Raw genomic sequence first — 72,089 nt, forward strand, 5'->3', positions numbered from 1 at the left:
CTACCAACCGATACCTTGTTCTAGTCAAATTGTGCCACAAAATCCTCTGCTTCCCAATTCTGATGAGTACCTCCTAATCAGTTACGTTATCTATACATCTAATCTTTAGCATTCTTCTGTAGCACCACATTTCGAAAGCTTCTATTCTCTTCTCGTCCAAACTATTTATCGTCCATGTTTCACTTCCATAGTTGGCTACACTCCATACAAATACCTTCAGAAAAGACTTCCTGACACTTTTAAATCTATACTCGACGTTAACAAATTTTTCTTCTTCAGAAACGCTTTCCTTGCCGTTGCCAGTATACCTTTTATATCCTCTCTGCTTCGACCATCATTAGCTATTTTGATCCCCAAATAGCAAAAGTCACCTACTACTTCAACTGTCTCATTTCCTAATCTAATTCCCTCAGCGTCACCTGATTTATTTCGACTACATTCCATTATCCTCGTCCTGCTTATATTGATGTTCATCTTATATCCTCCTTTCAAGAAACTGCCCATCCCGTTCAGCTGCTGTTCCAAGTCATTTGCCGTCTCTAACAGAATTACAGTGTCATTGGCAAACCTCAAAGTTTTTATTGCTTCTCCATGGATTTCAATTCCTACTCCAAATTTTTCTTTTATTTCCTTTGCTGCTTGCTCAATATACAGATTGAATAACATCGGGGACAGGCTACAACTCTGTCTCACTCCCTTCCCAACCACTGCTTCCCTTCCATGCCCCTCAACTCTTACAACTGTCGTCTGGTTTCTGTACAAATTGTAAATAGCCTTTCGCTCCTTGTATTTGACCCCTGCCACCTTCAAGTCTACAAATGCTAGAAACGTAAGTTTGCCTTTCCTTAATCTTTCTTCTAAGATAAGTCGAAGGGTCAGTATTGCCTCACGTATTACATTTCTACGGAATCCAAACTGATCTTTCAGAAGACCGGCTTCTACCAGTTTTTCCATTCGTCTGTAAAGAATTCGCGTAAGTATTTTGCAGCCGTTCTCTTATTGATGTCAATAATTTCGTTCTGCTCTCATTGCAATATCCTAAACATAGCATTTAATGATGCATGCTTATCATTAATCTCTAAGAGCAACCTTTGTCACTTTAAATTAATTATGAAGCCAGTAGCCACCAGCGCTCACTTTCTGTGCAATCAGGTGCTATATATATGCGTAGCCAATATGTATATGTTGTTGTTAATTCATTACGCAACCATATTTAGCATTCTGTTGACTTGATAATTGGAGCACATTCCTCTATTCACCCCGGATACCGGTGTTACTGTAAAGTACGAGATAAAAAGTGCATACCTATTAGAGGAAACATACACATTCAACTAGTTACAAGATAACGTGTCACAGCAATGGTCACAACACACAGACTGCCTTTCATGCTTCGAGTCACGCTTATAAAGCAAGATAAACAATATGAGCACCATGTAGAGAAGCATGATCGACTTACAAATGTTAGCAGAACCGGATAAATATAAAATAAGGATGTGGAAATAAAGTGAAAATAGAACTTATTATGTAACAGCTATGAAGGATTATGAACCGCGTGTGACTTTACACCGTCGTTTTATTTCCACGTCTCTGTTTTACATTTATCAGATTCTTCTAACTTATGAAATCGATCATGCTTGTGTCCCCTCTACTTACATAGTTTCTCTTGCTTTGTAAGCTAGACGCAAGAACCCGCATGGTAGTTTGTATTTTGTGACCATTACTGTGACACGTTGTTCAGTAACAAACTGAATGAGTAAGATTCCTTTAATATGCATGTGCTTTTTATATCGTATTTTACAGCAGCTATTTGAATTCTGTCTTTCATGTTCTACTATAGTTCTGATGATGACTGCTTAGAAATTGAAGCAATCAATCTTGTTAGTAATTTCTGCTATTAAGCCATTTACAGCGAAAATCTTAAAGTTTTTAAACATGGCTGCTTAGTTCAATGACAATTAAAGATAAATCAATTACAGCCCTCGGTCACAAAATGTAAGTCTTTTGACCAGGTTTCAACTCTTCTATGAGTGCCTTCATCAGAAATTAAATATTCAAATTTATGGGAAAATCTTTTTATATAAAAGTGTAAGTACCGACTAACAGTACAAGACAGAAACAGTGCTTACATGTCACGTATAATATTAATATCAAGGGAGAAATGCTTTAGTCACAAAAATTTAAAAAAAATTACACGGAAGGCGATCCACTGTAGTCCGCTTATACCTATAAACCCACAGGTAGCAACAGACTGAGGAGCCTGCGTTAGCAAGTGCGGGCAGGTGATCATTACACCAAGAGAGCCATGTAGTAGCCGTAAATATAAGTAGGCTACTTAACATTTAAAATGTAGACACCTGAATGTTAAGATGAACAGTACATGAACTAACAGGCAAAGTTTTATTTGACAACAGCAGACATGATAACATTTTGTTTATGTGAAAGCTTAGAAATACAGTTTGAAAACTGATTAACAGCACAAAAAGTAGACGTACTTACACGTCACGTATAAAATAAATATGTTGTAGATATTAGATCGTAGGCTCCTCAGACAAAGTCTAGTTTCATAAACTCGCTAGTTAAACTAGTTGTGTATGTATTACGTCTCGTAAGATTTTTAAGTGTCAACTGATGAACGAAAACATTATGGCCATCTGCTTAATACATGTTGATTCACATTTGGAATGAAATTCAACAGCAGTTTGGCTTGGCATGAACCTAACAAGATCTTGGTACGTTCCCAAAGTTATGGACACCGGATGTCTACCCACAGCACGCCGAATTAGGAGCCGGTAGGTTGTGGGTTGGTGCGGAACTGGCGCCAGATAGCGTCTCAGATGTATTCCATCGGGTTTAGATCAGACGAAATTGATTTCCAAGATAGCAACATGAGTTCACTGTCATGCTCCTCAACATATGTTAGCACGGTTCTGGCCTAGTGACACTTATCCTATTGGAAGATACCATTGCTGTCGGAGAAAACATCAAGCACGAAAGAATGCTGGTGGTCCGCATAGATGTTCAAGTAGTCCACGCCTGCTTCGTTTACTTCAACAGGGCCCACGGAAGCCCAGGTGGATGTCAGTCATCGCATACTACTGCCTCCAACCGACGTGCATCCGTGTAACACGAAATGTGATTCATCCTATCTGGTACACTGTTCCATTAATCCATAATCCAATCTTTATGATCCCGTGCGCACTGAAATTGTAACTGATGATTCACTTGGGACAACACGTAGAGATCGCCTGCTGCAGAGTACATGTCCCATGTTCAACAATGTGCGTTAAACGATGTGCCGCTAATACAAAGGAGTAACTTTAGAGTTGGAGTGAATTATTAAGTACTGATAAGCATATTAACGCATTATTTGTGAACTGAATTCATTCTGTCTAGTGTTCAATTCTTCCGTGCTAAGTTTGATGATAAAAAGAAGGTCAGTTGAGATTTCAGATTGCACTTCTAACGGTGTAAGCTAGTTTTGTAAAACTGAATATGTATAGTTAAATGTGATATGTAAACTCATAATTTGCGTTTATGTTGCTTGAAGTTCAATATATTCGTTTTTAACTGTACGTGCTGAACAGTCTTTCTTAGCCCTAACCCATGTTTGCTAAAATTCGCTGCACATAGAACGCAGCTACCTTGTTGAGCTAGGGTCAAGCGAGTGGTGCCGTAACAGGAAGTAGTTCTGTTCACGTAAGTGAAGTCTTTGATCTTTATTGAATAATTCTCCTTTAGATGCTCAACCTTTTACAGCTTTACACTATGTCGTCATACCCGCCATAGGTCGCCACGTGTCCTGCTTTACGTTCTCTGATGCGGCGTGGGTGTTGAAAGGTACCTTCAGGTAACATGCCAGAAAAGCATGAACTACTCTCAGAGGCAACAATGTGCAAGCCATGATATTTGCAGTGATACGCAAGAATAAAATATCTACTGCCCATGCAATGATCACTAACACTGTCTGATCCGAAATAATACCTCAAAAGTCATCACACACCACACACGTTCAAATAGCACAGCACATCGCATAATAAAGCGCCGTATATTTCGGTATACAGGAGATTATGCGAGTAAGCAACTCCATGAAAGTAACAGGCGTGGTTAATTTGCGTTAAGTTCACGTTTGTAATGGTCGGCAATGCTACGGCTGTGTTTCCCCAAGTACGCACAGATCTGTACACGATGAATGCAAAAACTAGGCATCTGAAGGAGAATTAATCAATAGAAACCAAAGAGCAGCATTCCACTCGTTCACCATTCGTTTGACCCTGGCTCAAAAAGGTAGCAGCGTTCTAAGTGCAGAGTGTTTGAGCTAAAAATGACTTTTCAACACGTGAACTTACAAATGAATGTATTGAACTTCAGGTAACATAAACATAAATTACAAGTTTACATATTACTTTTAAATATACATATTCAGATTTACGAAACTAGCATACACCGTCAGATGTGCTATCTGATGTCCCAATTGACCTTCTTTTTGCCATAAAACTTAGAACGTAAGAAATGAACTCTGGGCAGAATGAATTAAATTCACAACTGATGCGCTAGTCAACTTTTCAATACTTAATAATTCGCTCCAACTCTACGCTTCCTCCATTGCCTATGAACTCCACAAAATACGAGGTTATCCAATATTATCTAGACGCTTTCTAGTGACTGTAAAAATGTTTGCATTGAGGTAAGTTATTATATGACTCAAAAAATGAGATCGACAGGAAGTGCAAAATGGCTAAGCAGGGATGGCTAGAGGACAAATGTAACGATGTAGAGGCTTATCTCATTAGGGGTAAGATAGATACTGCCTACAGGAAAATTAAAGAGACCTTTGGAGAAAGAAGAACCACTTGTATGAATATCAAGAGCTCAGATGGAAACCCAGTTCTAAGCAAAGAAGGGAAAGCAGAAAGATGGAAGGAGTATATAGAGGGTCTATACAAGGGCGACGTACTTGAGGACAATATTCTGGAAATGGAAGAGAATGTATATGAAGATGAAATGGGAGATACAATACTGCGTGAAGAGTTCGACAGAACACTGAAAGACCTGAGTCGAAACAAGGCCCCGGGAGTAGACAACATTCCATTAGAACTACTGACGGCTTTGGGAGAGCCAGTCCTGACAAAACTCTACCATCTGGTGAGCAAGATGTATGAGACAGGCGAAATACCCTCAGACTTCAAGAAGAATATAATAATTCCAATCCCAAAGAAAGCAGGTGTTGACAGATGTGAAAATTACCGAACAATCAGTTTAATAAGCCACAGCTGCAAAATACTAACGCGAATTGTTTACAGACGAATGGAAAAACTAGTAGAAGCCAACCTTGGGGAAGATCAGTTTGGATTCCGTAGAAATATTGCAACACGTGAGGGAATACTGACCCTACGACTTATCTTAGAAGGAAGATCAAGGGAAGGCAAACCTACGTTTCTAGCATTTGTAGACTTAGAGAAAGCTTTTGACAATGTAGACTGGAATACTCTCTTTCAAATTCTGAAGGTGGCATTGGTAAAATACAGGGAGCGAAAGACTATTTACAATTTGTACAGAAACCAGATGGCAGTTATAAGAGTCGAGGGACATGAAAGGGAAGCAGCGGTTGGGAAGGGAGTGAGACAGGGTTGTAGCCTCTCCCCGATGTTATTCAATCTGTATATTGAGCAAGCAGTAAAGGAAACAAAAGAAAAATTCGGAGTAGGTATTAAAATCCATGGAGAAGAAACAAAAACTTTGAGCTTCACCGATGACATTGAAATTCTGTCAGAGACAGCAAAGGACTTGGAAGAGCAGTTGAATGGATTGGACAGTGTGTTGAAAGGAGGATATAATATGAACATCAACAAAAGCAAAACGAGGATAATGGAATGTAGTCGAATTAAGTCGGGTGATGCTGAGGGAATTAGACTAGGAAATGAGACACTTAAAGTATTAAAGGAGTTTTGCTATTTGGGGAGCAAAATAACTGATGATGGTCGAAGTAGAGAGGATATAAAATGTAGACTGGCAATGGCAAGAAAAGCGTTTCTGAAGAAGAGAAATTTGTTAACATCGAGTATAGATTTATGTGTCAGGAAGTCGTTTCTGAAAGTATTTGTATTGAGAGTAGCCATGTATGGAAGTGAAAGATGGATGATAAATAGTTTGGACAAGAAGAGAATAGAAGCTTTCAGAAATGTGGTGCTACAGAAGAATGCTGAAGATTAGATGGTAGATCACATAACTAATGAGGAGGTATTGAATAGAAATGGGGAGAAGAGGAGTTTGTGGCACAACCTGACAAGAAGAATGGACCGGTTGGTAGGACATGTTCTGAGGCATCAAGGGATCACAAATTTAGCATTGGAGGGCAGTGTGGAGGGTAAAAATCATAGAGAGAGACCAAGAGATGAATACACTAAGCAGATTCAGAAGGACGTAGGTTGCAGTAAGTACTGGGAGATGAAGAAGCTTGCACAGGATAGAGTAGCATGGAGAGCTGCAACAATCCAGTCTCAGGACTGAAGACCACAACAACAACAACAACAATTATATGACTTGTGACTGTATGTATGAAAATAGTAGCTGAAAGAGTTTTTTTTTCAACATGGCTGCCAGAACAGCGTTCAGCGTAGTTCATGCTGCAAATACAAGAGGAAAGTGATAATGTCATTTTTCTAAAGCATGGTACTCCACTGCACTCCCACAATGGTGTTAGTGAGTTTTTGGATGCTACTACGATCGGTCGTGTATCAGCTGGCAATCTCCAGTTGCTGGCATGGCCATCATTTTCTCCAGACCTCACACTGTGTGATTTTTACTTGTGGAATTACATCAAAGAGACCGTTTCCACATCTCCACTTCTCCACAAAACCGCTGATTTTCGAGGATTGCATGAGGGCAGCTGTGACTGGCATCAGTGCGAACAATTTAGCTCGAGTGTGGGCGGCATTAAACTGTATACTGAGTGTGTACCGCGTGACTGACTTTTCACACAGTGGACATTTGTGAACATGGCACACAGAAGTTCATGACTTGGTGTCTCCGTACTTATAATCATATAGTACCTAACCTCAATATAAACTTTTTTACAAACACTTGAAACTGTATGGATCATTTGTATATAGGCGTGTGGACGAGAACAAATCGCGACTTAACTCACCACAAGCGGTTGCACAGAATTTAGCGCCACAAGGTAGTTTCGAATAGTCTTTTCGATAATCTTGTGCAGAACACAAGTAATTCAAAATCATGGTTCTCCATCGAACAAAAACAATTCATCAGAACTGCCCGTTCCAACCAGTGTGGCTCTGGTACAAATCATATCTTATCACTGCAAGCACTGTCCTCTCCCGTCCTTTCGATGATCTAATGACTGACTTCCTCTTTAAACAAGAAGAATATGGTAAACTCTGCCGTCAAGGCCTGTAAGTGGCCGAGAGCTCACGGCCCGTCAAAGACAACGGTTTCAGACGCAGTGGGTATGCAATGGGTTTTAAAACGTACCAGAGACGATACGCAATGAAGCTGGCTAGTTAAATATCTCAGAGATAGGTATAAAACTAATCAGTATGGGTCTCTGAAAAGCAAAATAGATGGCGAGAAAATGGAAGAATCAAAAGCTGTCACCTTTCAACGTCAAATGCTTGTCGGCTACTAACGGTTCCACGATCCTTCAAACACTTTCCAAAGACTCTGATGTCAGTAACAAGGGAATTGCTTAGCACACTGGACTTGCATTCGGGAGTCCGACGCTTCATATTCGTGTCAGGCCATCCAGATTTAGGATCTCCGTGATTTTCTTAAATCGTTCCAGGCATATGCCGGGCAGGTTTCTTTCGATGGGGTACAGCCGATTTCCTGCCCCATAGTTTCGTAATCCAAGCTTGTGTTTCGTCTCTAACGACCGCGCTGTAGACGGAATGTGAAACTCTAAATCTTCCTTTTTTCCTTGACGAGAACAGCCGACCATCTTCACCGTTTCCCAGATGTCCGTTCCCAGCAGTCGGGCCGTAACAATTTGTCCTTTGTCGCGGTCTCATATGCCAATGGATTTCCCCATTCGCCCCTGTTCCGCTTGTACACATTCCCTACTGAGTCACGGCACATTCAGTTCAAATGGTTGAAATGCCTCTGAGCACTATGGGACTTAACGTCTGAGGTCATCAGTCCCCTAGAACTTACAGCTACTTAAACGTAACTAACCTAAGGACATCACACACATCCATGTCCGAGGCAGAATTCGAACCTGCGGCCGTTGCGGTCGCGCGGTTCCAGAGTAAAGCGCCTAGAGCCGCTCGGCCACAACGGACGGCACGCATTCAGTCTCGGGGTGGCAGTGGCCACAATGTTTTGGTTCATCGGCGGATGACTTGCATCATTTTACGACTAGATGGACGCTACTGGTGGCTGTGACTGACCACTGTTGTACTGACGAAGGCGCTGACGCTGACGGTGATGACGTCAGCGAGGAACTCTCCTAGCAGTATGGGACCCACCAGGGCGCTCAGCCGCTCGATTAACCTGCAATCAACAACATTCTGATGATGATGGTGTGGGCAATGACACGCCCATCCACTGTACACACAAAGATAATCAGTTATGCCAGTTATAACATTCTATTAAGCACTGCGCATGACCTGTCCGTCCAAAAAGTTTCGAAACAGGACTAGCAAAAGATAGAGAAAAGTGAAAATTCTGGTTTCAATCATTCAGATGTCGTACATAGACTTTCCACACTTGATTCAATGCACAGAACATTCATACAAGCATGCGAAACTGTCAGAAAAGTTCTTCTTTGGAACGTTTTCAAGTCGCGTGTTACGTTGTCTTGAATGTCGCTTATGTCGTCAAAGCGTTGACCATTCACTTGAATTTTTGCACTTAGTCGTTCTGTGGTAGGTTCGTATTTGTATTACCGACTCCAGACATCTGTGATGATTTTTCAGAGACACGAATTATCAAAGTTTTGCATTTCAATCAAGTCGCGGCAAGTGTCTCCACATCTATGTCTTTGTTCTGGAGTTACGGTGTGCGAAACAAATTTTGCACACACTTTTCTCTCATTCAGAAGATTCTGGAGAATGTCTAAAACACTTGGTCTAAAGTTGTTGCCCCATTGTGATTTGTGCCACAGCTACTCTGACACACTACGGCCGCTCACCACTAGTTAACACCGCCTGCACCCAACTGACTGGTAGAATGTAAATCTGTTGTATACAGTCGTTAGTTCAAACTACCACCATAGTCATTACGTAACGTCGCTTTGCGCCAGGAATAAAATCAGTCTCATAATTTTTTTGATAGATGGTGTAGATAAATAATACTACTCACTTTTATTACAAACTGACCATAACCAGTTATTTCAGAATTCTTCCGTGGACACATGGAGGGTGAAGTCACAAAAAATACTGTAAGTGGTACTGCAGGCATCTGCAGGACACACAAAGAATGGGGGATGTGTTTCTCACCAGTTATTGGTCATGAGACAGGACAGGACAGCATAAAGAAAGAAATCATGATGCACTGAGACCTAGAATCATCAGGATTCAAGAATCCTGTCTAGAAGAACGAGTTTCTGGATGAACATATAGCAACAGTGAATTTATTCGTCTCTATTAAGTGAAAGTGGCAATCAGTTACCAGCAGGAACTCACAGGAAAGTCCGGAGACTATACTGAAGCATTTAACATCGTGTCCTGTGAAGAGTATTCACCCAAAAAATGCGAAGTAACTACGACGGACTTCTGTGAACATCAGAACAGGAATAATGAGAGAAGGATTAATAATAATATAAATGGATTGTTTAAATGGCAGCAGACCGTTGTGGCCGAGCGGTTCTAGGCGCTTCAGTCTGGAACCGCGCGACCGCTACGGTAGCAGGTTCGAATCCTGCCTCGGGCGTGGATGTGTGTGATGTCCTTAGCTTAGTAGGTTTAAGTAGTTCTAAGTTCTAGGGGACTGATGACCTCAGATGTTAAGTTCCATAGTGCTCAAAGCCATTTGAAACATTTTTAAAGGACATGGTTATGGGCGACAACATGCAGAGGTTCATCTCCAGATAGACGGAATAATTGGAACAACTTTCAAGTAGAAATAGCAAACGACATTTCTAAAGAAACTGCAAAGAGCCAGACAGGAAATCTTAGTTGTGGAGGTGCAGCCTCTGAATCCAGCAGCCAAATATGGTAATGGACACCCAGTCACTGATTAACAGAAGGAGAAGATAGAGATTCGAATTAGGTTAGGAACGTTTTCATTAAATTTAGTCTGTAATATAAGAAACTAATATAGTATGTGGATACTTCCACTAGTAGTTTGTGTCATCCAAGATTGCGATGATTATTGTAGTGTCGTTTAGCTCACAAGAATTGGACTTGGTGCATATCTTCATCCTTGCTCGATTTACAATCACTACATTGAGAAGGAAGGCGAGAGAATGTGCTCCATATTCAGACGGACAAATTTTGCAAAATATCATTAGTAACATGACTATGCAGAGGGGAATCAGGAATTTTACCATCCTACTCGCGCTCTGGAGTATTTGAGTTGTTGTCTTTCCTAAACTTGGTCATTTATTCACTTGTTGTTAGCCTTACTGACGTTCATTTGTGATGCTGTAATTGGAACACCAGAGCTGCATGTTTGCCAGAGTTTTAGCTGGAATTCGTATACTGTCCACAGAATGGATGGATGTTGGACACAGTCTAAGCTGTTGAGCTTGGTAGCCTAGGGACCCCTTGTTGAGTGTTTCTTACGAACATCGCTTGTCACAGTGAACGTGGGAGGTATCAGTTTCTTTTTGAGGGGGCTTCATTGACAGCATGGACAGTGTGAGTTATTTGTAGAGGCGACGGGCAGACCAAAAGTAAAGATCTCACGAACGACACCATGAATGACAGAGTTTATTCCTATATGTGGTAACTATTGGAGGAGACATGACCACAACCTATTATAATTTTTCGTGCTAGAGAATCCATATTATATCAATAACACACAACCATGAGTTTTCGGGAGAAAAAATAAAGTATTGAATCACAGTGAAGTGCATCATGTTTGTTATGTACCACTGCATGATAGATCTTGAACACCTGCCATACAAAATCGAGCCCATCGTCACTGGGGTGAACTAGCTCCATGGAAGAGGTAAGTATCTAGATCTAAAAGGTATGAAAACACTTAAATTCTTGTAAGTTTTAGTCAATAGCAATACTTTGGTGTGAATTTTCGACTCTGTATTATAAACTTTAGCTACCACTGTTGGTGTTTGTCAGTTAGTATGTCGACAGGTTGCATCACTGTTATCTAACCGTGTACACCACCAAAGTGAACGTTTATTATCTAACCGTGTACACCACCAACGTGAGCGTTCTAATTAGTTTATAAAATATATCCCTAGAGCATTTATACAAATGCACCTTAGTGTCATAACTATAGTTTCAAATCTGTTGTTAAGTACATGTTGGAATAACAGGAATTTAGTTTAATGGTGAAGGAAATAGTTAAACATTATCATAAGAAGTAATTGGTTGTGGGAGGTGCATGTTACTGGGAGATATGCGTGCTGCCAGAATGCAAATGGCGGGATGTGGCAGTTTTCTAAGTGCATACCGCAACATGGGCAGTTACACACACTACACATCACATCATCATTTTACTTAAATTTCTCATATTTGTAGCTCATAGTGTATATATTACAAGTAATAGTTAAGAAAGTGTAAGAATCATTCTTGTTATCAGATATTACGGAATTAAGTTTTTTGTATTCACATTATCAGTGCCTTTTTTTATTTGTAAATTGTTATTGTAAATAAATTGTCGCTTGTCGAGCACTAGTGGTATGTGTGAAGTGTGTGCAGAGTTGGACCTGGCGCTTGACGGCACATACTCGTGATGCCCTGTGTCAGCATTGTGTGGCTGGGGAAGGCTTGTTGCCCACTGCGCAGCAGGGGCTGGTCGAGACCCACCTGGAGGCGCACAGCTGACTGGGATCCTGGGCAAAAACCAGCAGCTCTTGACACAATGAGACCTCTGAGGCCCATGGGCTCACCAACAAGCGCATGTGTAGTGGGTGTGAAGCGAAGCAAGAGAGAACCCAGTGGCAGCCAGGAGAACGAACCTGGTGTTTACAAACTCCAGAAAGAACAGACAGCATGATTCCTGGGACGGCGCAGCCACATAGCGCTCCTACTGGGCACAAGCACATGTGGAGGATCCCCAGAATGTTTAACACCTCCATGGCTGACCATGTATCATGACCCACCACAGCGATATCTCTCTGTACTCGGATCACACTACCTGCCCGGATTCCATCTTGACAACTGAGTATTAGTGATTCATTATCTTTGGCCAGGCTACAACTAAACGCACCTCTGAGCCATGACATTAGCTGCAACATGCACCTGTTTTTTATTTATTTTTTTTTATTTTTCGTCTTTCTGAAGTTAGCCAACTCCAGTCGGCCCTGAAAACGGAACCGACCAGGACCAACTTATATCAGTTGGGATAGTGACAATAGACCTGTTGCGCTACTCCTTCGTTCTTCCAGAATGTATCCTGCTCACTATAAAGTTGCGTTTAATGCACTACTAACCTTATGATGCCCTCATAAAATCTACGACTAAATTTGTGAACAATCATTTTGTAACAATTGTATTTCTCTGTAATATTTTATTCTTATTTTTAATGTTGGAACACTTTAAACTGTTCTTTGCCTTGCACTTTATGACCACATCGGTCACGTATTCTCTGTGTACCAATTTTTTGACAAAGTATCCACTGATATCATGCATTTGTTGTGTTCTTTTCATTTGTATTTAATATCTGTATTGAACTTCCATACCATTTATTAAGTTTATCATTACGAATGTAATATGTTCCTCTTTCGTCATATCATTTGGCGAGACACATATCTAATACAAACATTTTATTTGTACATATTTTCAACTTTCATAGTGAGCTCCCTGTTTACATATTATAATTTTCAGTCGGTACCTACCCACTTATCCGCTTGCACATACTATTGCCACATGTCACAGTTGACAATGTCACATCTCCAGTTACATTCCTATTTATTAATATAATTCTTTGTCCAAGTACTACAGGCACTTACACATTTCTACAAACTGCTATTAGGTACACCTGTCACATATCACTTGCCTCATCAGTTACTGTATTTATCACGTATGAATGAGCACCAGCTATTTTAGTTGTCATCTATGACTGAGTGTTTATGAAAGATGATTAATGAATGCTGCATACTAAGTCGGTTAAAAGACCCGTTTCTTGGATTTCCAATCAGGAAGACCATATTTTTGTGGAAGTACAGGAATACTTCAATATTTTAAAACTATTTTGAACATTTCTTCTCTGGATTCAGTAAACGAGTTAGGTTTATTCAGCTGAAAGCATTTGATTTGAGTTTTATTTACTTTAACTGTCCAGCTGTGTGACTGATACTTGCATAGACCATGCTATCAAATGACGGCAACATCCGGCCCAGCCTTCAGACCAGCATTCAAGAGTTAAGTACATAAACTAATATCTGACAGAATCCCTGAGAATATTTATGTGTTGGTTGTTGGTTCATCTTGTTTCATCTTCATCTGTGACTGGCAAATTTGTCCCCATTACCTTGTTAATTTTTCGTTCAAAGTAATAGAAATGTGATGAGATATTTACGGTTCAAAGTTTTGCTTGTATGTGCCCCACTACCCTAATTTGAGAGGAAAAAATTCCCATGCAGATAATTTATTATGAGTGGATGTTTGTGAAAGATGGCAGTTCCTTCCGATCTTCCTTTTTTTCCACCTTATTTATTCAGTCAAACAGACCATTATACGTTCTACAGTCAGTGAAACTACTATTAGAGAGTGTTTACATTGATTGTGATGCTGAATTTAATGGTAGCCATTAGAGATGGAGGAGCCAAACACTTGTTTCATCACACAGCCACGGCTGTGGCAGATGAGGCTTAAGGGTGCCAGGTCTGACAACGTGACAAATCGCACATATAGAGAATAGAGAGAGCAAATGGAGACCCGGGTCAGCTCCTTTGCACAGTGGAAGCTGCTGCAGAGTACTCGAGCGAATCCATAGGGAGGGGGGAGGGAGGGAGGGTGGCACTGACCTTAGGAAGAGGGGAGCAGGGCCACAGCATATTCAGCATATTGTCCCTGCGCCCAGGCTGCGTTGGACTGAGGGTGTGGAAATTATTCTGGGCCGAGTCAAAGTCCATTCCGCTGTTGTTTTCTGGGAAGCTTTCTGTAAGATTATGGAGGAGGCCGACACTGGATTGTAGAGAGAGCTGTAACTTTTTTTGTCGTCATATGGACCTACGAGCCGGTCTGTTCCCCACATGTGCGAAATAACAGTGTGTTGATTAGGATGCGGTAAGACCTAAAACATAACAGCTGGCTTCTGTTTGATGCCTCTAGATGCATTATGATTGGAGCAACGGTTTCTTCCGTCTTATGGATGGAGGCTACACTGTACGCTAAGTGATATGCGATTGGTGCTGGAGTGCTTTACCAGTTGTAAGTTGGTGGTTTTAGTTTTTGTGGCAGTCTCCAAGTGGAGCTTTTGGTGGAGTTGGATTTAACGTAGGAAAGCTAGAGTTTCGAGCGCGAACGGAAGAGGAAAGTAGTCTGTTCAGTCTTGGAGAAGAGATATTGCTTTGGACTCAGAGCTTGAGTGTTGGATCAAGACGGGAGGAGGATATGGAAGTCTGCTGTTCGACATCATGCCAAGGTGCGATTATCACCACATTTCATGATTTCTTCATGCGCATGACGAGCATTTCGCAGCATTGGCACTAGAAATCTTTAGAGTACATATCTCATATTTCATTGTGAGCTCACAGCAACAATCGCTGTAATGTTTAAGAACATTGTGATAGTTTCTTTCGGGGTACACTTCACAGTGACTGTCGTTTATATTAATCACAGTCAGATCGCATTATCCATTTTTTAAAGTGGAATTGCCGGCCGTGGTGGTCGAGCGGTTCTAGGCGCTTCAGTCCGGAACCGCGCTGCTGCTACGGTCGCAGGCTCGAATCCTGCCTCAGGCATGGATGTGAGTGATGTCATTAGGTTGATCAGGTTTAAGTGCATCTAAGTTCAGGGGACTGATGATCTTAGATGTTAAGTCCCATAGTGCTTAGAGCCATTGGAACCATTTCAAGTCGGAATTAGCGTCACGTTACCACCCTCTGTTCAGCTTTGTCAAACGAACATTTCACTTAGTGAACTTGAAGAATAAATATTCGATGTGAACATGAGTGACAATATAATCGATGTGTTACGTTGATCTATGTCACATTTAATTCATTTGTTATTAAATTCGATCTGGTGTATTAGTAGACAAGACCTCTTGATCACCTTTACCAATTTTAGTGATCTATGTAGGAAATTTGCACAGAGCATAACTTAATCGTAGCTACCACTTGGTTCAAGAATCATGAAAGAAGGTTATATACATGGAAGAAGCCTGGACATTCTAGAAGGTATCAGATAGGTTATATAATGGTAAGACAGGGATTTAGGAACCAGGTTTTAAATTGAAAGACATTTCCAGGGGCAGATGTGGACTCTGACCACAATCTATTGGTTATGAACTGTATATTAATACTGAAGAAACTGCAAAAAGGTGGGAATTTAAGGAGATGGGACATGGATAAACTGACTAAACCAGAGGTTGTACAGAGTTTCAGGGACAGCAAAAGGGAACAATTGACAGGAATGGGGGAAAATATACAGTAGAAGAAGAATGGGTAGCTTTGAGGGATCAAGTAGTGAAGGCAGCAGAGGATCAAGTAGGTAAAAAGACGAGGGCTAGTAGAAATCCTTGGGTAACACAAGAAATATTGAATTTAATTGATGAAAGGAGAAAATATAAAAATGCAGTAAATGAAGCAGGCAAAAAGGAATACAAACGTCTCAAAATTTAGATCGACAGGAAGTACAAAGTGGCTAAGCAGGGATGGCTAGAGGACAAATGTAAGGATGTAGAGGTTTATCTCACTAGGGGTAAGATAGGTACTGCCTACAGGAAAATTAAAGAGACTTTTGGAGAAAAGAGAACCCCTTGTATGAATATCAAGAGCTCAGATGGAAAGCCAGTTCTAAGCAAAGAACGGAAAGCAAAAGCATGGAAGGAGTATATAGAGGGTCTACACAAGGGCGATGTACTTGAGGACAATATTATGGAAATGGAAGAGGATGTAGATGAAGATGAAACGGGAGATACGATACTGCGTGAAGAGTTTGACAGAACACTGAAAGACCTAAGTCAAAACAAGGCCCCTGGAGTAGACAACATTCCATTAGAACATTAGAGCCAGTCCTGACAAAACTCTACCATCTGGTGAGCAAGTTGTATGAGACAGGCGAAATACCATCAGACTTCAAGAATGGTATAATATTTCCAATCCCAAAGAAAGCAGGTGTTGACAGATGTGAAAATTACCGAACTATCAGTTTAATAAGTCATGGCTGCAAAATACTAACGCGAATTCTAGCTTTTGACAATGTAGAGTGGAATACCCTCATTCAAATTATGAAGGTGGCAGGGGTCAAATACAGGGAGCGAAAGGCTATTTACAATTTCTACGGAAACCAGATGGGAATTATAAGAGTCGAGGGGTATGAAAGGGATGCAGTGGTTGGAACGGGAGTGAGACAGTGTTGTAGCGTGTCTCCGATGTTATTCAATCTGTATATTGAGAAAGCAGTAAAGAAACAAAAGGAAAATTGGGAGTAGGTATTAAAATCCATGGAAAAGAAATAAAAACATTGTAATTCTGTCAGAGACAGCAAAGGACTTGAAAGAGCAGTTGAACGGAATGGACAGTGTCTTGAAAGGAGGATGTAAGATGAACATCAACAAAAGCAAAACGAGGATAATGCAGTGTAGTCGAATTAAGTCGGGTGATGCTGAGGGAGTTAGATTAGGAAATGAGACACTTAAAGTAGTAAAGGAGTTTTGCTATTTCGGGAGCAAAATAACTGATGATGGTCGAAGTAGAGAGGATATAAAATGTAGACTGGTAATGGCAAGGAAAGTGTTCCTGAAGATGAGAAATTTGATAACATCGAGTACAGATTTAAATGTCAGGAAGTCGTTTCTGAAAGTATTTGTATGGAGTATTTTCTATGGAAGTGAAACATGAACGATAAATATTTTGGACAAGAAGAGAATAGAAGCTTTCGATGTGTGGTGCTACAGAAGAATGCTGAAGATTAGATGGATAGATCACATAACTAATGAGGAGGTATTGAACAGAATTGGGGAGAAGAGGAGTTTGTGGCACAACTTGACTAGAAGAAGGAATCGGTTGGTAGGACATGTTCTGAGGCATCAAGGGATCACCAATTTGGTATTGGAGGGCAGCGTGGAGGCTAAAAATCATAGAGGGAGACCAAGAGATGAATACACTAAACAGATTCAGAAGGACGTAGGTTGCAGTAAGTACTGGGAGTTGAAGATGCTTGCACAGGATAGAGTAGCATGGAGAGCTGCAACAAACCAGTCTCAGGACTGAAGACCACCACAACAACAACAACAACATGTGGGAAATAATAGGATTTGTTTTGGAGTTAAAATAATAAAGTCACGTGTCTTGTCATTTGTGTTTAAAATCCGTTGTGCATATTTTTCACCATAGTGTCACTGAAGGGGTGGTTCTGTGTCTTACAAATACTGAGAGGTAAAAGTTCGTTAGAGGTATCCACATACCTGTCTTTTTTTCCCTTTAATGCGTTTCTATTCCCCCCCCCCCACCCTTCTCCCAAGGGGAGGGGTGGCTGGTAACAGCGTAATAGGCCGCTCTACAGCCTACAGAAAAGTCAAAAAACATAATGGGAATATAAACAAACAATAAAAACAGGTGGTAAAACGGTGAATTTTTACAAAAACTGTGAAATGGCGGAAATCTGCGGATTTTAAAATATAAAAACACGGCGTTAACGGTGCGGATGAAGACACACAGTAAGTAGACAGGCGTAATTAAAAAACTCGGCGACAGTCTGGTTTCTGTTCGCACAAGATAAAAAAAAACTAGCGAAAGTATGGTGTCAGTTTGCAACACTGATGGGGTACTCACAACACTGAACACTCACTTTAAACAACACTATAGAGGCGTCACGGCAGTAGTAGGGTTGGGGGAGAACCCTGACTGGTGAGGGTGAAAAAGGTTGGGAGGTGAGGAAACAAAAAAAAGCGAGGGAGCCGATGGAGGGAGAGGACATAGAAAAAAGGGGGCAGTGCCGACATGGGAAGGTGTGGGGAAGGCAATGGAGGGGAAAACAAAAGGACACGGGGTCAGAAGGGAGTCAGAGATGGGTAGGCAGAGAAAAAACAGGATGGAGGGGCGTAGAGGCAGCCTGAGAAAAGGATAGAGGGAGGGATGAGGAGGTGAGGATCAGAGTTGATAGGAGGGATAAATGGAGGGAGAGAGGGCACCATCTGGGAGGGGGAGTTGATGGAAGCCACCTTGGGAAAGGAGATGAAGGGTGTAGAGGGGTAGGGGGACACAATGGTGAAGCTGTGGGAGAGGATGGGGGTTGGAGAGGAGAGGAGCAACCAGAGGATCAGGGGGATCAAGTTGGTAGGAGGTGCAGAGGACACAGATATGTTCGAGGAAAATGAGCAGATGGGGGAAAGGAATCAGGTCACAGAGGATCCACATGTGAGATGGAGGCATATACAGAAGGCGAGGCGGAGTGCATGGTACTTGAGGATCTGGAGGGACATATACACTCCTGGAAATGGAAAAAAGAACACATTGACACCGGTGTGTCAGACCCATCATACTTGCTCCGGACACTGCGAGAGGGCTGTACAAGCAATGATCACACGCACGGCACAGCGGACACACCAGGAACCGCGGTGTTGGCCGTCGAATGGCGCTAGCTGCGCAGCATTTGTGCACCGCCGCCGTCAGTGTCAGCCAGTTTGCCGTGGCATACGGAGCTCCATCGCAGTCTTTAACACTGGTAGCATGCCGCGACAGCGTGGACGTGAACCGTATGTGCAGTTGACGGACTTTGAGCGAGGGCGTATAGTGGGCATGCGGGAGGCCGGGTGGACGTACCGCCGAATTGCTCAACACGTGGGGCGTGAGGTCTCCACAGTACATCGATGTTGTCGCCAGTGGTCGGCGGAAGGTGCACGTGCCCGTCGACCTGGGACCGGACCGCAGCGACGCACGGATGCACGCCAAGACCGTAGGATCCTACGCAGTGCCGTAGGGGACCTCACCGCCACTTCCCAGCAAATTAGGGACACTGTTGCTCCTGGGGTATCGGCGAGGACCATTCGCAACCGTCTCCATGAAGCTGAACTACGGTCCCGCACACCGTTAGGCCGTCTTCCGCTCACGCCCCAACATTGTGCAGCCCGCCTCCAGTGGTGTCGCGACAGGCGTGAATGGAGGGACGAATGGAGACGTGTCGTCTTCAGCGATGAGAGTCGCTTCTGCCTTGGTGCCAATGATGGTCGTATGCGTGTTTGGCGCCGTGCAGGTGAGCGCCACAATCAGGACTGCATACGACCGAGGCACACAGGGCCAACACCCGGCATCATGGTGTGGGGAGCGATCTCCTACACTGGCTGTACACCACTGGTGATCGTCGAGGGGACACTGAATAGTGCACGGTACATCCAAACCGTCATCGAACCCATCGTTCTACCATTCCTAGACCGGCAAGGGAACTTGCTGTTCCAACAGGACAATGCACGTCCGCATGTATCCCGTGCCACCCAACGTGCTCTAGAAGGTGTAAGTCAACTACCCTGGCCAGCAAGATCGCCGGATCTGTCCCCCATTGAGCATGTTTGGGACTGGATGAAGCGTCGTCTCACGCGGTCTGCACGTCCAGCACGAACGCTGGTCCAACTGAGGCGCCAGGTGGAAATGGCATGGCAAGCCGTTCCACAGGACTACATCCAGCATCTCTACGATCGTCTCCATGGGAGAATAGCAGCCTGCATTGCTGCGAAAGGTGGATATACACTGTAATAGTGCCGACATTGTGCATGCTCTGTTGCCTGTGTCTATGTGCCTGTGGTTCTGTCAGTGTGATCATGTGATGTATCTCACCCCAGGAATGTGTCAATAAAGTTTCCCCTTCCTGGGACAATGAATTCACGGTGTTCTTATTTCAATTTCCAGGAGTGTAGAATTTGGGGGGGGGGGGAGGCAGATATCCAGGGGGGACTGGCAGAACAGAGGATGCGATGGATTAAGGATTTATAGGTGTGGAGGATGGTAGAGGGGTTCAACCCCCATGTCTAGCCAGAGAGGTGTTTGAGGAGTCAGAGGCGGTAGTGGGCTTTAGATTGGATAGAGCGGAGATGAGGGATCCAGGTGAGGTGACAATCAATGGTGAGGCCAAGGTAAGTGAGGGTAGGGGAGAGGCGGACAGGACACGAGCAGATAGTAAGGGAAAAATCAAGGATCCAGAAGGAGTGAGTGGTACAACCTATGATGATTGCCTGGGTCTTTGAAGGATTGATTTTAAGGAGCCACTGGTTACACCAAGCAGCAAACAGGTCAAGGTGATGCTTGGGGGGGGGGGGGAGGGGGGGATGGGTGCCTATCTGCCGTGTACAGGAGAAAAGAGGTAGAGGAGAGGGGAGAGGACAGAGCTCTGGGGCACACCCACGGAGGGGTAGAAGGTGCGGGATTTGGCGTCGTTATGGATGGTAATGTAGGAGGGGCAGCGGGAGAGGAAGGAGGCAATCAGACGGATATAGTTGACAGGAAGGGCGTAGGTCTGGAGTTTAAACAGGAGACCGGGATGCCATACATGGTCATAGGCCTTTTCGAGGTCTAGGGAGACAAAAATGGCTGAGTGACTGGAGATAACATGGAGGGAGAGGAGATGACTGAGGCGGAGGAGTTGGTCATTGGCAGAGAAGAAAGCTCGAAAGCCACATTGGGTGTTGGGGAGGAGACGGTGTCAGTGGAGGTGGTGATGGATGCGCCAGGCGAGGATGGATTCAAAGAGCTTGCTGAGTACCGAAGTGAGACATGTAGGGTGAAAGAAGAGGCATCAGATGAAGGCTTGTTGGGTTTGGAGGTGATCAGGATACAGGAGGTTTTCCACAGGTCGGCGTAGAAGCCAATGGCAAGGATTGCGTTGTAGAGGGCGGCAAGGACTGCAAGGAAGGAGGGAGGGCAGTGTTTGAGATGGTGGTAGGTAATTCCATCATGGCCGGGGGCGGTGTCGCGTTCAGTGCATAGTGTGAGGCTGATGTCCTGTGTAGTGAAGGGAGCGTTAAGTCCTGATGGTGTTGTGTGGCCCATACTTGCCCACCAGAACGACATTTTAATACTCTGCAGCATCGAAGCACAGTTGGAGTGCTATAGTTACTTTGATACATAGAGTGGTCAGAAATACTCTGAAAAACTTTTAAGGGCGTTTCAGGGTAGGTTGTGCTGAGAAATAATTGTTAAGGAAAAAATTCGATACGTTGCGCCGTTTCTATGTTAACTAGCACTGAAGTTAGCTAGTCAGGTAGCTGCGTACGCAAATTCAAGCGGCTCTCCAACTACAGTTAGTGTCACTTGTTCTCGTAGTGTAGATGATGGCGCACGAGTGTGCTCAGCCTTTGGTTTGGTGTCGATTCTTGCTATCGTCCCCTGTCTTATTTGGTTTCAGGGTCTTATTTAGTGTCAGGAAACCACACGAAGAACACGTTTGGCGACACTGTCTCTGACTGGGTGCTTGAATTTGGGCGCGCCATGGCCTGAGTGGCTAATTTCAATGTTAATTAACTCGGAAATGGCACAACGTATTGAATCGTTTTCTTAGCAATTATTATTTCCCTGCACAATCTACCCTGCAACGCCCTTACAAGCGTTTCTCACTACCCTGTATATGGACGTTCGGCAGTGCCCTGAAGAAGCAGCCATTCCGACATCCACATATACTGAATTTGGGAAACAATGAAATACTATACCACAACATCCAGTGGAGGATTATAGCACTGTATAGCCGAGTATGGCTCCAAGTTGGATAATTTGGAAAACATATTGCGAACTGGAGTCACAAAATTTGAGTGACAGTACAGTATCGGCTGTAGCTACAGGTTTACACACTTCAGTGCCGACAATTTGACCATCATCTCAGTAGTTTTTCTTCACTATCACATAAGAGAAATAACTCGTATACATTTAAGGTGAATATTGTGCTGGAGAAAGTGCATAGAAGCAACTAGTCTATAAAATAAATCAAATAAAACAGCTAAGTTTCTACAATATTTCACCATCAGTAGATATACAAAACAAGAGGCAGATGTACTGAAAAGACAAATTATTCTAGTTTTAAGTTGAGTAACAGGGACAAAAACTCTCGTAGACATAATATTCGTAATGAAACGATTCATCTCTGTCCGTTACTTCGGTCCAAACATTGTCCACTTAACGCTATGCCTATGCCACAGTGTCTTACTCAAAAAACAAAACGGACTACATATCTACTCACATTTCGAACTGGTACGGGGGACACGTCTATCAATGAGGAGTCTAAAGCTCAGTCCACGTAGCAGAATTTCGTTTCAAAAACACTGGTTGGGTTAATCAGACGTAAGGTCATGCTCCTTTTTTTGAGACCTAAAATTCTGTGGATTATACGTGGTCGAATACCTCACTTACGTCTAAAATGTAGTGGCAAACACGTTCGAAACTGACATGCGTTCAAAGTCTAAGATGTGGAAAAGGCAGATATGGAGTGTCCTGACTGATGGAAATGTAGCCAGCTCTATAGTGACCATTCTGAATTTCTATTGGGAACATTCTAACCTTGCTTCTTCTTACAGACTATAGCATTGTAACACACCACACCCATTCCTTGTCACCTCTTTGTACTCATTCATATTTAAAGGACGAGCGTCGTAAGTAATTTCCAGACAATCTCGTAGTACCAATTTGCGTATAGGGTGCAATACTAATGACATTCTTCGCTTCAGATTGATGCACCGTGTGAATAAAAAAGGCCTCTAAAATAACGGTAGCATGTGCATGTATAAACTGAAGTGTGGATACTGTCTAAAAGCTCAGATAGCCCAAGGTCAAACGGGCACAAAGTTTGAAACACATTTCAAAGAGCACTCTTCAGTACACAGTAATAAAATAGTGCTCGAAGAACTTCTAACATCGAAGAATTCTGTTGGAACGATTGATACCCATCTGGGAGAGCTACACAGTGAACCTGAGGGACACTGTAGCGGCGGAAATGCATATCCTCCTATTTCCATCTATTGTACTATAATTTTTTTTCCTTGGTTTGTTACCTCAAGATATGACATTTCTATCTCTTTATATATATATATATATATATATATATATATATATATATATATATATATATATATATATGTTGGTTTGTTTTGTGAATATTATTTGTATTTATACGCTGGGTCTGGCCCAGGGAAAACTATGCTATCGAACGAATACATCGATAGGTCGTGTGGAGAAACAAAGTGTTTAGGATCTTTGGTAGTGTTAACTCTGCGGCGTGGAGCGCGGGCAGAGCATGAGAGAGTCTGGCTGGAGTAGCGAGTGGAGCAGCTGTGTTGTGTGACGCTCCCGCGAGTTGCCGCGCTTTCGGGGTTTGGCAGCATGTAATTGCGCTCGACTTGCGATGATGGTTTCTGGCATGGGGTCGCGGACGGGAAGCATTAGCTGGCACACATCAAGAGCCCGTTTCGTCTGGTGACCGTGTCGAGAAGAAGGCGCGCCAGCATCCAGCTTCTGCAACAGCGACGGCCGACAATGAGTGACTGTCGCCACCTCCTCGATCGACGACTTCAAACCTTCAATCAACCAACAAGGAAGACTAAAAGCACGTAAAGTTTCAGAACTGTATGGCAGATCTCAGCTTTTCAAACTGTTCCATTTGCCTCGCAAAATTACAGCAACTTAGCATGAACCTTTGTTGCTCATTGTCCCAATTGCATTACCAAGCAGGGTCCCTTCCTTTTCCGAAATGAACCCGAGTGTAGTTGAAATTCAGACGCCAGCATTAAAGTACAATCATTCCATTTCACTGCTTTAATTTCAAAGTTCAGTTTTAGTATTCATAGCTGGCTACAATATTTAGATTACACAAGCACAAATTAAGAGTGCGAGTTTTGTTACCGTATTTTACTCGTAGCTTACCTGTGACTGCAGCTCAGCTTGGTACGTACTAAATTTTACTATTGTTAATTGTTCAGAATCATTTAATTCAAGTTCAAAGCTAAATCTCTTATTTCTAAATTGCGTAGATTCAAGTAGCTTTTGAAATGATTGTTGAGGTAGTCCAAGACTAACCGTTTTACTGAATTTCGATGTGCTTAAGAAAGAAAGCTTCTTATTAATTTCAGTCACTAAATTAACTTTCAATTTTCCGGTTTTATTAATTCTTTTGCTAAATTAAGTCAGAGTGCAGCGAAATTTATTACTTCTGACAAACTTTCAGTTTTCACACTACACGTGTCAACCTTCAGTTGCCACACTTCTAGTGCTAATTATATGTATAATTACCTTTCTTTTTCAGTTACTATAGTAATTGTCCTTAGGACTGGCGACCGTAATTTCCCCCAAATCTCAAATATCTAATTACCGCTAGTTAATTGTTAACGTAACGGCCGCACATTTACTTTCTTTATTAACTTTACCCCTTTTCAAAATTAATTTCCACCAGTTTCATTTGCATTTTTCCTTTCATTTAGATGTAACCCTTTCCTCCTTCTTTACCGACAGATTAACTTCGGTGACGATTGCTTTTCCCAAATTTCCATTAGGTACACGCGGTTTAATTTTTCACTGTCATTAAGGTCGATAAGTGAGGGGGAGGTTACAACACCACCTGTCGATATTGGAAGGAATTGGGATTTTCACAATCCGTTTACAAGAAGAGCCTAGCAACATATTCAATTTGCAGAAGGATTTTACTAACAGTGCATTTTCTAGAAACTTCGAAGGCTCTTCCAAACGTCTACCTCGACACAGTGCCCGTATGAGCAACAATCTCACACATCGAGCGTGGGAAAGGACGGCGCATTGGCTCACACATCGTCTTAGCAACAAGCCGGCATAGAGACTGGCTTTCTTATACACAGTAAAACCTGAGGGCCCTATAACGCTGCCAAGTGGAAGCATATGCAATTAACCATTACTGCCACATCTTGTTATACCTTTTATACTTCCAATATTTTACACAGTTAATATTTTAAGACACTTAATTTAATTTTAGTTACTTCAATAACTCCATTTTTATAATTTTACTGTTTTGCACCTTTTACAGTTTACATTTCCTCGCTTTTACTTTGTGAATAACTGATAACTTTTACGTAATTTTAATTTAAATGTTTTGGCGTAAATCTCTCTCTTTTTCGCTCTTGCTGCTATGATTCACCGAATGTAAATCCGTGTTGCTCATGATATCTCTGCCCTCCTCTTCCCTGCCTTTTTTCCCAATCCACGCCGCTCTATTTCGTCCCCCCCTGTTCACACCCTTCTCCTCCTCTCGTCTCCCCCCCACTGCCAGTTGCCTATTTAAAACACAGATCACAGTTGTACACCACAGTATTCTGATGCGTAGTTACAATACAGACACAATTTAGTCTGACGCAACTACAAGGTTAAGTTCCACAGTTACGTACATTTTAGTTCTTTTAGATCTAAGATGTTCCAGGGAGATCAAAATTAGTCATAATCTAAAAAACAATGTGCAACTGAGACTGGAAAATAAACTATACATAATTTTATCAACTTTTGCTGAATTGCGCTGAAGCTTGCAAACGTGAGGAAACGTATCACCGTTTCCATCCCACCTGGCAATGTCGTTGTGGTAGCGCACACACTCCTTGAGGCGTCTCCTCATTTCCTTCTCAGTGTCTGTGGAAGTAGACGCGTAGCGGCAACTGTGACAGTTGTCTCCTTTTCCACACTTCTCTACATAGCCCATGTTCCTGGCCATGACGTTGAGGAACCGCACATGTCCAGACACGTTGATCATGAGTGAGCAGAACACGCCGACCAGCGTGTTGGAGACGAAACAGCCGTAGAACAGGCCTGTCGACACGACGATGTACACCACCTGAAGGCAATACATTACACTGAGTGTCTTTACTGGCTTTTCTTCTTCCTTTTTAGGATGGCTGGTGCGAGCAAACTCTCTGTTCTTCACCCACACTGATTTTAAATATGACAAGCATGAAACGGAAAATAGTTCAGATTACATTAAGTGGAAGCAGGGGTTTTTCAAGTGGTGATGAATGACCCTGATGATACCAGAATTGTTGAAGTTGGCGTTGCTTTGGATGTACTAGAGACAGTCTGTCTAGAGACAGATGACCAGCTCTGTGGAACGTAAAATGTAAATGAGTGAGTAGTTGAGACGAGGTTCAAACTGGCAAAGGAAACTGTCAGGTGAGCATTGCAACGGTTGGGGTATTATAAAGGTTTATGACGTAAGTAATGTGAGAACTAGGTGTATCAGCATTGGATATGTTGCACCGGGTAAGATGTAAGTAGTAATGATCAACGGTATCTAAAAAGGAGAAATCGAAGTTGGCTTCGATTTGGGAGTAAGTGACGATGACGTTCAGATGAAATACAGAGCTCCCGGCCAGGTTGAACAATAATAATAATAACAATAATAATAATAACAATTCTGTGTGGCTCAGTGGCCTCGTGCTGAATGATATGAGGTATCAGCACTGCCCAAATGCTGCACTTTCCTTCTCTGTAGTCACAAAAGTTCCACCGCGACGTCCTTAGCAGTCTGCGCAAAGATGCGAAGGGAAATTGTGCACAGAACTCAAAGAAAAGCAACTGAGTGCTCTTCCATGGCAATACACATCTGCCTGCACGATCATTGAGGACGATTTAGGACTAAACGTGATGAAACGTTATTATTCATTTATTGTAGACATTTATTGTAGTCAAGCTGAGGAACTGTGCCGAGGTCATATGTCACACTACACACGGAAATCATCTTGAGTGGATACTATTTTCGAAAAATGTAACCTATTTTTTGAGTAGGTAGTACGTCTTAATGTTGATTACAGACACATGCTTATGAATTCTCTGTAATTAATAATAAATTGTAATTGATGTAGAGGTTATGGGAAATACTGAACAGTCCGTGGTATTACCAGTTTACTATGAACATTAACACGCAGGATTAAAAAGAAAACAATAATTTTCAGGAGACACCACGCTAATACCGTGGAGTACAGCCTCTAAGTTTGATAATGGCCTCATTTCGACGACAAAGGGAGAACACAAGTTTCTTCAAGGATGCCATTCCTAGCAAGAGCATCTCGTGATGTGACAGTATTAGGTAAGGTAAGGCAGATTTCTGCGTTCTGGCCCTAGACGAGCCAATCCGGTCCGATCGACCACCACGTCATCCTGTGCCAACGACTTCGATGATCACGGTATGGAGAGGCATGTGCTGAGCACACAGCTCACCAGGTCGGTGGCGGCTCTCTTCACCTTGGAACCGCAAATAATCGGTCGAGCTGCTCCTCAGTTGGCCTCACGAGGCTGAGTGCATCCCTTAACATTCCTTCAGCCAAGGAAAAAATCCCTGGCAGTTCCGGGAATCGGACCCGGGTCCTCCATGTAGCAGTCAGCAACGCTGAGCACTCAGCTATGCAGGAGGACTAGTTTTTTTTAAGCAATGTGGGATTTTTTAAGGTAATGACAAAGCAAATAAAAACCTCCGGTGTTCTAATAAAATGACAGTCTTCTTCATAAATTAAATAAATATTTCTTGATTTCTTGAAAACATAAGTAAGTATACTTTTGCAAGATCAGTTTTTTTTCAGATCATGTATCGTACCAATTTTTCTTTTTGTAGATCACATAGGATGCCCTCCAGGCGAAAAATAATAATGTACAATTAGCATCGATAACAAGCAAAACACAAAGGGAACTAAAGAAAACGCCCTCCTGGCAGAACAAACAAAATGGCATCCCCGTCCCGCCAACTTGTAGGTAGAGGCGCTCTGAATCCCAAGGCAGTCAGGCAATTTCCAGGTACGTCTTCCCGAAGAATATTGCATTTTGCCTGTACATTGGACCGAGTCCTGGTATTGCACAATCACACTGAAATCACCTTCTCCCACTTGGGACACCTCAGATGTAGGTTGGATCGAAGAAGGCATAGTACTGACGGTATCGCGGATGGTGCACGAAGAAAGTGAAGCGGTTTTGCAGGAAGGTCCAAAAATCAAGAACACTCTTATCACCTTCATGGAACAAATAGGAGAACGAGACGCCTTTTATCCAGATTACAGCGTTGGTCTTCGTACATGGGAAATAAGCCTCATCTGGGAACATAAGTGATTTCGGTTTAATGGCATAAGGAGCCGTATGTAGAAGAAAGGCAAGCATCTTCTGAATCAGCTGTCACACCTCTGCCGAAGATTCACACATCAGTCGATGTTCGTCAGTATCAAGCGTGTGACAACGAGGGCACAGTGGCGAATCTGTCATTTTTATGGAATGTAGACAAGTTGTGTCATGTATTTTCCATTAACGACCAGATACCAAGTAGCTCGAGCGCTCGTATCGAGGAGGACATGGTACACAGAACGCCAAACCACGGGCCATGCGATCGTAGGATATCGGCATTCTGAGTATGATGTCTCATCATTAGGCGGTAAACAACACATGCTGTAGGTTTCCTGGTATTAGGCAAGTCGGCATGGACATAACTGTAATCGATGGAAAAGGTCCTGACATGGGAGAGAGAGGTAGAAATATGGGCTACTGCAACGGGTGCCACTCGAGAGGGAGGGACCAGTTCGTCAATCAGGCTTCCCGATAATCCGGTTCGGCGGTGGGTCTACGATTTAATGATCGTACTGACGTAAAGGGCAGCTGCCCTCGTTTTGACGTTGGCAAGGCCGAGGCCGCCATCTTGAGGAAGCGTCCCCGTGCGGGATTAGCCGAGCGGTCTTGGGCGCTGCAGTCATGGACTGTGCGTCTGGTTCCGGCGGAGGTTCGAGTCCTCCCTCAGGCATGGGTGTGTGTGTTTGTCCTTAGGACAATTTAGGTTAAGTAGTATGTAAGCTTAATGACTGATGACCTTAGCAGTTAAATCCCATAGGATTTCACACACATTTGAACATTTTTTTGAGGAAGTTTCAGCGTGTCGTAGCGGACTTCGATGATAAGACCCGTGCTTACAAAGTAGCCGAACGCTGCCTGCAGTCTGTGTGCCATTGCCTTTGCATCGGTAAAATCTGTGCTAGATGAGGTAGTCGCGAGATTAGATGAGTGTCAACGAAATCCACCCGTTGTAACTTGTCCAATGCTCTCAGCAGGTTACCACGAACGTTCATGCACTTAGCTTGAAGCAGGCGTTTATAGTTAAATGAGATCGTGGGCTGTATAACACGCGTAAAGGTTATCTCCAAACATTTTAGCTTATCCATTAATGTCAATGGAGCCACACTCTCTACTGGAACACCTCTACCGAAGAACATAGCACTAGATTTCGTCAGGTTCACATGGCTGCCCGCACCAGTCCCGTACTGGTTGATCCTTGCCAGTGCCTCTCGAACTTCATCCTCTGATAGAACCCAGAACACCACATCGTCTACATAGGCGCGGCAGATGAAAGCATGCCCCCTCATTGTTTCCCTGTCAACCGGTTCCTCAAAACGTGTAACAGTGGCTCAAGGGCGATGGCGAGAAGGACATCCTTGACGGACCGACCGCATGATATTAATAGGGCCCAACCCATGGCCATTGACCAGCACTCGCGATGTGGCACCTTGGAGGAGCCGCAAGACGATGTGTAGAAATCTGTGGGGGAAGGCCATCCGTCGGAGTACGTTTTCTAGAAAGTCATTACTCTATCAAAGGCGTGGTCGAAGTCCACTGTCACTTAGGCGCTGCGATTGCGGCAGGTCGTGGCCAAGACTATAACGTCATGGTAATCGCTGAGTGCCGTCTGTATGTTACTGTCACCACTAAAGCATGTTTGATCCAGAGAAATGACTTGAGGGATGACGCGCCGAAGGCGAGCGGCAAGAATCCGGGTAAAACTCTAATAAGTCACAATTTAACATGGTTAACGGCCGATAATGTCCAACTCCCCGACCTCCCGATGGCTTGGGGACCGGGATAAGCAAGCCTTCTACGAATTCGGGTGGGAGGGGAAAGTCAGGGTTCATCAAGTCTTCGCCGGCCACTGGTGGCCGAGCGGTTCTGGCGCTACAGTCTGCAACCGCGCGACCGCTACGGTCGCAGGTTCGAATCCTGCCTCGGACATGGATGTGTGTGTTGTCCTTAGGTTAGTTAGGTTTAAGTAGTTCTAAGTTCTAGGGGACTTATGACCTCAGCAGTTGAGTCCCATAGTGCACAGAGCTATTTGAACCATTTCATCAAGTCTTCATACATCGCAGTCCAGCGTGAGCCCATGATGTCGTGGAATGTGCGGTAAAACTCAAGCAGAAACCCGTCGGGACCTGGGGCTGTGTTCGCCGCACACTTATGAAGAGCATCAGCGACGTCATCAGCCGTAAATGTCGCTGTGAGAGTCTCCGCAGAAGCCTCGTCGAGGGTACCTGTCAAGGAACGGAGGACATCAGTCGTTACCACCATGTTCTGGTCGTCTGCTGCATAGAACTGTTTGTAGTGATCAACAAAGGCGGTTACAATATCATTCTTGGAAGTCAATCGGTGACCATCTGGCATGTCGAGGGCGTTGACCAGCTTTCTCTGACACCGCTGCTTCTCTCTGATAATATGATGCATAGACGGAGGTTCTCCTAGTACACAATCGTGATATCTTGCGCGTACTATTGTGCGGTGACGCATAAGAGAAATTATCTTCGGCTTAATACGTTGAATTTAAGCCTGTCGTTGAAAAGAGGGAGCATGTGTAAGTAGGCTGTTTAGGTTTTTATTTTGGTAATGCCACGTAGCGCTCTGTATGAAAATCACTGGCTGTGCTGTGTGCAGTCTGTGGCTGGTTGGCATTGTTGTAATATTCGCTATTGTAGTGTTGGGCAGTTGGATGTGAACAGCGCATAGCGTTGCGCAGTTGGAGATGAGCTGTCAGCAGTGGTGGATGTGGGGAGAGAGATGGCAGAGTTTTGAGAGCGGATGATCTGGTGGACGTGTGTCCATCAGAGACAGTAAATTTTTAAGAGTGTGACTTTTGAACACTATTAAGGTAAATACATTGTTTGCTCTCTATCAAAATCTTTCATTTGCTAACTATGCCTATTAGTAGTTAGTGCCTTCAGTAGTTAGAATCTTTTATTTAGCTGCCAGTAGTGGCGCTCGCTGTATTGCAGTAGTTCGAATAACGAAGATTTTTGTGAGGTAAGTGATTCGCGAAAGGGATAGGTTAATGTTAGTCAAGGCCGTTCTTTTGTAGGGATTATTGAAAGTCAGATAGCGTTGCGCTAAAAACATTGTGTGTCAGTTTAGTGTTGATCAGAGTAAGTAAAGATAGAAACGTCTGAGTACGTTCAGCTCTGCTCAGCTGTTTGAAAATGAAATAACGTGAGAGGTTTATCAGCACAGTAATTCACTATTTTTTCTAAGGGGAGGTTTCATAAGGCGACCCTGCCAGAATTTCTATTATCAAGGGAGACAGAATAGCTTCAGACACAACAGTTCAGCGCGCAGTTACGATTCAGGGAGAAATTCTCCACCATGTGACTGACAAGAAAGAAAATATTGAATCTACCGACATAACGACAGGCGATATAATCGTAACGACAGACCTGAATATCATCAGAACTGGCGGGAGTCAAACAGGGCAGGGGCCTCTCGACAAGGTGAATTTGTAGAAGTTAGGTCTCCTAATCCTAATAACGACGCGCGCCAACAAAGAGACAGACAATGACTGGCACCGCAGGCACCCACGTGCGCTGGCTGGTTCAGAGAAAAATAACGTTGACGCTAATGTTGAGAAAAATTCCAGTATTCTTTCCTGACGTATACCGCATGATAATTATGTTCAAGTTGAAACTCTGTGTACTAGAAAGGGTAAAAGATTGCACCACATTTCACTTGTAAAACAGTTTATTGAGAGATAATCTGCTTTTTAACTTAGTCTTTGCTATAAAAGTTTTCACTTCACGTTACTAGTACGCTTTGACACACTTAGAAACTGTTAACATGCAACAATGTTTTAAAGTCAGCTATCCAGACAAGAACCTAGGGAACATATTTAGACAGTAATTACGAATGCATTTTTATAGTGAACAGAGGACACAGTTTTATTGTGTGTACATTCTTGCTTGTTCGTTGCACGATTACGTAACGACTATAAGGCTTACATACTTAGAACATATACTGCTAGTGACATTCTAATGCAACACTTTGGTTTACTTCGAAATACATTATGGATTTAAAGTGCGTTCTGAGAGATACCAGATGACACAGTGGTTAGTTTATTTGACAGCTACACGATTATATCACGACGCTACTAATGAGTGACATAATTTATATTATTGATTTTGGGCTGTATCTGTTTTATATCTGCACAGTTTTTCTGAATTCTTCTGGAAAGTAAAACATGTTTTAGTAGTAACTTTTGTGGTATAGCTACAATGAGACAGCCTTTTTCATAACACAACAATACGTTACAGTATAGTACTTTCTTGATCACGGTAATTTACGTAATAACTACGATACTTATACGCATAGCTTTTCACTTTGTTTATTAGGAGGTAAGTACATTGACTTCTATATAACTTTGCTTATGGACGACGATAATTACGACACTTGGCACATTTTTTTCCCTTAAGTAATGACAGAGATTATCTTACAACAAGACGCACAGTTTGGCGCTACAGTACACGTATTTTAGTGATTAATTTTGTACTTAAAACATTTATTTTTAAAGATTTTTTAAATACAAAGATACAAAGGTTTTCCATGATACGTTTCATTCCATTGCTATAATCTGTAACACCTGAGGGTAAAATTACATTTGTGTACCATGTGTTTGGCAAGCACAAGGAGCCCTAGCTAATATGGTATTTGCTTATGCAACTTTACACATCGGTACCATATTTCTCTAACACATTATTACACAGCTATCTGATCATTTAATTGAGAGAGACAAACATTTTTTTTTTACGTCAGTGACACATGTTTACGCAATTACACAGTTTGATAACTTCACACTTATGTAATTGTATTTTGTCTGTACTTTGTGAACAGTTCATATTTGTTTGGGAACCATTGTGATACTATGTGAGTTTTGAATGATGTATTTGGTATGGGATCTTGATTTTTAAAGTACATTAGAGGTATATGGCACTATTGAATTGAGCAGAGAATTTTTTTTAGGTTTTGAAATTATTTCAGAAAGCTACGACGTTTTTGAGATTTGACTGAGGTGTTATGATGTTATTATTACGACGGCAATGTGTATTATGCTGTTGAGGTATGTTTATGATCAATAAGCTGATGCTATATGAGGAATTTGATTATGTTACGTATTTATTATGATGAAATATTGAAGAAGTGTCGACGAATATGTATATGTGTAATAAAGTAAGGAATAATGAAGAGTGGTTAGGGACTCTGACTGTGAAAAAGGATGTTGGAAACCAAGAATCGTACTTTAAGAGTTATGAAATGTGTCTAAATGCGTGAATGTATCACAATGCCGGCGAAAATTTTTTGGACATTGTTATAGTTATAGGATTTTGTTTCTACATATTTGTAACGCAAATTCTCGCCCTGTGAAATTTTTTATGTGAGACTGTCACTGTAGTGCAAACTGCTGTCGTAAATATTTCGGTAAGAAAGCTAAGTGACCATGACGTAATGCGTTGTGACTGCCCAGCTGCGCCAGCTGCCTGGAGAAAAAGCCATTAGGTGGAGAAAAAAGAGGCCATTAACCTCGCTATTGACATTCCTTTGTAGAAAGCATCGCAAATATGACACGCTATAACTTGGAAACATATGATTATACTGTGGAGGACATACGTTGTGCTACTTACTGAAATGGTTACGAATTGATGGGAAATATTCTTACATCTGCACACCTGATTATGACAAGTGTCTTTCTATGAGATTTGAAAGAATTTCTACTGAGTTATGAAATGCCACATGGCTATTGAATGGTGTTTTTATGCTTTGCTTTGTACATAGTTGCTTATTTCATTTGATATCTGGTTTCCAGCTGTGTTGCAGCACTGGTTTTATAAAATAAAATTAAATGCATTTGCTAATGTGAACATTTTTTGTCAACAGATCTATTAAATAATAATTTTATGTTCCAAATTCTTTGAAAAAGAAGCACTTGGAAAGGTAATAACAATAAGAAGGGACTAATAATAGTAACTACATACATAATTTTCTTTTCAAGTATTTGGAATTCTTTTTTTTTTTGTAGAATAAATTGTTGTGGTGCACCACTTTAACGACATAGACATTAAGATGTGAATAGACATTTCCCTTATCTGCATTGTTGTCTTCAGTGTACTATTTTTTCTGCTTGTGGGTTTGTCATGTTTAGATATAAGTTATTGCATTTTCTGCGGCTGTTTGCCAGGCATAGTGTTACTGAATTTCACTTTGTATTACTCTGTTAATCCAGTTTTACTACTGATTTATTTTTCTTGTTGGTGCTCATTGGCTCATATTAGTTGGAATGTTGCATTTGCTTTGCTAATTTAGGTATACTGCTGCTTGCTTTGCCAGTTTGCATTTTTTGTCATTGCTGTTCATGTTAATTGTTTTGTGCTGGTGCATTGCCTCGTCCCTTAGTTTATGCATCTGAGCTCAGTAGATTTAAGTTAGCTTAGGAGGAGGTAGGCTATATAAGAGAATGAGTTGCGATGAATTGGAAGAAATGCATTGAGAAGTTACACGAAAAAAGTTTGTAAAAAAATGGTACTGTACAATGAAGAATAATTATTTTGATAGAGGATATGAATAGAATACAGAAAGCAGGTATAGATAGGACTTTTTGGGAATAATGAACGAGGGGAGATCTCCAAGAAGTAAAGAAAGTTTTGTTTGCAAAATACTGCAGTAAAACAAACCCTGTTCTTTCCTTTTGTGATATCCCGCTATGTGTTTGTGTACCCTTGTGTATTTGTGTTTTTCATGTCTTTATGTGTTTAGCTGATAAGATTTATGTTGTAGAATTTTACTAATACTAAGACACATTCACTATGATGAGTAATTCTCTTATCCTCAATTATAATTTGCATTAATAATATGTTATTTACTTTCTACAGATGTTTAGACATTATTTTCGAAAGCTATTCTGTGCTTTTATGTATTTGCTTATGTAATAATTCCTGTAACACTGATGTACAAGTTTATTTCTATTCTTTTGTAAAGCCCATATTACTACATATGTTATCTGTACTATTACGTTCTTTAATGATGTATTTTGTACCTTTGTAATTGTATTCTTATGTTGTAAATTTATAATTGTATAGACACCAGTTCTTCAAATTAAGTTTCATTTCACTGCACACGTTTCTGTTGGTCATAGTATATGCACAATATGTGAGAAGTTGGGACTGTTAATGTTTGCACGTGCGTTAATAATTCAGCAACGGACTTGTTAACAGCAAAAACTTTGTGAGTGCACAAGTGGTGGTTTATGGACTTCCTATATTGTCTGCAAGACTCTCCGATGATGATTGTGCACCTGCACAGTCGCAACAGGTGGCTGCTGGCCGTCTCTACAAGAACTACAGTGGGTCTGCATCTTTGATGGCCCACCAATACCATTATTTCTACAAGGACTGCAGTGGGCCTGCTCTGTGATGACCTACCTACCAACATTCTTTAACTTCGACTGACTCTGATGTGGGTTTGCTCTGTTGTGGACCATTACCTGTCTGCATGTCAAAAGTCAGCATTATCTTTCTGTTGGAAGGACAACACTACTTCTTCAAGACTGCATGGAAATCCACTACTACCATGTGCATTTTCTTTTACTGCTCAGACTTTGTGCATAAAATTATAATTAATACTGTGATGAATGATCAGGATTGTCTTTATGGACTGTGAGAAAATTTTAGCTTTTGAGCAACACTGTATCGATAAGTGTGTGCATTTGATATTTTGTTAGCGTTAATATAATTTTTTTTAAAGAAATATGTATTGGCCAGTGCCCAAAACAATTTGTAAAATTTTTTGTGGGGAGCATGGGGGCTATGTAAGTAGGCTGTTTAGGTTTTTATATTGGTAACGCCATGTAGCGCTCTGTAGGAAAATCACTGGCTGTGCTGTGTGCAGTCTGTGGCTGGTTGGCATTGTTGTAATATTCGCTATTGTATTGTTGGGCAGTTGGATGTGAACAGCGCATAGCGTTGTGCAGTCGGAGGTGAGCCGCCAGCAGTAGGGGATGTGGGGGGAGAGATGGCAGAGTTTTGACAGCGGATGATCTGGACGTGTGTCCATCAGAGACAGTAAATTTGTAAGACTGGATGTCATGAACTGATATATATATATAGGGTGAGTCACCTAACGTTACCGCTGGATATATTTCGTAAACCACATCAAATACTGACGAACCGATTCCACAGGCCGAACGTGAGGAGAGGGGCTAGTGTAATTGTTTAATACTAACCACACAAAAATACACGGAAGTATGTTTTTTAACACAAACCTACGTTTTTTTTAAATGGAACCCCGTTAGTTTTGTTAGCACATCTGAACATGTAAACAAATACGTAATCAGTGCCGTTTGTTGCATTGTAAAATGTTAATTACATCCGGTGTTATTGTAACCTAAAGTTGACGCTTGAGTACCACTCCTCCGCTGTTCGATCGTGTGTATCGGAGAGCACCGAATTACGTAGGGATCCAAAGGGAACGGTGATGGACCTTAGGTACAGAAGAGACTGGAACAGCACATTACGTCCACATGCTAACACCTTTTTATTGGTCTTTTTCACTGACGCATATGTACATTACCATGAGGGGTGAGGTACACGTACACACGTGGTTTCCGTTTTCAATTACGGAGTGGAATAGAGAGTGTCCCGACATGTCAGGCCAATAGATGTTCAATGTGGTGGCCATCATTTGCTGCACACAATTGCAATCTCTGGCGTAATGAATGTCGTACACACCGCAGTACATCTGGTGTAATGTCACCGCAGGCTGCCACAATACGTTGTTTCATATCCTCTGGGGTCGTAGGCACATCACGGTACACATTCTCCTTTAACGTACCCCACAGAAAGAAGTCCAGAGGTGTAAGATCAGGAGAACGGGCTGGCCAATTTATGCGTCCGCCACGTCCTATGAAACGCCCGTCGAACATCCTGTCAAGGGTCAGCCTAATGTTAATTGCGGAATGTGCAGGTGCACCATCATGCTGATACCACATACGTCGACGCGTTTCCAGTGGGACATTTTCGAGCAACGTTGGCAGATCATTCTGTAGAAACGCGATGTATGTTGCAGTGCTCTCCGATACACACGATCGAACAGCGGAGGAGTGGTACTCAAGCGTCAACTTTAGGTTACAATATCTCCGGATGTAATTAACATTTTACAATGCAACAAACGGCACTGATTACGTATTTGCTTATATGTTCAGATGTGCTAACAAAACTAACGGGGTTCCATTTAAAAAAAAACGTAGGTTTGTGTTAAAAAACATACTTCCGTGCATTTTGTATGGTTTGTATTAAACAATTACACTAGCCCCTCTTCTCACGTCCAGTCTGTGGAATCCGTTCGTCAGTATTTGATGTGGTTTACGAAATATATCCAGCGGTAACGTTAGGTGACTCACCCTATATATATATATATATATATATATATATATATATATATATATATATATATATATATATATATATATATATATATATATATCCTTTCATGGATCACTTCCCTCACAAAAATCTATTAAGGTAAATACATTGTTTGTTCTCTATCAAGATCTTTCATTTGCTAACTATACCTATCAGTAGTTAGTGCCTTCAGTAGTTAGAATCTTTTATTTAGCTGGCAGTAGTGGCGCTCGCTGTATTGCAGTAGTTCGAGTAACGAAGATTTTTGTGAGGAAAGTTAAGGTATAGGTTAATGTTAGTCAATGCCATTCTTTTGTAGGGTTTATTGAAAGTCAGATTGCGTTGCGCTAAAAGTATTGTGTGTCAGTTTAGTGTTGATCAGAATAAGTAAAGAGAGAAATGTCTGAGTACGTTCAGTTCTGATCAGCTGTTCGAAAATCAAATAACGTAAGAGGTTTATCAGCACAGTAATTCGCTAATTTTTCTAAGGGGTGGTTTCACATGGTTTGAGAGTTTGCGGAGAACTGTGAAATAGTATTCGATGGTATGTCGTCGCACGGCATTTTGTCGCGACCCTAATGCATTATCGAACGACGTAAAGCAGGCTTGGTGCAGTCGAGCCACCACTGGAGTGTTGAAGGATACGCTGTACGGCGTCTCACACAGTTGTTCCACGTCGTCTCTACGACCTGCCTGCATTCCGGGTCCTTGAGATGGGCGACCTTCAGCTTCCACAGGCCTCGACCGCGCCACACCTTCCGCCTCTGGAGCGAAACGGTGCAAATGTAGGCGATACGGTCGGAGAAGGCGGTAGGCCATAACTGAGCGCAAGCGTGGCACTTAAGATTCCTTGGGAAACGTAGACACGGTCAATATGATTTGCTGAATGGCAGGTGACGTACGTATATCCAGGTCGATCACCATTCAGGCGGTCCCAAGTATCGGTTAGGTTCAGCTCATGCACGAACAGCTTGAGTTCCTGGCATGTGGTGAAATGAGGATGTTCGTCCTTCTGGGATAACACACAACTGATGTCGCCGCCAAGAATAATATGGTCGTAGAGGCTCACAAACAAAGAAGCGACCTGTTCTGAATAGAATCGCGACCGTACCCGTTGGTTGGCCGTGCCAGAGGGAGCATAAACATAGATTTGATAGTGTAGAGATACCGAGCTGCAGGAATGATTGATGGCTGTGGTTCACCCGGTGTTCCAAGTAGGCCCAGAAGTGTTCTCTTGCATTAAGAAAGGGTGGTGGCTGATGTAAAGGGCCAACCGAGTGGCGTTAGTGTGCCTGAATATTCGTGAAATCTGTGACGTACGCATGCAGTCCAGAGAACAACGTTGTTTTCATTTTGGAAGACGGGAGTTTCCATGGCATACTTATCGCGAAGGTACAGAGAAAAGGGAAGAAATAGTCAGCGCTAATGTTTAAAGAAGCACGGTGGAACAAGTTCACAGTAACCTTAATGATTGAGGTCCAAAACATCATAGAATAACTCCTCCACACATTGTGACTTAAACACACTTCAAAATATGTTCGCTTGACACCGTGCATCATTCGAAAACACGTAGGATGATACGACACATCTCCAGACTGATAATGCAGATAATGCCCTTATGTTCCGCTGTAAGCGATGGCCATTTGCGACATATCCGACTTCATATGCCCATTGCACAAATTTCCCTTCGCAATGTTCGTTCGGAAGATGGTTGTGGCGGACCTCCATTCACTGCCAGCAGTAATGCCTGTCGGGTTTGAAACGACTGTTATTGATCAGGCATGACACACGTCTGCTCATTCTGTCGGTTTGGATCTTTTTACAACAACTTTTTTCTCTCATGCTGCATCGTTGCGAATGGCATGTACGCCATACTTGTTATGCACACTGGGCGGTCCGCGTTCTTATAACGATAGTTAAGCCAACTTCACTCACGATGTATTCAAGGGAACGTCCCACGTTGCAATACGATAGTTCCTTTCTGACATTATGTCGCATCCCTACCCATTCAATCTAATTGCACTGTTTACTTGCAACAGACTGTCACATACAGACCGCTTCACTGTCACGATTTACGTCAGCGGTGGGGGCATCACATTACCTAAATCATTTACACGACTCCTCCAAACCGAACTGTCAGCTATTTTTAAGTCTATTTCTAATGTTTTATCAACAGATTATAGTAATACACAACTTATTTGCATTATAAAATCACTTAAATTTTAAAATTCTACCGTCTGAAAATTTAATAACCAAAATGAATCTTAGGTAGACAAGAAATGAGCAACTCATTGAATGTTCAATTCACAGTATAAAATACTTGCTAGTGGCATGCTGCGTAGCTGCTACAGGTGACTTGGAAAGAAGAGACGTACAGACAATGTCACGGTAAACGAAAATCTGTGGGTACCTGGTAGAGTGGCGGCTCTGTGAAGGAGAACGGGTACCAGACGAGGGCCGGGAAGCCGCTCTGGACGCGACACTCTGTGGAGGAGCAGGTCCGCATCTGCAGCAGGGGCAGCACCTCCCAGACCGCGTAGACGGACAGCGCCAGGCACAACTGCCACTGGCAAACGCGGCGCCCTCGGAATGCACAAGCGCCAAATATGGTTGCTTTCTGCCGGGCGTAAGTCCGCCCGTAGCGCTGCGAATACACATTGGTCAAACACGTCTGCTTATTAAACTGGTTGCTTAACACAAGTGAAGGTAAATACACAAGAGACTGAAGAAAATTACGAAATATATGAGTCGAATGGGTTTAAGATATCAAAAGTGAAGAACTTTTTATTATATCCACGATGGTTTGAGCATAACGCGGTTGTTTCAGTGAATATCAATGAAGAAAAAAATCATCAGGCCATTATTTTTAGGTTCGAATCCTCCCTCGGGCATGGGTGTGTGTTTCTGTCCTTAGGATAATTTAGGTTAAGTAGTGTGTAAGCTCTTAAGTCCCATAAAATTTCACACACATTTGAACATTTTTGAACATTATTTTTGAATTAACGATTTAATGCACCGTAACTAGCATCGGATATTGACTTATTATCAGGCGGCACCGCGGATTTCTCGTACAAATTTTACACTTTCGTCCCATAACATATGGGAACATTCGAGATATTCCTGTTTACAAAAGCTGTTGCATTATCTAAAATGTCTTCACATTTTACGCACTTCATTATATGTTTCGCTTTATAAATTACGCAATATATGTCTGCTTCATTGGTATGTGACACGCTGACCCTAAATACGAAAAGTGTGAGGTCATCCACATGAGTGCTAAAAGGATTTCGTTAAACATCGGTTACACGATAAATCAGTCAAATCTAAATGTTCAAATGTGTGTCAATTCCTAAGGGACCAAACTGCTAAGATCATCACACTCGACTTACACACTACTTGAACTAATTTATGCTAAGAACAACACACACACCCATGGCCGAGGGAGGACTCGAACCTCCGGCGTGAGGGGCCGCGCAGTCCGTGACAGGACGTCCCAAACCGGGCGGCCACTCCTCGCGGAGTCAAATCTGAATGCCGCAAATTCAACCAAATACCTAGGAATTACAATTAAGAACAATTTAAATTGGAAGGAACACATAGAAAATGTTGTCGGGATGGCTAACTAAAGACTGCGTTTTATTGACAGGACACTTAGAAAATGCGACAGCTCTGCTAAGGAGACTGCCTACACTATGTTTGTCCGTCCTCTTTTAGAATACTGCTGCGCTGTGTGGGATCCTCACCAGATTGGATTGACGGAGTGCATAGAAACAGTTCAAGGAAGGGCAGCACGTTTTGTATTATCTTGAAATATGGGAGAGAGTGTAACTGAAATGATATAGGATTTGGGCTGGACACCATTTAAAAAAGGGGGTTTTTCGTTACGACGGAATCTTCTCAAGAAATTCCAATCACCAACTTTCTCCTCCGAATGCGAAAATATTTTTTTGACATCGACGTATGTAGGGAGAAACGATCACAACGATAAAATAAGGGAAATCAGAGATCGTACGGAAAGATATAGGTGTTCGTTGTTTCCGTGCGCTATACTTGACTGGATTAATAGAGAATTGTGAAGGTGGTTCGATGAATCCTCTGCCAGGGACTTAAATGTGATTTGCAGAGTATCCATGTAGATGTAGATGTAGAACCATGATGTAGACTAGAGATTAGATGGTGGACACATGTGATTACATCTGATGTCACGTCAGCTAGTGATTGGCTGTACAAAAGAACAAGATGGCACAATAATGGAATACTTCTACACCTATGATGTATTCTAATTTAAAGATTTTTGTTCTTTTTTTTAAATCAGCGGTAACTTGCGATAAACAGCTTTTTTTTCAGTAGAATGTTTGGGTTTATCTTTTATATGCTGTGATAAATAAATCAAAACCTCTATTCAAATAAGTAAAATGTATTTATGTATTGTAACAGCTTTTCTAAAAGAGAAAATCACGAATATTCTGTTCTTATAGGAAAAAAATGTGAAATTAGCACGAGAAATACTAGCTAGCATCTGACGCTGTGCCCAGTCCGAGACTAGTTACGATGAAGCAAATCGTTCATTCGAAAAGGCTCTATGGTTGCAATTTTTTTCCTTCACTGATACTGAAAAACTTATGACGCTAGTTGAAAGAAATTCAAGAACTAAATGCAAGCCAGCGAATTTGTTGCAGAATAGGACTGACATACACAAAAATGTTTCATTAGTTTGGCAGGATACAAGTAATGTCAGTTTCAGATGTGAAATAGTGTTTCTCGAAGTTACCCTTTATGTTGATGTTCGATAGACAATGGTTGCCATAACATCAAGAATTTAAATCACGCGTGCTCTCATTCCGCACGCTGATCTGTGAATACAATAATCCTACTTTCATCTCAAATCGAGTATATGCACTTTACGAAAAAAAAGCGCAGCACGAACGAACTGTCTGCATACGTCATGGGCCACCTCTGCTCCTTATACAGTTATTCGGCTTGACATTGCTTGATAGAGCTGCTGGACTTCCTCCCTACCGATCATCAGTAATATGGCTATGGGCGTTCGGGGCCACATTTCACATTTCTTCACTTAAATGCGTTACTGAACTATGCGACACTACGGAGTTAAATTTTTAGAAAAAGCACTTTTTTTCATCACTCAAAAAGCACACGCACACATACACACACACACGCGCGCGCGCGCTCGCATTTATCCAAAAATTGCGTAAAGGGAGTATTTCAAAATACTTTACAGAATTCTAAAATTATGTGAATGCTCTTTCTTGCGTGGTATTCAAAAATAGTTACCAAACAATTACTTATAGCTGGAACTGCTATGTGGATAGCTCAAACAAAGCTTCAAATTAATTATTTCCTACATCTAAATTCTTGTCAAGTTTCGCAAGATAAGCAGGCAAGCAGCAGCAAGACTAAACTTGCTGAGTACACATTTTCCAAGTCTCAGGTTGTCATGCATATTTGTCAGTTTGGCAGGTTGTGAAACCATTGACTCACTGAATAGGTACTTTTGCTTCTACCAAGAAGTCACCCATCCAAACTGCATAATATGACATAAGTGCACTTGCTGACGACAGTAAATCCTAAAAAAATTCGTTTGACATCAAAGTTAGTTAAAAACTGTAGTGATCCCTCATTAACTATTTTTCATATTTGTGCTGGTTGTCCAGAATCACATTGTTCTTTCGAGACCCAAAAATTTGCAAAAAAATGTCAGCAACACAAAAAGTACAGTGTTTGCATCAACTAGGTGTCTGAAATATGATTCAACCTCTAAAGTACAGTACTCCAATGATATATTCATATCTAAACACATGTGACCTTCTAAAGAGGCAGAAGATAAACTTCTTATGGACTTCATACTCTCCATAAATAGTAACAAACCAAAGTCTGAGTATGAAAGGTAACTACGAATTAGTGATATGTAGTTGATGAAGTCGAATTTTATTTTAAATGCTATTCTGCAAAACTTCAAAAACGCGAAATAAAATTAACAGCTGTTTTAGCTTATGTTGCCTGTCAAACCAACAGATAGTGACTTTAATATTTCTATAAGCATAGCACACTTGGTTTAAGACACAATAATTATTTTCTACTTCTACAATGCTTATCAAGTGTCACGATGTCCTTTCCTAGTCTAAAATGTCAGCGAAACAAAACTGTCCAATGTTTACATCAAATATCTCAATTTTATTTTATAATTAGACACGTATCTCTCAGATTGGTGTCCAAAACATGATTGTGAACTCTCTAGTAAATACCTCAGTGCTATTTCCATGCCTAAATAGTTTCAGGTACTAACAGTTTCCATTACATGTTAGGCCTAAAAAATCAGTTCGTAGTAAAACTAACCAGACCAGGCTGAAAACAGAAGAAAATAAGGGTTAGCTAAATTATTATCCTAAGCAGGCAAACACACAACCAACAGGTAGGGTCAGTTACTGGGGGAATGTAATCATTGAGGCCTACTCTTGGTGGAAGTCACATTACATCATGAAATAAAATATTTCCTCACCTAAATTGTTCTCAGGCATCATTTTAGTAGGGACAAAGATAATGCATAATGTTATACACTAGATAAATTTAACTGATGACACTGACTGACAAAGGCCAAGGGGTCAGATCTCCCTAAAACATTTATATGCTGTATTTCCTATCACGTACCGTTAAATAACACCAATATCCAACGTAAATATGTGTTACGAAAATACAGACTATGTGCAAACACACACTCACGTACACGAAATAACCAGAAGACGAGAAAACTGAGCAAACACGATATTAGGAATGAAGGAACAGCATCTTCCGAAATATGCATAAAATATAATAGAACTCATCTGCGGAAGATATGTTGTCTCGTAAAAATTATTGACAATGATATATATTTTATCACTTACCTCCAAGCAGCTGTCAAGCTCCTCAATGAGTTTGTTTGTTAATGGGCGCATCTTGAGGAAGACAATAAACTTGAAAATGGCCATGCCGAAGGTGAAAGTGACGCAGGCGTTGGTGGTGACGCTAAGGATGTCTCCCCAGAAGTGCAGCATGGCGGACAGCTGGCTGACCAGAAACGTCACAACAGAGAGCATCACGAAAGCAGAGTAGGCGCCGTACGCCAGTGACCACTTCCCTCCTGGAGGCACCCACACGCCGGCCACGCGGAGCGCTCGTTGCTGCATGCTCAGGTCTGTGTAGAGACGCCCTGTGGAGGAGGAAAGGCAGCCTGCACCTCACATGTGGTAAATGCAGCCAAGGAATAATACGTTCATTTTTAAGTCCTAATAGACCTCGTAGATCAGCATATTGTTAGTATTGTACTGTTGCCATTCCAAAATTTGGTACTTGTAACATAATTCTATTCAAATCTCCGCTCTTTATGTCAATCTCTGATCTACAGCAAGCACTGGACTTTCGCCTAATCGGTTTCTTCAACTGGAACGCTCCGTGTTCATTATAACCTCAATTTTCACACTAGAAGATGGTACTGATATAACACAACACATGCTTTTGGTTATAACGTAATATTGCTTGAAATTATTAGCTTCTTTTCAAATTAATTTCTTTACTTCGTTTTATCAGATTTCGTCTTAAGATTCAAGTTTGTAACCGTCCAATTACATACGTTCTTTTACTCCACGGTGAAACATTAATTTCAAATGTAAGAAGAGGATAATTAATCTTTAAACTGTTGCTGAGTGATAGGAGAAGGGTGACAAGTGTGAAAAATTCTTACATCATGGTATAAATTTCCATAGTTTAACTACAAGGAGAAACCGATGCAGTTCCAGACCTGATACGCTTAAATTTCATTTAGCTGGAACGTGGCTCATAGTTAACGGCCTTGCCACAGTTGTAACACCGGTACCCATTAGATAACCGAAATTAAGTGCTGTCGGGCTTGGCGAGCACTTGGATGGGTCACCGTCTGGATCTGCTGAGTGATGTTGACAGGCGGGGTGCACTTAGCCTTTGTGAGACCAATTGAGGAGCTACTTGTTGAGAAGCAGCGGCAGCGATCACGAAAACTGAGAACGGCTAGGAGAGCGGCGTGCTCACCACATGCCTCTCTGTATCCACTCCTGGTGACGCCAAAGGGCTCAGGATGACATGGCGGCCGGTCGGTACCGTTGGGCCTTCAAGGCCCGTTCCGGCAGTGTTTGTTTTGAACGTGACTCACAGTGCAGTTCTGACACAGTTCAGTTTGTGACGTCACCAAGGTGCGTGCAGTCCTGTAGTCCATGTAGTCTCGCCGCAACCCGCCTTTGTCACAAAAAGGCCACTGTAACAGTCAGCCATTGCACTGTATTCGATCTGCACTGATCAATATATATTTGTGCCGCAGCTATTGCAGTTGCCACCGATAATTTTTAAAGACAGTTAGGAACTTATTTGTATGCGGCACAGGGACTGTAACATAATTTCAAAATTGTATTGTGATTGTAGTTCAGTAATAACTACTTCGTTTTACTTGTACACATTGAAGTGATAGGTTAGCATTTTCGTTTTTTCGTGCAGTGTGCATTTTTATATTTAAATCGCTGTGTGAAGCTGATACATCTAGTTACTCTTCGTATTAATATTTAGTGTTCCTTTGTCTTATTAGCGGCGGAACTTTTTAAATTGTTGTCAGTTGCGAAATCTAGGGCTCCAGTTATGATTAGTGTAACGTAACTTAAATTTTCGAGGGAATTACTTTAATTTTAGACCGTTCACTGCGATGGTTCACACGAGACAAACTATAATAACTTAAAATCTGCTTGTCTTCTGCATTCGGGATTGAATAACATTTCATAAAATCCAAGCCTCGATTTTTTTAGAAAGAGAGTAGCCATATGTTTCAGATTTTGTTTTTCCCATTTTCAAAATTATGTCTAACATTACTAAAATAATTAAAATATACCTTCCATGTATTAATCCTACTAAGCTTGATACGGGTACATTGTTCAACTTATTTTTTTTAAAAAGCATCTTGAAGTCAGTCAGTTAGTTGCATATTTCACGAATCATTTATATGGTTAATTATAATGATGGGGAACAAGTCAGTTTACATTCACATTACATAGTCGTATCTGTTTATAAGGTACCATTTTTTTAGGTAAATCAGACGATGTATCAGGTCTATACCTGGATACAGGCAATTTGTTTCATGTAAAAGAAGATGTTTTATCTAGTAGAAATTAAATCTTCAACAAAGGTCTTCGATGAGCTCCTAGAAACTTCGTCTTGATTCGTCTTGACAAACATTCGATTCCTGATTTGTAATCTACTAATTAAGTGGAATCATTTGCTATCCATAAAAAGGAAGGAAACAAAACCCCGCCATCTGGCCCAGAAACCATGGGATAGTCGACCGACCGCCGTACCATCGTCATTTGTTCGTCATCGGATGGGATATGGAGAGGCATGGTGTCCATGACCACACTCTCGGCTGTCGACATTCCAACCCTGGAGTCACTGCCTCTCAAACAGGAAGTATCTCTATTGGCATTGCGAGACTGAGTGTACCAAGGGCCGGAAATCGAACTGGGGTCCCCTGTGTGAGGGTCTGTCACGTTGACCACTCGGTGACCATTTGGTATCCATACCAAAGCGGTTTGTTTAATTTTCATTTTAGCATTTTTGTAGAGATTTTCATTTTCCCCGTTTTTACCACCAGTATCCTCATATCAGTTTGATATAGCCATCGTATTATAAACATAATTTAACAGAAAATAGAACAGACAATCTGTGAATGTCCCCAAATCCCTTTTCAGTGTACTCAATATTCCTTTAAATTAATCTTCGGCATCATTTCAAGTAGTGTAAATGATATTTTGATTCAGACGACATCGCGAAAAACGAATATATGTATCTGTTGCCCCCAATTAAAGTGATATCAAAATCAGCCACTTTAAAAGTCTCATCTTCAGTTAAGGATGAGCAGTTAAGTCATTTACAACTGTTGCTAGTAGATGGTGGCTTTGTTTGACAGGTTCAGATGGACCTACATTCGATCTTGAGTAAGAGTTTGGTGCCAACACTCATGTCGACCAAAACGAATTGCAGTGGGTACTTGCTTTGATTAGGTTGGTTCGTAGCGCTTTTGTTTTGCATGTTGGTATTGCTGCTACGATGGATTTACTTATCGATTGTCAGTTTTATCTGTAGTCCACTGTTGCTATTTGACTTAATATATTGTCGTTTTGTCATTTGGAGATAGTGAGTGGAGTATGGAAGCTAGAAAATGGAGTAAAAGTAAAGATATCAGGACATTTCCGACATATTCTTCTGTTTGGGTTTAGTGGAGGGGTGACAGCAGGGGAGGCAGTCAGAAACATTTGCGCCGTGTATGGGATAATATCACTGGACAGAGCACAGCAAGAAAATTGTTTTCCCGTTTTAAGGAGAATCGATTTGAAATTAGCGACTCTCCACGCTCAGGAAGTCCTTCAGGGTTTCATGAAGATCGATTAAGCGCATTATTCCTCAACAATACACGTCAGTATATGCACCGAGGGAAGTGGTGCATTGGTTAGCACACTGGAGTCGTATTCGGGAGGACGACAGTTCAAAACCGCGTCGGGCCATCTTGATTTAGGTTTTGCGTGATACCCCTAAATCGTTTCAGGCAAATTCCGGCATGGTTCCTTTGAAAGCGCACAGCCGACATCCTTCCCCATCCTTCCATAATCTAATGAGACCGATGATCTCGCTGTTTGCTCCCCCTCTCCAAATCAACCAACCAGTGTACTCAGTACTGGCAAATTTGGGGAATAGTGATCATTCCACCATCGTAAGACATTTTTATGCAATGGAGAAGGTCAAAACTTAGGGTTAATGGGCACGGTACAGCATGTTCTAAGCCAAAATCACAAAAACCAGCGGGTGGCCACATGTGGTCGTCATCAATTGGCTCGTAAAGAATTCCTACCATTCCTATCCTTTATCGTTACTGGTGGTGACAAATGGTGTCTCTATGCTAACATAAGGTAAAGAACGGAACATCTAAGCGAGCCCAAAAAAGCAGCACTGCCCAGTACAAAGACCTGCGTGCATCCACAACAGGTAGACAATGCCATGCATGTGGTGGAACAGCGTCGGTGTGGTGAACTACTAATTGCTTCCTCGAGCTGTAACCGTCACTGCTGACATTTGTTGTCAACAACTGAGACGTCTTGTAGGCGCAGTCCAAGAACAACGACCAGCAAGACTGCGTGGACTGACGCTACTCCACGATAACGCTCGCCCTCTTTCTGCTAGACTGAGAAAAAAGACAACAAAGGAGTTAGGGTGGGAAGAGATTCGGCTCCCCAATTTTTACTTCATCTTGTGCCCTCAGATCTTCACCTTTCCCAGTCTCTATCAAACAACCATCAAGGTACTTCCTTTCCGGATGAAAATACTCTCCGAACACGGCTCTACCAGTTCTTCACCTCAAAACCAAGTAACTTCGACAGTCGCGGAATAAAAAAGTTACCACAGCATTGGCAGACTGTTGTAAATAGTGAAGCAGGATATACACTACTACCCATTAAAACTGCTACACCACGAAGATGACGTGCTACAGACACGAAATTTAACCGACAGGAAGAAGATGTTGTGATATGCAAATAATTAGCTTTTCAGAGCATTCACACGAGGTTGGAGCCGGTGGCGACACCTACAACGTGCTGACATGAGGAAAGTTTCCAACCGATATCCCATACACAAACAGCAGTTGACCGGCGTTGCCTGGTGAAACTTTTTTGTGATGCCTCGTGTAAGGAGGAGAAATGCTTACCATCACGTTTCCGACTTTGATAAAGGTCGGATTATAGCCTATCGCGATTGCGGTTTATCGTATCGCGACATTGCTGCTCGTGTTGGTCGAGATCCAATAACTGTTAGCAGAATATGGAATCGGTGGGTTCAGGAGGGTAATACGGAACGCCGTGCTGGATCCCAACGGCCTCGTATAACTAGAAGTCGAGATGACAGGCATCTTATCCACATGGCTGTAACGGATCGTGCAGCCACGTCTCGATCTCTGAGTCAACAGATGGGGACGTTTGCAAGACAACAACCATCTGGACGAACAGTTCGACGACGTTTGTAGCAGCATGGACTTTCAGCTCGGAGACTGTGGCTGCGATTACCCTTGACGCTGCATCACAGACAGGAGCGCCTGCGATGATGTACTCAACGGCGAACCTGGGTGCACGAATGGCCAAACGTCATTTTTTCGGATGAATCCCCGTTCTGTTTACAGCATCATGATGGTCGCATCTGTGTTTGGTGACATCGCGGTGAACACACATTGGAAGCGTGTATTCGTCATCGCCATACTGGCGTATCACCCGGTCTGATGGTATGGGGTGCCATTGGTTACACGTCTCTATCAACTCTTGTTCACATTGACGGCACTTTGAACAGTGGACGTTACATTGCAGATGTATTACGACCCGTGGCTCTACCCTTCATTAGATCCCTGCGAAACCCTACATTTCAGCAGGATAATGCACGACCGCATGTTGCAGGTCCTGTGCGGGCCTTTCTGGATGCAGAAAATGCTCGACTGCTACCCTGGCCAGCACATTCTCCAGATCTCTCACCAATTGAAAACGTCTGGTCAATGGTGGCCGAGCAACTGGCTCGTCACAACATGTCAGTTACTACTCTTGATGAACTGTGGTATCGTGTGGAAGCTGCATGGGCAGCTGTACCTGTACACGTCATCCAAGCTCTGTTTGACTCAATGCCCAGGCGTATCGCGGCTGTTATTACGGCCAGAGGTGGTTGTTCTGGGTACTTATTTCTCAGGATCTTTGCGCCCAAATTGTGTGAAAATGTAATCACATGTCAGTTCTAGTATAATATATTTGTTCAATGAAGACCCGTTTATCATCTGTATTTCTTCTTCGTTTAGCAATTTTAATGGCCAGTGGTGTCTTATTGGTGACTAAAGTCTCTGTTACGCGTATCTGTTGCGTTAATTAAACTTATACAAAAATGTTACGAACTTATCCACCAAACTAATATTTTTGCGGGATATTAACAACAGTAAACAAATTTTACATAAACTTTTTCTTTGTTATTCCAATTTTTAAGATAATCTGATCCATCATATGAAGTAATTTACCTAAAACTATATACAAAGCGACAAAAATAAGGCGGGAGTAGGGAAACTGGGAAACTAATGGGACAGGGTCCGATAATTTGCCAGAAAGTAAACATATGTTGGTCTCAAACTGAAGTTCCTCTAGCGAATATAAAATGTTAAATCTTACAACACAATTCCGACTATACAGTAATAGTAACCAGGACAGTATATTTGTTCCTAGTCCTGCCATCTATATAAGTACAGCGAAAACACTGACGTAGCTATGGGTACACGTTTAGTTGAAAGCCACAGAATGTTATCCCTGACGAAGAATTTATTAGATAATTTATTGTACTGTTCGAATGAAACAAAATCAGATAAAATGGCACTCGCATTTCGTTCATCGTTTCAGATATTTATTGTGTGTTGTTATGTCAGTACATAAACTTGTAATGATCAGCTGATGTTGCCTGGACTTCACGTGGTACAGTACCTTTCAAAATTGCACTTTAGCGCTTTTGGTCTCTAATGTATACTACTGACTTTTCATTAGTACCATTCACACACTTGTAGATTATTTTGGGGGCACATGATACTAATAATGAACTAAAAATACAGTTAAGAAAGCGTTGCTAACTAAGTTCAGGGTCTTTAAACTGTAAGAAGGCTCCCCATTATCGTTCAGAGCCTGTAAGAGTTTTCCACTAAAAATAGGCACACAGTATAAGAACGTGCATATTGAACAGGCTCACAACATTAAATTTATTGTACTGCAACTTGATAATTTATTCTATTATAGAGAGTATTGTATAGAAATACTGATACACCTCGAAACTCATTATTGGCATTCCAGATATTGTTAAACATAGTTGGCATAGCAAGAAAAATGCTATTGCACTTAGTGTACTTTCTTTCAAAATTGCCACACTGCATTATATTGTGCTAGAACTCTTCAAATCATTAAAGTAAGTATTAGAAATCATTTTTCGTGTGAGTTTAAGGAACATATTCAAATTTTTGTCTCCGTAATATACACCTATTTCAAAACCAGTCAACAGTTCACAGAGTCAAAGAACAATCAACACAATACTTAAAGCACAGTGTGCAGAAAACTACCAGGTACTATCATATATTTCCAATTACTTGCAGGGAGCAGAAGAAATTAAATTGTTAATAGAGGAATTTCCTGGCAAAATGAAGCGATTTAGGAATAATAATATCGTAAATTACTTCAGTGCACAACATTTCGAGTGCAGTCATATGGTCTGCATAAGAGAAAATTGTGAATATGTTTTCTTAACTATACATAGACGCTCGAATCTAGAAAGAATGGTATGAACTTACAATGTATGTGTTACATATTTATAATAATAATTCTATTAATTTTAAAATTACAATATCTGCTGAGGTTCCATATCTTTGAGCACTACTTCATGTTTTATACATGAAACGAAACCGTAGAATAACTGCACTGTTTGTGCAGCCTAAAATAAGAATTCTATATTTCTTTCAGAGGTTTCCCTCGTGAACGATGATTTCATGATCCTCTTCTACTATAATTTATTATTGGAGGAGGAAGCTACATTATGTTATAATACGACGGTCAGTCAACACACACGACGTGTAAAATTCGTGAGGTAAGTGCATTATATCGGAAAATTACTGTTAGCTAATGCGTATCATCTAAAAACTTCAGGACAGAAGAAGTTAATAATTTGGTGACTGAGACCGTACGACGCAGAAACAGTCCACTAAAAATCCAATGTCTAGAGGAGAATAACGAGTCAAGTTTCCCCTTACGCGACTCAGTGCATATATTCTAAAAAATTGATGTGTATCATTCCTAATTCGAATGCATGGCACACTCACATGGCACCGCAATGGGTGGGGATAGAATTCTCACAATAATGACTTTGCTGAAGATTGCTAGATCCTATATTTTACTTCATGACTTTTTAGATAATGAAACCGATTAATTAATATTCGGTATTTTCCAAGTTTTAAAATTTCTTCGCAAGTTTGCTATTCCAATCTGTTAAGGTCTCACGTCGAACGTAAGGAACTGGTTGTTTTACGACATTAATGACGCTAATACTTGTTTTGTCTCAAACGGTAGATAACTACTAACATAAATGCTCACAGATACTGCAGAGCCTGGTTCTTGAATGTGCCACACACCCATACTTTCAATCCTTCGCAAAGTGGAAGCAGCGCAAACAAGTTAGGAAATTACTAGGACTTTACTCGCCGATATACAATTCTCTAGTAAACCTGTCACAAATATTTAACCGCCATATTTTGCGAGCCACGTAAGTGAGGATAGTAATGGAATACCGTATTAAGGAATGAGCTTCAAGGACTTATTGCATTCCGTTGTAACACCACTAATTCAAAGAAAGACGACGGCTATTATGATGAACCATTTTATTTTTCTCTCTGTCTCAATCAGAGACGATCAACTTCAGGTTCTAAAATCATTACCTTCGTACACCTATGTCTAATCATCATGCAGTCGGAAATGACCATTATCTGTACAGTTAATTACTGAAACGTCAAGAATGTTTAAAGAAACTGGTACTCAATAATAACATTATCTTAGTGAGGACCTGTACCATGCAGTACACAGCTGTAATTTTTTATTTAGATTATCCGTTTAGATCATGTTCTTATCATCCTTAAATTATATGTACCAAAGGAGAACAGCAATATATATGTGTATACGATAGCAATACATAGTGCATCATAAAACATTTTTCATTAAATATAGGCCCTACATTATACACAAAGTGTAACTTAATTGGACATTTATGTACTTACAATGCACATATTTAACCGTGTATTCCACAACAGCGATAAGTAATCATTATTGAAATGTTCCGTATAGATATAAGATATGGTCTCACAAACATATACTTCTATCTTGCAGTTTTAACATAGATGCGTATGCCTAACGCCAGTAATTTATCTACTGCTACAACTGCTGAAAAACTTTATGTTATAGGATCTAGTTATTCCACTCATTTTGACTATCGATTATTTTGACTATCAACACATCCGGAGCGTCATTTCCTTCTAAAATACGATAAAGAACAGCTGAAGCAAGACTTTATATTAATTATTCTTTCGTTAGACAACTAAAGAAGAATGATCGTTCCAACCTTAATCAAACACCAATTTTTTTTCACTTCTGAATAAAATGTTCTCTGCCGTACTTCTTTTCTAAACCTTTCGCTGTATAAAGCAATAAGATTCCTGAATACTCAATCTCTTAGAGAAACAACACTAAGAAGGGAATCCTTTTATAATTGTTGTTGCACCAGAGGTTTACTCTGTGGTAAAGTGTTAGACCAAAAGTCCAAAGTTCTTGGGGCTCAGCTGGCAGTCAGTCATAGGATTTTTTTCTCTCGCTTGTCACTTCTTTCACCAGTGGCAACGTCTGATAATGTGAAAAATGCCAGTTTTCACTGTCGTTCGCAGTCGATGTTAAAGTTTTATGTCCTTCTGTAACTGGCTAGAAAAGTCAGTGCAAAAGTCAGAAAAAGGCGACAGCATACGACCTCTTATACGACCTTGAATAGCAAAGCATTGCTCTGTCCCAAACAAGCTTTGGGTGATGACAGGTTACGAGAGAGATCCATTTTTACAGGGCTACTCACACTGTCGTAATATTTCATACCACTGCTCTGCTGATTACTCTGCTAATGCTCGGTACTTATATTGTTCAGTTTTATTATAAATTAATATACGTTGGTATACTTCAGGCAAGGAAATAGGCTACGTCTTACGTCAAAATGTAACAGAATACTTTATCTGCTAGTCTGCGTTTCCATTCAGTAGGTCATTGTCCTTGTCGTCTGTACATCAGTCACTGCCTCCTTTACCACCTCTAGAATTCTACTCACATGCCCAGTTCCCTTAACTTCCAAGCACTGTGAGTGATATGGGACCTGTGCTTGACATTACGTTTGATATTGTATGAATATACTATACCACTGTCTCTGCAATGGTTCCTTTGCACCACTAAATTCCCCATCCCCTTTTTTTGCATTATTCGTAAGTAATCTAAATCTGTAAAGAAGCACAATCTCAGGAATGTTGCGGTTATAATGACGATTTATATTGTTCACTTTTAATACATTTACTATTGTACATTGTCTACAACCTTTCAAATAGGTTTTTGTAATAAGGTTCACTATTGCCATTCATGGTACTGGAGCACTCTTTGTAACTCATTCATGCTTGTTCTTGGTATTATTATTATTATTCCAGTTGCCACTGTAACTGTTATCATTACGCTAAGGAAGGATAAATTTGAAAATACATGTCTGTAGAAGTTTAGTATGTGTAGTTCATAGGTCGTTTGAAGAAATACCCTTAAGACATTTTTTCTAGTAAGGAAAACAAATTTAAAACAATGATATAGAAATGGACAAATTGAAGGGACGTAATGCTTCATAGCGCAATAATTAGTGAAACGTATAAAAATACGAAAACGAAATTGAGATAGACTAATACAGTAGTTTAGTAATAAAGACGAATGAGCCATTTGGTTGCCATAAACAGAAAGACTATCACCTTTTGTGTGGGATTTGTCACATATTCTCCAGCTACGACAGTATTTTTCCTTTTGATACAGAGTAATTTGACACATCATTTACCTTTTAAGTAATTATACAACGAATCACGCAACTTACAATACCCAAATTCCTGACTCTTTAATAGCTCTTAGAATCCAATTAACGTATTTAAATTAGTATTTCTCATGATTTTAATCTGTAGAGCAATTTTATTCTGATTACTGTTGTGTGTACAATGCTAACCGAAAGTGCAGTATATGACGTATTTACCAGCCAGTGGGAGCTTCGACATGACGAACTTCACTGTTCGCACTGCAGTGACGCAATGAAAGATGCTCGGAGAACGCTTCTCAAAACCCGAGAGGTGGCGCCATTTACCATTCTCTTTCCTGCTGTGACCTCAAGCCGATGTGCTAGTTTTAATGTGATAATAATCCCCTGTATTCGGTAGACGGGTGTAATGAAAAATTGACCTCAGTGCACACGAAATCTCTTCCAGTTCTGTGTCTGCCCAAAAAGGAGAATTTCTTCCAGGTTAAGTTGTGCTTCTTATTCCATTTGGCAGAAAAGCTGATCACTTGAAAGAGCCATTCTGAAATTTTTACTCTGTTCTCTGTTAATTAGAAACTCTGCAATCTGGCCCTTTGAGATGTATTTCCGGGTTTACACAGAAAGAAAGTAGAGATCGCTTGACGGGACGTGTTTGCGAGAAAGTCGTGCACAGAACTGCGTGGTTAGCAGCCATACGTTCAAAATTAATAAAACACTACAGAATAATAAACGCCATTCGCAGTTTGGACAGAGACAGTAAGATAGGGCAGAAGTTAATCTCGTCAAATGTGTGTAGGTCTATATTGGAGTAGCTGTATTTTGCAATGGTATCCAGAGCATAAATGTTTATGTCACTGACAGATAAACACCGTCTTCAGTACTAGAGAATTTAAAGTTCCATGTTTTCATCTGCAGATACTTAATACAAATGAACTTAATACTACATCGCCACACGATATCATGGCACAACAGGCAACAAAACACTCAAAAGTCGGCGTAGACATACTGTCTGAAAAAAAAAACTAAGGGTACGCTACAACATGCGTGCATCCTTGGGTGTAAGGATGGAGCGTGGAGGCTATGATATGAAAAACTGTTGTGAATAAAGTTGTCCAGATCGCTAAATATAATCCTTCATTTATTATGACTTTAAGGCTATTGCCTGTATCAGATCGAAACTTAGAACTTGTAAACCAGCGTTCAGTATCAGCTGCAACAAAAACTAGGCCTAGGCCTTGTGTCAACCCAACTGAACGTTGTTTTGATATGAAATGTCTAGCCTTCTTTTTTTTTTTTTTTTTTTTTTTTTTTTTTTTTTTTTTTTTTTTTTAAGGCAAGCAAAACCTGGGCTTACATTTCAGCCAGGTAATGCCAGTCCTCACACGGCGAAACTTTCTATTGATTATCTTCGTGCTTGCTAAACAATCCTTTAGCCAGGAAGGTCGCCGAATCTCTTCCCAATTGAGAGAGTTTGGTCCATTATTGGCACAGCCCTCCAATCAGCTCGGGATTTTGACGATCTGATGCATTATTTGGACATAATTTGGCATGATATTTCTCAGGAGGACATTCAACAACTCTATCAATCAGTGCCAATACAAATAACTGTTTGCATAAGGGCCAGAGGTGGACCAACGCTTTATTGACATGCTCAATTTGTGAAGCTCTTTCTCTTCAACATATCTTTCAATTTTTCTGAAACTGTAAGCATTTGTTTGTCTGTAAATTTACATCACATCTACCTAATTCCGTACCATTCGGATAATTTCTTCGTTGTGTTGTTTTTTGTCTTAGATTGTGTTTCACATCATGGGGTTTGTTGTTCACAAGTGTTGAAACCCAAGTTGAAAGGTTGCCTTGAGGAATACTCATTCTATTCTCTACGGAAGTTCCTCATGAACTTGTTACTTATTCGCATACCCTCTCATAGTTAATTATTTAGTTTATGAATTTCGTAAGATGCTTTCTGTAAACAACGTATGGACTCATTCCGAGTAGCTCGCATTGTCCCGTGAGATCTGGTGGATAAATAAACATTAAAAAATAAATATAAAAGATGTATTATCCCGTGTGTCTCCTACGATGAACCTTACATTGCTTGATACGGACTGTGTTCACCAAGGGGAAACTGTAAATATTGTTTGTAGCCAAGTATTGTGTCAAACTGATGTTACACTAAGTTTCCAACAGATTTTACGTTATTATTTGTGTACTATAGTAATATTTTGCAAGACATGTAAATTTTTTATACTTCTATTTACGTCGTAGTCAGATCCCATTCCTTTTTGTATAAAATGTAATTGGGAATAGGTGTGGAACGACGCCGCCACGGGTAATTTGGTGGTAAACAATAACTTAATCTTATCACAATAGGCTAAGAATTCTGAAAAACCAACGCAACAGTACGTTTTAATTATAAACAGCGTCCAAAGACGTAATCGTAGGATTTGCAATGCAGCCTAGACAAACAGAGAAATACTTTTTTCTAAAGGGTGGTGAAGATCAATTATTACTGACATTGTCTGAACAGAATTCTACGTCATTGTTGATTTAATCAGAGTTCTCACCTTAGACGTAGAAATAGTCCTTCTGCCACAATATTAATTCATTAGTCGCCATCGGTGTTCTTCTCTTTGTTGACCGTGTGTATCTTCCTGAGTCGGCATCGGTTCACTTCACGAAGACGGTGGAAATCAAGGAATACAATGCTACGTCGCTTTAAATAATTTTCGTAACACTTCGATACTTCTCACTATTTTTTATTCACCACATAATAAGACTTGCTGTGCTCGTCGCACAAACCATAATTACTAACTGTATGGCTGCCTTTCCGCACAGTCCAAAAATCACGTCCATCCTCCACAAGGCAACAATCGAAAGTGTCCCTTAGCTCCTTGGAGTATGAAACAAAAGAGAATCCAATGTGAACATTACAAAGATTATAATCTACATGCCTCTCAATTTAATCTTTGGCGCAGCTTTTAAGGTATTGTATGTCTCTGCGTCGGAATGTGTCATTACAACTGCCCCCCTACTGTATACTGTCAGTAGAAAATTTTATTTGGTTGACAGGATACAGTAGTCGACCTTGTAATTGATAGGTTTGGGGGTGTTTTATTTACAAACTTCATTTTTATTGTCTCATTTTCATGGCACTGTGAATTCTTTGGTATTACTGAGTGTGTGTCAGTTTTTTGGCATGTGCGCCTCACACGCGCAAGGTCCCCGGTTAGTTACTAATTTCGATGTTTAATTGAAACTTCATTTATGTTTTCTAGTTTAATGCATGTTTTTCACTAACTGACAGTCTTTTTCAATGGACTTCTTAAACCACGAACACCGGACTTAGATTTTCGTGTTCGCAAGTTTTTTTAGATTAATGACAGCAATTTTACTATGTGATCCAAGGTTGTATAATTTCAATTTTGCTAAAATAACATATAACCTTTAATGAAAAAATTCCTTGATATCCTTGTGGGGGTATAACCCTTTCATCTTGCCCGTTCGTGTGTTACCTAACATATAACATCCTGGGTGAGGTTTGTCTATTAAAATGAAATGGCCATCATACAAAAACTGCCACTTAATACTTTTTGGCTTGTTACTACAGCTGTCAAGATTTTACAATTTTCCATTGGCAACTTTTAATGCTTTCGAAACTTCTTTAAATAAACTGTTAGAAATAATATTCGTAGATGTGCCTGTATCTAAAATTACGTTGGTAATTATAGTTTCTATCTTTGCTGTTATTACAGCCTGAACGAGGTCACTTACCTTGTCCGGTGCTTTCCTCTTCTTCACATAGATCATCTTCTACGGCAGCATCCTGATCATATCTTAAAAATAATTGTTTAAGATGTAATGTGTGCTTGTTTGTGCCCCCTGTCGTCAAATCGGTCGGTCGGTGGGGGCTCATTGCGACCGATTGTTGTTTACCGGGGGAGACAACGGCGTTGCTTCATTACTGTCCGTTTCCTCTACGAAGTGTACCGAATGGTTAATCTGTCGCCAATTAGTTTCCAAACCGCAGCGTGCAACATTTTCTTGCGACCGGCCGTTGCTATTCCTCCTTGGTCTGTCATTTCTATTACTGTAACTACTGTAATTTTCATTTGTGTGCCCCCTTTCATCAGTTTCCATTATTTGGCCTTGTCGCATAAGGATGCCAACTGTGTGGGTTTCGTCCACTGCCATTAAAATGATATCCGTTTACGTTGTTTTGATTGGTTCCGGAATGTTCATTCCGATTACTTGTGCTCGGCTCTTCTTCGTATATTAGATCAATTGAGTCAAGCACGGAAAGAAAGTATTCAAGGTCATTCTCCGGTATGGTTACCAATTTCCCGCCTAAGTTCGCGGGTAGTCTGTTTTTCAGAATTTTGAGAACATCTACGTGCGGTATTGGATTGTTCCAATAGCGCGTCTTATTCAAATACTTTTCGAAATACTTTCTCAACCCGCCGTTTTTGAGGTTGAACGGTTGTGGGTTGAATACCTCACGTCGCAGTCTTTCTTGGACCCCAGCAGACCAATATTTCTCCAAGAAAGCTCGTTCAAATTGTTCGTAGGTGACGCACTGTTCAGCCATATCTGTGGCCCACAAAAGTGCGTCGCCTTGTGTGAAGCCTACTACATATCTAATCTTCTGTGACTCAGTCCAGTTCCTTGGTAAGACATTTTTAAATGCTCTTACGAATATGACTGGATGAGTTTTTCTGGATTCTGTGGAGAAAACTGGAAACTGTCTATGTTTCAACAGGCTCTCATCGACTAGAATCGTAGAGATGCAAGGCGACACGCCTACTGCCTGTTGCAGCACCGCGTTTGGCGAATATCCATTGTTTGCCTGCGCTGGTGCGTGCACATACGCCGGACTGGGCGCGTGATGTTCTGCGTTATTGACATCGTAATCTGGCACGGGTGAATAAGTGTCACGCTACCTGTTGCTTGACGTAGGCAAATCATTTGAAACATTTAGTCTACCCGCAATTTCCTTACGTATTCTGTCCTCGGCTACTTTGATTTCATTACCTAATTTTTCAAAAAGTTTTGTTTCCCGGTCAGTTATTGATTCATTTACATTAACGGTTTCTAAAGTTTCATTTATTTTGATAATGTCCGCCTTGATACGTCCAGTCTCCTGTTTCAGAAGACCGACTTCTTCGTTAACTTTATTAACTTGGTCAGGTATTTCTTCACATGCGGACTGTACTCTAGTTAAATTTAATTGAATAGCCTGTACGTTTTCATGTATTTCTTTTTGTACCGTTTGTGTTTGATTGTGTGTTTCTACGATTTCTGACAGTTCCTGTTCCTGTTTGTTTGTAAGATCTGACAATTTCTTTTCTAAATCATTTGCCAATACATTGTATACACTATTGACTGTTTTGATGACTTTGTCTTCGATCTTTTGATCGATTTCATTGGTGAGTTTATTTAAGCATTGATCAAAATGTTTGTGCATATTTTCAAATTGCGTGTTTACACTTGAAAACTGCTGTTGGAACCCAATTTCCATGTTTGTGTTTGTTGTGTTGTGACTGATCTTTAAATCAGATAATTGCTCGCTCACGTTTGACATGAGAGTATATAATGCCTCAAGCGTAACTGACGGAGCTTGTGTGTTTGTATTTATGCCATTATTTGTAGCCATTGTTTCTCTACCACGATCTGATTGAATCGAAACCGGGCTAGGTTCACTGATTTCACGCGAAATATTTTCATCTGATCTGGTAATCGATGCTTCATCGACTGTGCACAAGGTTTCATTTGCAAGTGGTTCGTTATTGTTAATCCCTGTCGAGTGCAATTGAACTGTATTTACTTCTACATTATGTTGTGCTGAAAAACTAATTGCATCATCATTTACGTCACTATTGTCAGAATCGGTGACGCGTCCATGAACATTTGTCAAATTAAAGTTCTCCGATTCCATTGTGGAGATATTATTTTTATCTGTACTTTACTGTTAATCTAAATCTTTAAATTCTCTCGCAGTTGAATTAATAAAAATATCTCGCGATTGTTATTTGTTGCGCGTCGGAAATTTACAAGATGGCGCACTACGTCTTCTAATTCTGCGATTGTTGAACATAAAAAAGTAATTATCAAAGTGTAATTGTGTGTTGCCACAAACACTACCAGGATTTTAATATGGAAAGGAAAAGGTTGTGCTTTAAGTGGAGCTAAGCCAAGGTGCAGCCGCTGCATGCGTTTCCACTTTCCTACCTTAATTCCGGCTGAGCTGCGTGACTCACGATTACGTTAGTTTTGTAAATCCTTGTCCTTGTTCCTTCTGGTTATTGTGCCATCCGTTTATACAGTTAACATTGTTTCACCTTAGACGTCATTTTCCATGTGTGTCATGTAACAGAAAAACAGTAATTAGTACAAGTACATTTGTAGCACAACAATCAAGTACTTACTCTTTGTTCCACCAGCACTGTCCATGTCAGCGGTCGCCAGTGTGGCGAAATAAATAAAAAACATTTGAATTTATTGGCTTTTTGAAAGAGAGGAAAAATTACGGACATGGAACTGTAACTTTAGAATAATTGAGGGGCTTTTTTACGGACTGTATTGACCGGCTTGAATGCGGACAAATTCAGTGCTGCGTGAAATATGCCTGTAATATAATTTACCATTTCGATTAATTATATTTAGAATTCTACGTCATTGTTGATTTAATCAGAGTTCTCACCTTAGACGTAGAATTAGTCCTTCTGCCACAATATTAATTCATTAGTCGCCTTCGGTGTTCTTCTCTTTGTTGACCGTGTGTATCTTCCTGAGTCGGCATCGGTTCACTTCACGAAGACGGTGGAAATCAAGCGTCCTGTGGTTGCACGAAAAGCATTATTCAACATGGTGGCGTGGCTGTCAGGGTTCCTCCGAACCATAATCCGTAGGTAGCGCTAATCCACTGCAGTAGCAGCCCTTGGGCTGCTTGACCGAGGCATGTCATCGGCAGTTCCTGTCACTCTGTATCTCCTTTAACATCGCTTTAGTTCACTAGGAGATGCCTGGACACGTCCCTTATTGAGAGCCCTCCCTGACACAAAGTAACAATGCGGACGCGATCGAACCGCGGTATTGACCGTCTAGGCAAGGTCAAACAACAGACAACACGAGCCGTGTATCTCCTTCCTGGTGGAATGACTAAAACTGATAGGCTGTCGGACCCCCTACATCTAATAAGCGCTGCTCATGCATGGTTTTTTACACCTTTGGGAGGGTTTAGTGACATCTCTGAAGAGTGAAAGGGATTGTGTCTGTGATACAATATCCTCAGTCAACGTCTATCTTCAGGAGTTCTGGGAACCAGAGTGATGCAAACCTTTTTTTAATGTGTGTGCATACACACGCGCACACGCACACACACAAACACACACACACACACACACACACATGTATATATAGTCTTACCAAAACCGCCAGATTTCAGACAATCATATCGGTACCAAACGTCGTGTGTCCGTGTGTCGATAGAGTATCAACCAAAACAGCGATTTAGTTCTTGCTTCGAGCTGCCGTCCTGTAAAACATGCGTAAACGGTAATTAAAACGAACACCATAACTATGGTAAATAAGAAAAGCGTACCAATGAGCTGTTAATGTGAAGATCTCCAGTATGTGAGTTGGTAGAGCGTTTCTTTTTTTAAGTTTTTTTTAGGCGTGAAACTGTTATATGGGAGAGCATTTTCCTGACATGTGAAAGGACTCTTCGGAGTTTTTAACCATGCCTATTGTGAACATTTGTATAGATAGGTATTGTGTTATCTATACAAATGCTATGTGTTTGCTACTTTCAACTAACGAAGCGAAAGCAGATTGCCAAATGAACATTGTTTCAAATTCCAATCTTTTACATGTTGGAAAAAAAGTTCTCCCATGTAACAATTTCACGTGTAAAATGTTAAAAAAATCGCCATCAATTGGTTTTGAGCTCGAGATCTTTAGTACAGCGAACCGACGCTGTACCAACTCACGTACGAGAGGTTTTTGCATTATTGACACTCTGATGCGATTTTCCTATTCTCCATACTTCTGGTATTACTTTTAATCACCGTTTACGCATGTTCTACTGGACAACAGCACACGGAACGAACTAAATCGGTGTTTCGGTTGATACTCTGTCGACACACAATTTTTGGTACCGATGTCAGTGTCTGACATCGGGAGGTTTGAGTGTAAGAGAAAATTGACAGATGAAGAAATTCTTCGAGTAACGGAAGAATCTGATGTATCTCAGCGGATTTCATTGCTGAAGATTCGGACTGTATACGAAATGACGAATGTGAGACGAGGAAGACGATCGTATATGGGTTGTCAGCGAAGTAAGTAATGTGCATGATCAAGCAGATATTTCGAACCTAGAAAATGAAGATGATACCAGTAATACTGCAAGTTCTGATGGTGTACATCCTGAAAAGAAAGTGGATCTGTGTGGAATAAAATTCCACCTGAGTAAACAAAAGTAAGGAAGCATGATATAATAAAATGTCAAGCTGAAAGAGTCAAGCTTTCACATTCGAAAACTATTGTAAGACCGTCAGGATCTCTTCAGATAGCATGCAAAAAATTATAAATTTGTTAACAAAGAAGCTGAAAGAGCTGTCAAAGACAATTTTGAAAAGAGTTAGAGAAAATTTGATAGTGTAGTAATAAAAGATCTCATTCGTCTTTTGGTAACAGCTGGTCATCTGAAAAGAAATTTTCCCATTGGAAGAGTACTGTGGAGCAAGAATTACGGTCCACCAACATTTAGAGCCATAATGGGTTGTCGGAAATTTGATGAATTGTTATTGTTTCTGCGTTCTGCGGCTCGATGATACAGCTTCAAGAAAGAGAGAAAGATAAATTTGCTGCATTTAGAGACGTCTGGGAGGACACAAATCATAATCTTGGGAAACAATCATCTATCAAACGAAAATCTGACCGTCGACGAAAAGTTTGTTCCATTCCGCGGACAATTTGCATCTAGGCAGTAGATGAGTTCAAAACCTGATAAGTATGCAGTAAAAATGTTTTAGATATATGACTAAAAGTCTCTTTCCACTGAAAGTGCTAGCATATCTCTGAAAGGAAAGCAACGAAAGAGATAAACATGTTCGTTTCAATGTTGTCACTCATATTCCAATAGACTATTTTGGTAGCTGCCAAAATATCAGAATGGATAATTTGTTCACATCCATTTGTCTGGCAAATTTCTTACTATAACATGGATTGACACTTGCAAGAACAATTCAACAAAATAAAACATTTCTGTCTAGAGAATATTGACCAAAGAAAAGCAGAGAAGAACATACTACAGAATATGGTTTCACTCGGGATCATACTCTATTATCATACTCTCCAGAAAAGGATGAAAATGCTGCGCTACTTTCTACAAAGCATCATTCATCAAATGCTTCCGAGGCGGATTTAATAAAGTACTTTAATGATACGAAAGTTGGGGCGAGCTCATTAGATAGGGTGCTGCACACTTACTCATCCAAAAGAAAAAGTGGAGTTGCACCATATGTGATATTTTTGAATAAAAGCCCGACATATCACGTCAAAAAAATTAGATCTAGTCGTCAGATTTTTCTTATCTAACTCGCTGAAAACGTTCTGTTTTGTGTCTTGTTTTCACAGAGAGCAGTTGTTGAACTTCACTGCAGAGGATGATGATGCTTTTTGGTTTGTGGGGTGCTCAACTGCGCGGTCATCAGCTCCCGTACAAAGTCCCAACTTTATTGCAGACCAATTTTTTTCACAGTCCAATCTAGCGACTGTCTCCCCGGGCAGAGAAAGTCCCCAACCGGCCGGGACTCGAACCCGGCACCCTGTGATCCAGAGGTAGCAACGCTAGCCACTAGACCACGAGCGGTGGACACTCCACTGCAGAAGCTGAATGCTCACCACATACGGTCCTTCTGCAGTTACGACAAACAATTTTCTGAATTCCACGTTTCTATTGTCCCACGTATAACATGTTAGAATATTTTTCTTTTATTATTGCACTGTTGTCTTGTGATTCATACACAACCCTTCCCATACAATGAAGAACTGGTTTCTGTAGTTCTAGTTATAGCCTTTTTTGATATGTGCTTGTGAATCTCAACACTCCAGTGTAATAGTAAAAGAAAAAACCTCAGCGTGTTACACGTACGGCCCTAAAACAGGAAGAATGCAAAAAATTGTTTGTAGCAACTGCTGAAGAAACGTATGTGATGAGCACTCAACCTCTGCTGTGAAGTGCAACAATTGCTGTCACACTGAAGTTCCAAGTCCAGGGAACTCGCGTAATTATATGAATGAGTGGCGTCTGTTGTTTCGGACATGTGCGAAAGAACAGACTCCAGGCATTCAAATAATTGATTCGCCTAGATAGGAAATGGATCCCACTTCTTCAGTGCGGACCGACCTGTACCTCCGACTTACGGAGGGAGTCTCAGAGTAGCGAGCATGGAGGAAATTGACAGGGACTGCGGATAGGTAATGCTCGGTGGGAGTGTGGGTAGACCGTGAGGGTGGCCGAATAGTCCACGCAGCTACGGCGAACACTGTGTCCCTCATGGCGCAGAGTTTAAGCCAGCTGTCTAATAAGCAGGAGATCCCGCGCTCGAATCCCGATCCGGTACACATTTCTCACTGGTCGCTGCTGATTTCGCGTAATGTCCCGATGTAGCTGACATCAATAATCCCTTTCTTTTGTCCCCCTCCAACTTCAATTTACGTAAAATTCGATTAATAGTGTAAACATACCATCTTCAAGCACGTGTGCGCCAGCTGTCAAGTACCACATAAGTAGAGTTCCTCGGCCAGGCACATTTATGATAATGGCAATTTGCAAATCTGCTCACTTTAGAAAGTTGTTTATTTACTAACATAAGAGAGAAATCAACATTTGCGAAATGTGAGACTACCATTAAAAAAAATTCTAGGGTGGGTCGTGTGATAAACACTACATTTATGATATGGCGCTATTGCAGAGGCTACATCGTCATTAACAATTTATAGTATTTCAACTGGAACAACATTTTATTTAAAGAGAGTAAAATATACAATACCTCGGTTCCCGTCAGATCACCGAAGTTAAGCGCTATCAGACGTGGCCGGAACTTGGATGGGTGACCATCCGGGCCACCATGCGCTGTTGCCATTTTCGAGGTGCATTCAGCCTCGTGATGCCAACTGCTGAGCTACTCGACCGAATAGTAGCGGCTCCGGTCAAAGAAAACCATCATAACGACCAGGAGAGCAGTGTGCTGACCACACGCCCCTCCTATCCGCATCCTCACATGAGGATGACACGGCGGTCGGATGGTCCCAATGGGCCACTTGTGGCCTGAAGACGGAGTGCTTTAAAATATACAACATGTGTGCGATAGTGGAATTTCGTGATTCTGCGTTGAAAATGATGTTCGAGGTCCGTTACATATCTACTCAGGAAATAAGACCCCTGTAATGTCGCAGCTATTGCAGTGAGCTTCATGTCGGGGGATTGATTGCAGTTTCAGAGTGTGCAGAATTTGAAATGGCGCTGATGTATTTACGTAGTATATTCGTTTGCACTTTTTTGACGCTGCATATCGGTCGTACGAACTGTGCCCCACCCGGAAAATTATAATGCTTGCAAGGAGAAACGGAACAGGGTCAGTCAACCTGTGAGAAATCCATAACTGGGGCATGCCTGTGCGTTAACCAGCTCCCAGTCTAGTTGTCCTGACTTCGATACCCCATCGGCGTGATCCCGTTGAAGCTGTTTATCTGCAGCCAACGATACTTACTGCACCCGATACTAGTTCCCACGTGTTTCTAAACTGATATTCTGTGCCTGTAGTTTCTTGTTCTGATGCCGAGCTGTCTCAAGATCAATCTATTAATTCGATGTGCTGTCCGTAGCAATAGAAGTAATCATCCACATTCCCAGTGGATCAATCCTGCGACGATCCGCCATCTGTGTCGTCCAAGTTTCTGCTGAACAGATCGCCAGATCGCAGTAGGGAGGACTAGAGGTTGGACGAGGGTGAGCTTCGTCTTGGCAGTGATGGCGGCATCCTTCCAGACGCGAGAAAGTTTTGCTCTAGTATTTCTCTTAAACGAAGAGCACCTACGAATCTCACGCTCGCGATCTCCAGGATCTGTGACAACAGATCCTAAATATTCGAAGTGAATGACGACTTCATAGCCAACAATGATTTTGATGTCAAGTATGTTGTTATGAGGGCGATCTACAATAATCGTTTTGTACTGTTGATTTCAAGACCACATCCTCTGCTTAGTTCTGCCGAACGTCGTATGATCGTTTCCAGATAATATTCGTCGTTGCAATTATCAGAGTGTCATTTGCATACCCGAGATTTGTCTGCCTCATACCACCTACAACAATGCCGTCATACCAGTATTCGCAAGAAAGTTCGTAATACAATGCTCGCTATATGCATTGACAAATAGTGGAGAGAGAATGCTACCTTGTGTCAAACAGCTATTAGTAGAAAAGATGTCTGAGAACGTGTTATTGATTCTTACTGTCGCTGTGTACGAAAGACATGTTGCCTGATCAGGTATACCAGATGCCTCGGTGTCTCGGCGTATCCATCTCGATGAGGTCGATAACTTTGACCATTTCACCCTGTCTAAAGATCTTGACACAGTACCCGTGGTCTAGGGGTAGCGTCTTAGATTCATAATCAAAACGTCTACGGTCCCGGGTTCGATCCCCGCCACTGCCTAAATTTTCATAAATAATCAGCATTGGCGGCCGAAGACTTCCGGCATAAGAAGTCAGCCTCATTCTGCCAATGGTCTTGTCAAAGAGGGCGGAGGAGGGGATAGAGGTTCAGGGCACTCTCTTGTCCTAGGGGTGGGAAATTGCCCCTAAAGGCGGAAGAATCTGCAATGATCAACGACATGAGGATGCAGAAGGCAATGGAAACCACTGCATTAAAGATACGTAACGTCTATCCACAGGACATGTGGCCTGTAATTGAAGAAGTGTCATGATGATCTCTCCATTGGCAAAAGATTCCGGAATAGTCCCCCATTCGGATCTCTGGGAGGGGACTGCCAAGGGGGAGGTTACCATGAGAAAAAGATTGAATAATCAACGAAAGAATAACGTTCTACGAGTCGGGGCGTGGAATGTCAGAAGCTTGAACGTGGTAGGGAAACTAGAAAATCTGAAAAGGGAAATGCAAAGGCTCAATCTAGATATAGTAGGGGTCAGTGAAGTGAAGTGAAGTGGAGGGAAGACAAGGATTTCTGGTCAGATGAGTATCGGGTAATATCAACAGCAGCAGAAAATGGTATAACAGGTGTAGGATTCGTTATGAATAGGAAGGTAGGGCAGAGGGTGTGTTACTGTGAACAGTTCACTGACCTGGTTGTTCTAATCAGCAGACCAACACCGATAACAATAGTTGAGGTATACATGCCGACGTCGCAAGCTGAAGATGAACAGATAGAGAAAGTGTATGAGGATATTGAAAGGGTAATGCAGTATGTAAAGGGGGACGAAAATCTAATAGTCATTGGTGACTGGAATGCAGTTGTAGGGGAAGGATTAGAAGAAAAGGTTACAGGAGACTATGGGCTTGGGACAAGGAATGAAAGAGGAGAAAGACTAATTGAGTTCTGTAACAAGTTTCAGCTAGTTATAGCGAATACCCTGTTCAAGAATCACAAGAGGAGGAGGTATACTTGGAAAAGGCCGGGAGATACGGGAAAATTTCAATTAGATTACATCATGGTCAGACAGAGATTCCGAAATCAGATACTGGATTGTAAGGCGTACCCAGGAGCAGATATAGACTCAGATCACAATATAGCAGTGATGAAGAGTAGGCTGAAGTTCAAGACATTAGTCAGGAAGAATCTATACGCAAAGAAGTGGGATACGGAAGTACTAAGGAATGACAGGATACGTTTGAAGTTCTCTAACGCTATAGATACAGCAATAAGGAATAGCGCAGTAGGCAGTACAGTTGAAGAGGAATGGACATCTCTAAAAAGGGCCATCACAGAAGTTGGGGAGGAAAACATAGGTACAAAGAAGGTAGCTGCGAAGAAACCATGGGTAACAGAAGAAATACTTCAGTTGATTGATGAAAGGAGGAATTTCAAACATGTTCCGGGAAAATCAGGAATACAGAAATACAAGTCGCTGAGGAATGAAATAAATAGGAAGTGCAGGGAAGCTAAGACGAAATGGCTGCAGGAAAAATGTGAAGACATCGAAAAAGATATGATTGTCGGAAGGACAGACTCAGCATACAGGAAAGTCAAAACAACCATTGGTGACATTAAAATCAACGGTGGTAACATTAAGAGTGCAACGGGAATTCCACTGTTAAATGCAGAGGAGAGAGCAGATAGGTGGAAAGAATACATTGAAAGCCTCTATGAGGGTGAAGATTTGTCTGCTGTGATAGAAGAAGAAACAGGAGTCGATTTAGAAGAGATAGGGGATCCAGTATTAGAATCGGAATTTAAAAGAGCTTTGGAGAACTTACGGTCAGATAAGGCAGAAGGGATAGATAACATTCCATCAGAATTCCTAAAATCATTGGGGGAAGTGGCAACAAAACGACTATTCACGTTGGTGTGTAGAATATATGAGTCTGGCGACATACCATCTGACTTTCGGAAAAGCATCGCCCACACAATTCCGAAGACGGCAAGAGCTGACAAGTGCGAGAATTATCGCACAATCAGCTTAACAGCTCATGCATCGAAGCTGCTTACAAGAATAATATACAGAAGAATGGAAAAGAAAATTGAGAATGCGCTAGGTGACGATCAGTTTGGCTTTAGGAAAAGTAAAGGGACGAGAGAGGCAATTCTGACGTTACGGCTGATAATGGAAGCAAGGCTAAAGAAAAATCAAGACACTTTCATAGGATTTGTCGACCTGGAAAAAGCGTTAGACAACATAAAATGGTGCAAGCTGTTCGAGATTCTGAAAAAAGTAGGGGTAAGCTATAGGGAGAGACGGGTAATATACAATATGTACAACATCCAAGAGGGAATAATAAGAGTGGACGATCAAGAACGAAGTGCTCGTATTAAGAAGGGTGTAAGACAAGGCTATAGCCTTTCGCCCCTACTCTTCAATCTGTACATCGAGGAAGCAATGATGGAAATAAAAGGTAGGTTCAGGAGTGGAATTAAAATACAAGGTGAAAGGATATCAATGATACGATTCGCTGATGACATTGCTATCCTGAGTGAAAGTGAAGAAGAATTAAATGATCTGCTGAACGGAATGAACAGTCTAATGAGTACACAGTATGGTTTGAGAGTAAATCGGAGAAAGACGAAGGTAATGAGAAGTAGTAGAAATGAGAACAGCGAGAAACTTAACATCAGGATTGATGGTCACGAAGTCAATGAAGTTGAGGAATTCTGATACCTAGGCAGTAAAATAACCAATGACGGACGGAGCAAGGAGGACATCAAAAGCAGACTCGCTATGGCAAAAAAAGGCATTTCTGGCCAAGAGAAGTCTACTAATATCAAATACCGGCCTTAATTTGAGGAAGAAATTTCTAAGGATGTACGTCTGGAGTACAGCGTTGTATGGTAGTGAAACAAGGACTGTGGGAAAACCGGAACAGAAGAGAATCGAAGCATTTGAGATGTGGTGCTATAGACGAAAGTTGAAAATTAGGTGGACTGATAAGGTAAGGAATGAGGAGGTTCTACGCAGAATCGGAGAGGAAAGGAATATGTGGAAAACACTGATAAGGAGAAGGGACAGGATGATAGGACACCTGCTAAGACATGAGGGAATGACTTCCATGGTACTAGAGGGAGCTGTAGAGGGCAAAAACTGTAGAGGAAGACAGAGATTGGAATACGTCAAGCAAATAATGGAGGACGTAGGTTGCAAGTGCTACTCTGAGATGAAGAGGTCAGCATAGGAAAGGAATTCGTGACGGGCCGCATCAAACCAGTCAGTAGACTGATGTTATATTCCCATGGCTTCTCTACGAGCTGCCTCATGATTGGACTCTGCTCACGGGTTTCCTTGTCTGGAATAAACCCAATTTGGTCATATGATAATCTGCGATCCATTTTCCTAACCTCAAGTTATATCGCGCTTTACCTCTACGTCAAGTGGTCCAGTCCTTTGAATTACTTCTGGGAGAATAAATAGCTTACTCAGCTAATTTTAAGCACTACCACAGGTCCACTTTCGGCACTAGGTTTTGTTTTGACATTGCGGAAAGAGGTTCTCTATCTCTTATCAACAACCCCCCTCCCCCCTTCTCCAGGCAACGTCTCACACCATGCGAGTGCAACCCCAGTGTTTGCTTGGAAGAGTAATTGTGGTGTACACGTACGTGGAGACAGTATTTGCGCAGCAATCGCCGACATAGTGTAACTGAGGCGGAATAAGGGGAACCAGCCAGCATCCGCCGAGGCAGATGGAAACCCGCCTTAAAAACCATCCACAGACTGGCCGGCACACCGGACCTCGGTACTAATCCGCCGGGCGGATTCGTGCCGGGGACTGGCACGCCTTCCCGCCCGGAAAGCAGTGTGTTAGATCGCTCGGCTAACCGGGCGGGCTGATATTTAAACATAGTATTCACAATGGAAAATTTTTAGTCGGTTGCAAACTGCAGCAATCGACTGCCTTCCTCATGACGCATTCCAAGACTATATTGTCCCACAGT

At 41.4% G+C, this 72,089-nt stretch overlaps 1 protein-coding gene across 1 annotated transcript; it reads right to left on the bottom strand.

Annotated features, from left to right (window-relative positions):
• Positions 1-8,381: 8,381 nt before the first annotated feature.
• LOC126260703 (uncharacterized) lies at positions 8,382-44,915 on the bottom strand. Its single transcript, XM_049958038.1, has 4 exons — positions 44,634-44,915; positions 40,145-40,378; positions 25,804-26,069; positions 8,382-8,559 (listed from the first exon to the last, which is right to left on the bottom strand). The coding sequence occupies exons 1-4, from the start codon at positions 44,913-44,915 to the stop codon at positions 8,382-8,384; spliced, it is 960 nt and encodes a 319-aa protein (XP_049813995.1).
• Positions 44,916-72,089: the final 27,174 nt, after the last annotated feature.

Source organism: Schistocerca nitens, chromosome 5, assembly GCF_023898315.1.
Source record: "Schistocerca nitens isolate TAMUIC-IGC-003100 chromosome 5, iqSchNite1.1, whole genome shotgun sequence".
NCBI classification, from domain to species: Eukaryota; Metazoa; Arthropoda; class Insecta; order Orthoptera; family Acrididae; genus Schistocerca; species Schistocerca nitens.

Bases quoted from the DNA above. Each gene is read 5' to 3' on its own strand.
- LOC126260703 (XM_049958038.1), bottom strand. From the start codon at position 44,915: ATGCAGCAACGAGCGCTCCGCGTGGCCGGCGTGTGGGTGCCTCCAGGA. The intron at 40,379-44,633 runs GTAAGTGATAAA...GTGTATTCGCAG, and splicing joins AGCTTGACAGCTGCTTGGAG to CGCTACGGGCGGACTTACGC. The intron at 8,560-25,803 runs GTGGGATGGAAA...TTGTGTGTACAG, and splicing joins TACCACAACGACATTGCCAG to TGGATGGGCGTGTCATTGCC.